At 36.5% G+C, this 65,603-nt stretch overlaps 6 protein-coding genes and 1 pseudogene across 13 annotated transcripts; 5 read left to right on the top strand and 2 right to left on the bottom strand.

The window, feature by feature from the left end:
• Nucleotides 1–1,988: 1,988 nt before the first annotated feature.
• On the top strand, nucleotides 1,989–4,089 carry LOC137748392 (uncharacterized). 2 transcript variants are annotated; one of them, XM_068488539.2, is made up of 3 exons: nucleotides 1,989–2,066; nucleotides 2,796–3,036; nucleotides 3,662–4,089. In XM_068488539.2, the coding sequence occupies exons 2-3, from the start codon at nucleotides 2,823–2,825 to the stop codon at nucleotides 3,925–3,927; spliced, it is 480 nt and encodes a 159-aa protein (XP_068344640.2). In that variant the 5' UTR covers nucleotides 1,989–2,066; nucleotides 2,796–2,822; the 3' UTR covers nucleotides 3,928–4,089. The 2 variants fall into 2 exon arrangements, with proteins under 2 accessions (XP_068344640.2, XP_088539578.1); XM_088683452.1 differs by having other exon boundaries at nucleotides 1,997–2,066; nucleotides 2,800–3,036.
• Nucleotides 4,090–16,681: 12,592 nt separating this feature from the next.
• Nucleotides 16,682–19,349, top strand: LOC137747230 (uncharacterized). The gene is made up of 3 exons (XM_068487299.2): nucleotides 16,682–17,052; nucleotides 17,709–18,081; nucleotides 18,915–19,349. The coding sequence occupies exons 2-3, from the start codon at nucleotides 17,733–17,735 to the stop codon at nucleotides 19,130–19,132; spliced, it is 567 nt and encodes a 188-aa protein (XP_068343400.2). The 5' UTR covers nucleotides 16,682–17,052; nucleotides 17,709–17,732; the 3' UTR covers nucleotides 19,133–19,349.
• Nucleotides 19,350–20,199: 850 nt separating this feature from the next.
• LOC137749068 (glycine-rich protein A3-like) lies at nucleotides 20,200–23,432 on the top strand. 4 transcript variants are annotated; one of them, XM_088683446.1, is made up of 4 exons: nucleotides 20,201–20,541; nucleotides 21,918–22,062; nucleotides 22,117–22,296; nucleotides 22,904–23,432. In XM_088683446.1, the coding sequence occupies exons 2-4, from the start codon at nucleotides 21,942–21,944 to the stop codon at nucleotides 23,137–23,139; spliced, it is 537 nt and encodes a 178-aa protein (XP_088539572.1). In that variant the 5' UTR covers nucleotides 20,201–20,541; nucleotides 21,918–21,941; the 3' UTR covers nucleotides 23,140–23,432. The 4 variants fall into 4 exon arrangements, with proteins under 4 accessions (XP_088539570.1, XP_088539572.1, XP_088539569.1 ...); XM_088683444.1 differs by having other exon boundaries at nucleotides 20,200–20,541; nucleotides 21,925–22,296; XM_088683443.1 differs by having other exon boundaries at nucleotides 20,201–20,562; nucleotides 21,918–22,296.
• A 3,260-nt stretch (nucleotides 23,433–26,692) lies between these two features.
• Nucleotides 26,693–28,179, top strand: LOC137747965 (glycine-rich protein A3-like). Its single transcript, XM_088700772.1, has 2 exons — nucleotides 26,693–27,138; nucleotides 27,746–28,179. Exons 1-2 carry the CDS (start codon nucleotides 26,823–26,825, stop codon nucleotides 27,961–27,963), a joined length of 534 nt encoding a protein of 177 aa, XP_088556898.1. The 5' UTR covers nucleotides 26,693–26,822; the 3' UTR covers nucleotides 27,964–28,179.
• Nucleotides 28,180–37,934: 9,755 nt separating this feature from the next.
• LOC137748495 (uncharacterized) lies at nucleotides 37,935–41,713 on the top strand. Of its 3 annotated transcripts, none has more exons than XM_068488654.2 (3): nucleotides 37,935–38,415; nucleotides 40,071–40,735; nucleotides 40,870–41,713. In XM_068488654.2, exons 2-3 carry the CDS (start codon nucleotides 40,122–40,124, stop codon nucleotides 41,567–41,569), a joined length of 1,314 nt encoding a protein of 437 aa, XP_068344755.2. In that variant the 5' UTR covers nucleotides 37,935–38,415; nucleotides 40,071–40,121; the 3' UTR covers nucleotides 41,570–41,713. The 3 variants fall into 3 exon arrangements, with proteins under 3 accessions (XP_068344755.2, XP_088539559.1, XP_088539562.1); XM_088683433.1 differs by having other exon boundaries at nucleotides 38,122–38,415; nucleotides 39,875–40,735; XM_088683436.1 differs by lacking the exon at nucleotides 37,935–38,415 and adding an exon at nucleotides 38,869–39,238.
• A 338-nt stretch (nucleotides 41,714–42,051) lies between these two features.
• LOC137748496 (tubulin-folding cofactor A) lies at nucleotides 42,052–44,872 on the bottom strand. Of its 2 annotated transcripts, XM_088683441.1 has the most exons (4): nucleotides 44,624–44,872; nucleotides 43,685–43,844; nucleotides 42,521–42,607; nucleotides 42,052–42,438 (listed from the first exon to the last, which is right to left on the bottom strand). In XM_088683441.1, the coding sequence occupies exons 2-4, from the start codon at nucleotides 43,835–43,837 to the stop codon at nucleotides 42,334–42,336; spliced, it is 345 nt and encodes a 114-aa protein (XP_088539567.1). In that variant the 5' UTR covers nucleotides 43,838–43,844; nucleotides 44,624–44,872; the 3' UTR covers nucleotides 42,052–42,333. The 2 variants fall into 2 exon arrangements, with proteins under 2 accessions (XP_088539567.1, XP_068344757.2); XM_068488656.2 differs by lacking the exon at nucleotides 44,624–44,872 and having other exon boundaries at nucleotides 43,685–43,906.
• Nucleotides 44,873–56,166: 11,294 nt separating this feature from the next.
• Nucleotides 56,167–60,950, bottom strand: LOC137747966 (glutamate receptor 1.3-like; annotated as a pseudogene).
• Nucleotides 60,951–65,603: the final 4,653 nt, after the last annotated feature.

Raw genomic sequence — 65,603 nt, 5'->3', positions numbered from 1 at the left:
TTATGTTATACTTAATGAAAGGATAAATAAACTCTAAGTGTTAGTCAATCTATCATTTTACGAATTCTCCAAAACTAATTTCAACGATCCAAACAGTCAAAATTGTTTGTATATGCTTGGAGATCACATCAGCAAAAAATCACAAAAAAAAAAAAACATTCAAAGATCAAGTAACGGGACAAAGCTTTTCAACGGTTATAAACGAAAAATCACGATTTAACGGTTATTTTAACTCCGATTTTGATGATTTTTTATAACTACACTCCTTGACCCTATATGAATACAATGAATGAATTCGATCTTCAATTTAAAATATTTACACAAATGGATACCACAAAATCTTATGTTATACTTAATAAAAGTATAAATAAACTCTAAGTGTTAGTCAATCTATCATTTTACGAATTCTCCAAAACTAATTTCAACGATCCAAACCGTCAAAATTGTTTGTATATGCTTGGAAATCACATCAGCAAAAAATCACAAAAAAAAAAAAACATTCAGAGATCAAGTAACGGGACAAAGCTTTTCAACGGTTATAAACGAAAAATCACGATTTAACGATTATTTTAACTCTGATTTTGATGATTTTTTATAACTACACTCATTGACCCTATATGAATACAATGAATGAATTCGATCTTCAATTTAAAATATTTACACAAGTGGATACCACAAAATCTTATGTTATACTTAATGAAAGTATAAATAAACTCTAAGTGTTAGTCAATCTATCGTTTTACGAATTCTCCAAAACTAATTTCAACGATCCAAACCGTCAAAATTGTTTGTATATGCTTGGAGATCACATCAGCAAAAAATCACAAAAAAAAAACATTCAGAGATCAAGTAACGGGACAAAGCTTTTCAAGGGTTATAAACGAAAAATCACGATTTAACGGTTATTTTAACTCCGATTTTGATGATTTTTTATAACTACACTCATTGACCCTATATGAATACAATGAATGAGTTCGATCTTCAATTTAAAATATTTACACAAGTGGATACCACAAAATCTTATGTTATACTTAATGAAAGTATAAATAAACTCTAAGTGTTAGTCAATCTATCATTTTACGAATTCTCCAAAACTAATTTCAACGATCCAAACCGTCAAAATTGTTTGTATATGCTTGGATTTTCGAGTGTAGATATAGTACTTGAACGAGAAATGTTTTAATGTTTTGAAGTAATATTTATGTGGCAATGTGTGGTATGTGCAAATTTTTAAAAAATATATTTTTTTCTTAATGGGTCATAACGGGTCGGGTCACTTTACCCGTTGGGTAAAGTGACACGACCTGTTAAGGACCCATTAAGATAACGGGTGTGACACGACACGACCCGTTAAGATAACAGGTGTTACACGAAAACGACACGAACACGATAGACACGACCCGTTTGCCAGGCCTACAATTTAGGCAGGTGTATGTGAGATTCTTCTTTCCATATTCGACAGACATACAAGTTCCTATATTACACGTGTGGGGACTACAATCAAATGATTCTAGTCCATAGGCACATACGTGTGCTAACTGACTCTGTAATTTTTTTTATTGAAAATTTTGAATTTAGGCATTTTAATTAAAAGGATCTATAAAATTAGCATAATTTTTTATCTTGTACAATATGATCGCTACATGGAGTGGTACACTACGTGTCACTAAACAAATGGTAAGATATGTGCGCTAAAAAGTTAATAACTTAAAAAATAAAATTTCCCACCATTCTTATTAAAACATATAATGTACCACTTATATTCCCGTCACAACTAAAAATTTCTCCTACTAGAGAAACTACAAGTTATTAAATGTTAGTGGTCCTTTACTATATAGGGCATAGAATAAAGCACATGCGTTGAAGTAACGCAATGCATCAACTTTATGGAATCTTATCTATCGATCATTATCTCATTTTAATTAATTGGAATCAAAGTGATAAGAATATATACTTGTTTACTTTACGATCCCCACATATACACTTCATTTCTTTCAAGTTCCATACCCTACACGTTTGATTGAGTACTGCTTAGGGCAAACTTAATAGTCCCCACACAACCGTTTGTGAGCCACCTCTCTCTCTCTCTCTCTCTCTCTCTCTCTCTCTAATGTCTAGTTATTGTCCTCTGTTTCTGCATTAATATATATATCTAATGATTTATATATGAACATGGATTTCTTATTATTTGAAGATTAATGGCTGGTTATATATAAGCTCATGAGATATACTAACGCATGCAAATGTTTAGAGATTTACGTCCTGCTTAATTGGAAAGAATTTTCTTTATCTAGGGTTTTGAAGATTGGTCCCAGAGAAATGAGTTTAAATTTCTGCACCCATTTTGTGTGTGGCTTTTGTGACATTTATAATTGATTGACACGTGTTCATAAACTTAACCCTTATTAAATCTGTTGTAATAAACTTAACACGTGTCAATTAATAATCGATGTCACAAAGAGACCACACACAAAATGAGTAGAAAATTGGTCCCAGGATAATATCTTTTATTATTATTAGCTAAGCATAACAATATATTGTTGCAATTATCTATGATATGTTACAACAAAATTCTCTAACATGTTATGTTCCTTAAACCATGAATTAAGTAAAATCATGACTTAAGGTGCGTCCCATTTGACAAGTACTAGATGGTCATTTTATCTATGAAACACAACGTAAAATACGTAGTGATGAATTTTTCAAGGTGTCATTGTATGGTTGGCGCGTTTTATAATTACTTGTTTTATTTTATTTTTCATTTTCTTCAGTAATTTTTTAATAATGATATGCAGGTAGGCATCAATCTTACGTACTTGAAGATGGGAGGTGGAAAGCACGAGAAACATGAGACAAGTGAGAAAGGACTATTTTCATATGGTTGTGGTGGATCACACCCTACACAAGGATATGGATATCCCCCGCAAGCATATGGTGGTGGTGGATCATACCCTCCTTCAGGGGGGTACCCTCCAGCTGCGTATCCTTCTTATGGGGGATATCCACCAACCTCCTACCCTCCACCCGGTTATTCAGGTACTTCAGCGTCTTCTCATTCTGCATGTAATCGAATCACATCACGGTTGTCCCTAATCTATTTTTTAACTTTATGGTTTACCGGGTTTATAATAATTTTGAATTTATATATACTTGGGTACTCTACAAAATTATAGGCCAATAATATTCATGGGTATATTAATCAATGGCTGAATTCAAATTTTCTCGAAGGATGACAATCTGACTGTGTTTTTGTCCCCTCATTTACAATGGAAGAGATAGAGAGGAGAAATATATAAAGGAAAATATTATGGAGACCACGTTTTTAATAGTTTGCATGACAAAAAATTAGACACAGAAGAAAATACATAGATATAGAATTTTGAAAGAAAACTGTTACTAACATTTTAAAAATCTCATTTGCGCACTTCTCATAATTAAGCGTATTTTTTTTCTAAATATAGAAAGTTTGGAGTATACACTGAAAATTTTATAAATACCAATAACAATTTTCTCATTTTGCATCGATATTTATCATGTGATGTACTTAATTTTCTTCCAGCTAGTGATCATCATATATGAAGAACCAACTAAAATGAAATTAAAGTATAATATATATTATATATTTTTGTTTTCTTGGTGACTGACAGATTATTACGTACAGGGCATGGATCTGGCATGGGAATGGGAGGGATGTTAGCTGGGGGTGCTGCCGCAGCTGCTGCTGCGTATGGTGCTAACCATCTTGTGCATGGAGCTGGGGCACCCCATGGCTATGGCGTTGGGGCACCCCATGGCTATGGCGCTTACCATGGTTCCCAGGGCTACGGCTACGGGGGTGGCCACGGCTACGGCGGTCATGGCAAATTTAAGCACGGGAAATTTAAGCATGGCAAGCCCTTTGGGGGCAAGTTCAAGAAATGGAAGTAAACATGTGATATGGTGGATCTAATTAAGGCAAATACTATGCTCGGTTCATTCTAAGCTAATATATTTACACGCTTTCTAATAATTACTTTAAACATGTATTTGTATTCTAATAATTATTTATATTGAAAATACAAAATGAGGAAAGGCGTATTTGTATTGTAATTTTCTCTTTCCAAGGGGCTAGACATTAATATTTGGGGCTTTAATTCTCATTTTTCCTGACACTTGGTACTACAGTTTAGTGATATTCCTCTTCATTTGTAAGTAAGAGGTTTTAGGTTCAATTTTTATTGAAAACGAATTTGAACCGTATTATTACTAGCTTATTGTGAGGCTTAGCCCACTACTCCCCTATCTTCTTAGTGTAGATAATATCGTTTGTTAAAAAAATAAGTATGATTTTACTTGGATTCACGTGTCTCTTCTGTTCTATTAAAAATGCTCTTCATATTGATGCTCTTCATCTTGATGCTGCTTGTATTGATTTCAAAATCAATCTTTCCCTTTTTGTCATTTAAATTCGTTAATCTTGATAAGATTTTTTCTCAAATGATAAACTGATTTATCAGTAGTCAAATACGTAATACTTTAGGGGCTCGTTTGAGCAATACTTTTAAATGATTGAATTCGCTTTTAGATAACTAAAAACATTTTTAGTAAAAATGCAAGTTAATCTTGAAAAAGTACTTGAAGTGCCAAGTGGTTTTGGAACCCAAATTTTTTTTCCCTAAAAGCGTTTTTTAGTAATTTAAAAACACTTTCGAAACGAGTCATAACATTAGCAGCGAGGATATTGAAAAGCCAGATTGACTCCCAATCTTACTAATACACCTCCATTTACAAATTTCCACAGATTGTGGGATTTGGAGATAGTCTTCATCCTAATACACTAGAAGTTTTAGTTGACTTTAGTGAAGATTGGAGCTCGAAGCTTAGCACCAGATCCAGCCATTTTGCTCTTTGATTCAACCGAGTTCATCATTGAAAACCTACACGAAATCAAATCACAGTCTTACGTCCCTTGATTCAAATCGAACCAAGCTCTGAAGCCATGTTAGTTTTGTATAGGTTTGTGAATTTTTTTGGTGAGTTTTAAGGTAGAAATCACTGAGAAATTGATGAACTCAGTAAGCTAGAATTGCAGAGAACAATGGAGGATAAAAAGTGAAGTAAGTTGCTCCTTGGATTTGATTGGATTCAATTACAACATGACACTAAAAAGTGTGAGGGAATATGTTGTTATACACACATCAGCAAGGCTTCAGTCACGTGCACAACACACGGACAACTTAAACAACACAGCTGCTATAACAGCTGGTGTACGTCCAACGTTTTAATTTACAAAACATGAACAACACGAATTTGAAACCCACAAATAATGAAGAACAATCTGCAAAGGAAGAATTTGCGTCAGTGCTCATGCTTCAAAACTTATTTGTCGGTGATGTGGCATGTTTTTAATCGTTAAGAATTACAATGGTGGAGATGATGCGAAATGTGAGTAAATGCACCAATCTTAAGTGTAGAGACTTGAAATCCTCCATTTAGATCGACGCTTTAGAACAAAACAACGTATCAAATACAAGTTTCTATTTGGGCCAACCACAAACTTATAAGAGTCAGTGTCCCTTGTATTATTCAATAAAACTCGTTAACATTATTGTTTTAGGTATTTCGATATAGACCAATCAACATGCACAACTTTAGTAAAACTCCTTTTCACTTGCTTTTATCTATTTGCCCTTCATTAACTTATAAGATTTAATTAAAATTCTTAATTTATGCATTCTTCTTTTTCCTAATTTGAATTTTGAATTATTAACACTAATAATTACCTATGACTAAGATCTTCAAACTCTTATTTATATATGAAAAAAATTGGAGTCTACGTGTGAAAAAAAATTACTTAGCATCCTTATTAACTTATAACAAAGGTACAAATATTGAATAATGTATCTACTAGTAGTACTTCTATACCTATGATGAAGACATTTCATCTAAGTGTGATTGTGTAAATCCTGGATTAGATTTGATTATAGTTATTCTTCCCTATTAGGACTTGTATTCCTTGGAGGAGAAGGATTCTTCCTTTCCTTATTACTATAACTAAAGGTACTGCGTAAGGGGAATAACACATCCTCTACACAACCCAGCAAACACATATCTCTCTATATTTTCTCTGTGCCGCCGACCCCTTCTCCCTGTCAATTAAACATAGGCCACAACACGTTATCAACACGCTCCTACCACTGCGCTTAAGAATCTGACGTGGAAGTTTACTGCATCAAACCAGTTCATCAATATCATCATGCAATCAAGTTCTTTCAAAACAACAATTTTTATCTCAATATTTTTGCAACCCTGATAACATGAACATTCACTATAATGCATGACCTAACTTTAAGTTCTTCGAATTTTAGATTCTATATAAATTGTGCATGCATTATATCCATAATTGTTGAATATGTGAATTGATATTGCCATGAATTGCATCATATATCTGCTCATGGATTGAATTATTTGTATAATATGCATTGAATTAATTGAAAAGAAAGAAAAAATTCAATTTTTTTTTTAGGGTTTTTCGAACCCATGACCTGAGCCACGCACAAAGCCATTATGCTTCACTCGGAAAACCTGATGCCTATGGTGTCCAACCCAGAAACCCTAACTCACCTACAGTGACACCACGGCCTTGCCGTGCAAATTTCTGGCAAAATTCGAACCAAAATCATTGAAATTCCAGAAGAATTTTATCAAATTTGGTTGAAATTCAAGTTTGAATTTCATGGGTTTCCCTTTTTCTTTTTCCCTGACGTCGAGGTACCCTCTTCGTCACTAGGAAATGGCTCGTTATTGAACCTACGGCTCTGCACCGAGAACTGTGTCTCAAAAACCAGCTGCATGAAACAGTGACACCGTTTTCTTTCCCCGACGACATAAGCCAGTTCTGACCTGGGGTGTTTTGGACTTAACCCAAGCCACTATGTGGCAGACCCTACCTCTGGGACCGCGCACGAAATTACACTTTGGCATGATCGTTTGGGACACCTAAACGAACAGCGATGCGCCGTATCCTCAAATCATCACATGGGCATCCATTTCGATTCAAGGAATCATATTGCATGTTAAACCTGCTCCATGGGAAAGCTTATTATTAAGTATTCTTATGATAAGATTCGTTCGAATCTTCCTATTTTTCTACAAAGGATTCAGGGGGACATTTATGGACCGATTCACCCCATGTAGACCATTTAGATATTTTATGGTTCTGGTTGACACTTCCACACATTCGTCACACGTGTGCTTGTTATCCACAAGGAACGTTGCATTCTCCAAACTATTGGCTTAGGTTATCAAGCTCAAGGCTCACCACCCTGATTATTCGATCAAATCTATTCGATTGGATAATGCTAAAGAATTCACATCTAAAACTTTTGATAACTATTACATGTCGATTGGGGTTGAAGTTGAACATCCAGTACCCCATGTTCACACCCAGAAAGGACTAGCAGAGGCATTCATTAAGCACTTACAAATGATTGCTCAATCGTTGATCATACGTACCAAGCTCCTGAACGCTGCTTAGGGCCATGCAATATTACACACAACCATGTTGGTCCACCTGAGGCCTGTTGTGACCTAACCATATAGTGTTCTTCAGTTGGTTATAGGATACGAACTCGATATATCGCATCTGTGCGATTTTGGTTGTGCAATCTATGTGCCTATTTCGCCACCCTTGCGTACAAAAATGGGGCCTCAGAGAAGGATGAGAATCTATGTTTGATATGATTCACCTTCGATTATTCGTTACTTAGAACCTTTGACATGCGATTTATTTACCACTCATTTCACGGATTGTCACTTCTATGAGATAGTCTTCCTATCGTTAGAGGGAGATAAAAACATCAACGTTGATGATGAAAGACACGAATTATCGTGGACGACTCCCACTTTGTCTCATTTAGATCCCCGTATTGCTTAGTCTGAAACTGAAGTGCAACACATATTAGATCTTCATAGCGTAGCTCAAAGCATGCCAGATGCTTTCATCGATCTAGCGCGAGTGGCAAGATCACATATTCCAGCTGCGAATGTGCCTGCAAAGACTAATATACCAAATATACAATAAATTTCCCTCTTGCAGGCCCGGGATGCCACTTTGGCCGATCCACGTACATTAGCGGTTAGCCAATCATCTGCCCCTACACAAAAGCGTGGTAGACCACTTGGTTCAAAAGATTCACACATTCGGAAGAAGAAACCCACAACATAGGCCCCTGAAGAGCCTACTGTGAATCCGACTGTCGCCTACTCATTCTATCAAACTCATAAGGAAATTCTAGATTACAGAAGTGCCCTTGATGAGATGAATCCACCTCCCGAGATTTGTGAGATTTTGGTCCTTATGTTAGCTTGGATGATGTTTGGTGTAGAAATAAGATGATTATTGATGATGCATTAGCATATGCAGTAGCTACTGAGATCATGTTGAGAGATGACATTGAACCTCGTTCCTTAGATAATTTTTGACGTAGAATTGATTAGTCAAGCTGAAAACAAGTAATCTAAGTCGAACTCGATTCACTTAGGAAACATAAGGTGTTTAGACTTGTAGCTCATACTCCTCCATATGTGAAGCCCGTTGGTTACAAGTGGTTTTCGTTTGGAAGCATAATGAGAAGAACAAAATTGCGTTACAAAGCTTGTCTTGTTGCTCAAGGCTTCTTGCAACGCCCCGGGATTGACTATGACGAAACTTATTCACCCGTTATAGATGTGATTAGTTTTCGCTACCTTATCAGTTTGGTACTTTCCGAAACACTGAGTATACAGTTGATGGACTTAGTAAATGTGTATCTCTATGAGGGTCTTGATATGAAAATTTATATGAAAGTTTCCGATGGACTTACATTGACTGGATCTAATATTTCCAAACCTTGGAACATGCTCTCAATTCGACTGAGGCGTTCACTCTACGACTTGAAGCAATTCGAAAGAGTGTGATATAACCGTCTGAGTGAGTTGTTGACTAATTAGGGATATGTGAACAACGAACTATACCCTTGTGTGTTCATTAAGAAGTCACATTCCGATTTTGCAATTGTTGTAGTATATGTCAATGACATGAATCTCATCGGAACTCCTGAAGAGCTTGAGATAACTGTTGTGCACCTGAAGTCAGAATTTGAGATGAAAGATCTAGGAAAGACTCATTACTGTCTCGGTCAAGATATAGCACCGTTCAGATGGAATCTTAGTACATCAATAGACTACATCCAGAAGGTGTTGTGCTATTTTAACGAGAATAAAGTGAAGCCTTTGAGTACTCCTACGGTCATTCGATTGCTAGATGCAAAATGAGATCCCTTCCGTACGAATAAGGATGATGAAGAGATTTTGGAGCCTAAAGTTCTTTATCTAAGTGCGATATGTGTTTTATTGTACTTAGCTCAATGCACTAAACCCAACATCTTATTCGCTGTTAATCTTTTAGCAAGATTTAGTAAGGCACTAACACGCAGACATTGGACTGGCGTTAAAGACATCTTCCGTTACCTTAAGGGTACCACGGATTTGGGCTTATTCTATCTCTACGAATCGTCAAGTGATGGTGCCCCCTTATCTCAAGTTGATTCTCACCTTGTTGGTCATGCCAATGCATGATACTTATTTGATCCGCACAAGGTACGCTCTCAAACGGGTTATGTCTTTACCATTGGAGCCATCACAATATCTTGGAGGTCAACTAAGTAGACCTTAGTTACCACTTCGTCTAACCATGCTGAAATTCTTACCCTACACGAAGCAATTCGGGAATGCTTCCAGCTGAGAGCAATTATGGGCCGTATTCAAAGCTCCTACAATCTTTACCCCGTCGTTGACGTCCAGAAGACGATCTATGAAGACAACACAACATACATCAAACAACTCAAGAAGGGTTACATCAAAGGAGACAACACGAAGCACATTGCGCTGAAGTTCTTCTTCTCACATTAACAATAAGATCATTTGAAGATTGAAGTCATGCAAATCCGTTCACAAGACAATATGGTCGACCTCTTCACCAAATCACTACCGAATGCGACGTTTTAGAAGCTTGTTCAAGGAATTGGTATGCGTAAACTTCTGAGTTGTAACATTGTTAGTTCTCTTTAGAATTGTGTCATACTTAGGGAGAGTATCTTGAAGTATACACATTGTTGATCTAAGACATTCCTTTCCAAAATATACACATTGTTTGGCAAATTAGAAGATCATTTTTCTTTTAGTACAAAGAAGGTATGCAAATTAGAAGATTATTATATACACACATTGTTTTATTCTACATTATTATAGCAACAGATCGGAATATCAGATATTCAGAACAAAATATAATAAGTATTATTCTGTACAAGTAAGAGAAAATATTCTATACCGACACTTTCAAGTGGTTTCCACTCCTATTTTCATTTTCTTCTTCCAATTAATTAGTTTTGATTTTGATTTCATGTAGGTTATTGATTTTAGCGCTTCTAATTTAGCTTATTGCTCTTTACCAGGGAGTATAAAAGATTATAAATATTCTGTATGGAGCACTATTGTAAAAATCTTGGCCTAGCATCATTTAGGCGTTAGGCGATTAATCACTGCTCCGATTAATCTCTAAACATTTGAAAATTAAGAAAGTGCACATAGACCCACTTATGCAGCCACTTAGCCCGTCTAAACCCGTCTAGATTTCGATTCTCACTTAAATAAAAAATTGATAACTTTCATTTGCATTTTACTTTGTCAACAAAATGTAAGAGACAAATTTTACATTGCGACAGTACTTACACGATCCAATGAATTTGCTTTGTATGTTTAGTCAAGCAAAGCTATTTATCATACCAGCGGGGGCACAATCCTCCCGTTGGATTTGTTGGCAGAACTTTGATTTGGATAGTTCAACAAAACCAATACCGTAAAATTGTAAAACTAGCTAATCTTCACAATTACTGTTGGCGTAAAAATGCGGTTTGAGTATTGGGAAAACTTTCATTTTCATCGTGTGTCATGAAGCCAATGAAGTTGCTCATTGGCTTGCAAAATTTATTTTATCTAATGCTGTTAGGTTGGTTGAGTTAGAAATGCCCCTGACTTTTATTCATGACGCTCTTAGACTATCTCAAATCTTTGGATTAAAAGTTAAAATTTTTAATTAAAAACAAAATTTACCTTTTAATCCATAAATCCTTTTCTTTTTTTTTTCTTTTGCTCCAATAGTTTTGAGTTACAATTTTAGCCCAAAATTATTAAAGAATGAATTTAAGTTAATTTTTCTTTCGGTGATTTTTTTCATAATAAAATTTATGTAGATATAACATTTATGTAGATTATCATAATTTATTTTTATGAACATTTTAACTTAAATTATTTAGGTTTTGAGAAAAGTTGAAAATTCACTAAATTGACCTATGAAACATGTATTTATAAAGTTTTTCAGTGAATTTTGATTCCAACATTCTTTTTAATTATTTCAACCATTGAATTTAATTTTGGGCCATTAGAATTTATCATACTCAATCTTAGCTGTTGCAATTAATGTATATAAAATTTTAAAATTGCCCAAATTTTAGGATTTAACCCAAACTTATTTTAGATGCAACTATTGAAAAATGATTGAGTTAGTTTAAAACCTAAATTTTGGTGGGCCAGCCTTTTAACTCTAACCTAAATTCACGTAAGTGGCCTTTTATCACAAACTCACAGTGGTGGAAAAGAGTTGAGCATTTGTGTGACATGGATTCGAATCCTATCAATGACTAATCTAACATCTAATCTAATAAAATCTATCGTTTGACAAATTATTATTATTATTATTTTAAGATTTATCGAAGTTTTAACCCAAAACTTATTTCAGACTCACCAATTAGAGAATGACTGGATTAACAACCCAAAAAATTAGAGATGGTCTCACAGAATATCCTCTAAGAGCATTCCCACCGTTGGGTTTTGCTCGGGGGACAGGCTCCAAAACAAGGGCCCGAGGGCCGGTGGCGTCGCTCCAGCGTGGGCTAGCCAGATGGAAGGGGGAGGCCCGAGCTCCGGGCCCGTGAGGGATTGCCAGCCCGAGGTGGGCGTGACGTCAGTGCAATATTTTATTTTTTTTGTGTCAGACGCGTGCACCCCACCCGCGCGTGGGGGCGCGTCGCCGACACAAAAATTAGAAAAAAAGGAATCTGTCAGTTACTGTTGGGAAGCCACGTGGCTTCCCATGGTGCGTTAGATCTTAACGGTCACTTAATGTGGACCGTTCGATCTCAACGGTAAAAAAAAAAATTAAGTCAGATTTAATATCCACCGTTCGATCTGAGATCAACGGTGGATATTAAAATGCTTTATAAATTAAAAAATAAATGAAAAAATAGTTTTAAAAATCTGAAAAGTTACCGTTGTGACACGTGGCACAATCTGGAGTGTTGGAATTCAAATTTTTTTATATCCAACGGCAGAGATTAATTAATTGAATAAAAATTAAAAAAAAGTTGTAAAAAATTCAAAAAAATTCAAAAAAATATCTGAAAAATCTGAAATTTTTTTTTTTTACTTTTCTATAAATACCTTCTCATTATCATCTACCTTACACAACAATTTCATATTTTCTCAACTACTTTCAATCACATTCCTTTCTTTGTCTCAAAGTTTGAATCCATTTTTTTTCAACAAAATGACCACTCGTGCAGGTACGAATTGATCGCTTATTGAAGATGTTGCGTTGTGTACTAGCTGGGTTGAAGTTACTCATAGTTTGCTTACGGGTAATGAGATGCAGTAGCGAGAAATGTGGAGTCTTATTCATACCAATTTTCTTGAGAAAATTGGTGGGAAAAGAACCAAAGAATCGATGTCCAGTCGTTGGAAATTACTTAGCCAATCGTTTAGTACGTGGAGAGACGCCTTGGCACAAGCTAATAGTAATATTCGAAGTGAGGAAAATTACTCGGATCAGGTAACAATATATTATTTATTTGATACCCAAATTTACATTATAATTATTTGTTTGTATTATTTATTTGTTACGTACATAATTTATTATTTATTGTTTGTATTATTTATTTGTTACGTACAAAATTTATTATTTATTGTTTGTATTATTTATTTGTTACCGTCATAATTTATTATTTATTGTTTGTATTATTTATTTGTTACCGTCATAATTTATTATTTATTGTTTGTATTATTTATTTGTTATTTATTATTTATTATTTGTATTATTTATTTGTTACCTACATAATTGATTATTTATGGTTTGTATTATTTATTTGTTACCGACTTACATTATAATTATGTTGTTTGTATTATTTATTTGTTACTTATTTTCATTATAATTATTTATTTGTTACTTATTTTTATTGTGTAGGAACTTCAAGCACAAGCTTGGTACGCTGCCAAAACCAAAAGCAAAAATAAATCATTCAACCGGTGGGAATGTTGGAATATTGTCAAAGATTGTCCTAAATTTAGAGTTGTGCCAGTCGCTCCAGAAGTGCACATGAACAGCACCCCTCTACACTCTACACCCGATCATGTTCATGAAGATGATGCAGAAGAAGTGCCCGAAACGCCCCTCCCTGAACAAGCGTCGGGTTCAACCCGTTTTCCAATTAGGCCTCAAGGTAAGAAGACTTCAAAGAGAAAAGGGGTGCTTCCAAGAATGATTATGCAAAGTTCATGGAAGAACTTACTCGCCAAGGTGAATTGACTTTGGCGAGAGAAATGGCGAAAGATGAGGCTAATAAGGCTAGAGAGGCATAAAAAACAGCAGCTGTTGAGAGAGAATTTTATTCTAATGAGAGAGAAAGAGAGCTACTTAGGCAAGAAAGGGAACATGTTAGAGAAGAAAGACGGGCTCAACAAGATCATGAGATTATGAACATGTCTTTAGAAGGGAAGTCTCCAAATTCTAAATTTTTTTGGAAGTCAGAGAAAGCGGACGTGGTGCGAAGGAGGCGTGCAAGAGAAACGATAGCAAGCCAAGGTGGTTCTAGCACCGCAAGAGAAGATCATCCTAGCACCACAAATTGGTTAAGTGATGATGAATAGAGTACTTTTTGTAATCGGAGCCTATAATTTTCCAATCACTTTGGGTTGTAATTTATTATTTATTGTTTGTATTATTTATGTTGTTTCCAATTTCTTGAATATTTATTCAAATTAATTTGGTAAGTTATTTATACTAAGAATTACCCTCTGCCTCCTTGCTTTCCTCACGACATGAAAATTATTAACAAAGCCTCTGCCTCCTTGGTGAGTTATTAACAAACCCTCTGCCTCCTTGTATAAAATAATTAAAAGTCCATGACCATGACCATCGTTCTAATTAAAAGTCCTTGTATAAAATAATTAAAAGTCCATCGTTCTAATTAAAAGTCCTTTACATAGATAAAACCCACACGAAGTGTGACTCTGTTTTCTTCTTATAATACATATACTAAGAATTACATAAAACATAAACATAAAAAAATTACATATACTAAGAATTACATAAACATAAACATAAAAAAATTACATAAACATAAACATAAAAAAATTACATATACTAAGAATTACATAAACATAATCATAAAAAAATTACATAAACATAAACATACTAAGAATTACATATACTAAGAATTACATAAACATAAACATAAAAAAAATTACATAAACATACCAAATAATAAAACACACCAAATAAAATAACATAAACATACCAAATTCAAAAAAACACACTAAATGAACTTAATTATCTTCAGCTTGTTTCAATGCCCATTGGTGCTCTATCAAGTCAATTTGTCGGGCATTGTGCATGTCTGGCATTTAAAATGCAGTATATCGTTGAATGAGCCTTTCATTGTAACGTCCATCCCTTTGTAATGGCTCATGTTGTACGGGCTCATCGGTGGCGTCATGAGCACAATATATACGTGTTCTTGAATTGTTCATCGGGTCTGGCTTATATTCATCAACAACTTCATAATCGTACTCATCTTCCACAATCATGTTGTGAAGAATGATGCACGTCATCATGATGGATCGAAGCGACTCTACATCAAACAATCTGGCAGCACCCCTGACGATCGCCCAGCGAGCTTGGAGGATACCGAAACAACGCTCCATATCCTTCCTGCACCCCTCTTGACAGCTTGCAAAGTGTTTTTCCTTTGCACTCCGCGGACGTGGCACTGTTTTGACAAATGTCGACCAACGCGGGTAGATGCCGTCAGCTAGGTAGTATGACCCGTCGTACATACGTCCGTTGACCTCATACGTAACTTTTGGTGCCTTTCCTTGCAGGACATCGTTGAACACTGGGGATTGGGCAAGGACGCTTATGTCATTTTGAGCTCCCGGGACCCCGAAAAAGGCGTGCCAAATCCATGTATCAAAAGATGCCACCGCCCCCAGAATGATACTTTTTGCTCCTTTTCTGTCCCCGTAAGCGCCTTGCCATGCACTTGGACAGTTTTTCCACGTCCAGTGCATACAATCAATGCTTCCAATCATCCCAGGAAAGCCCCGCATCTCCGCCTTCTTCAACAGCCGCTCCAAGTCCATGTGTGTAGGTTTGCGGAGGTACTCAGCGGTGTAGATAGATTCGATTGCTCCGCAAAACCTCATCAGAGACTCAAGAATTGTTGATTTCCCCATCCTCGTTATCTCATCCACTTGGTCTGCAGATGCTCCATATGCAAGCATCCGTAAGGCAGCAATAATTTTTTGCTCAGGCAGTAGACCCATAGCACCAAAAGCATTTTTTTTTTTTTGCACAAAATAAGAATCATGGTTGCAAACAGCAATCATGATTTTGTTGAACAAATGTCGTTCCATTCTAAAACGACGTCTAAAGTACATATCAGGGAATGCACTATTAGGAACAAAATAATCATCCAAGAGTTCCATACCTTGTCGTTGCCTGCTTCTATCAAGGTTTCCGGAACGGCTGGGCCTGCAGATCTAAGCCGCAGCTTGGATGACTCGACGGGAATGTGAGGCTCTGCCCCTTCTGACTTCGTCATCTCTCATTTGACGCTCCTCATCCTCTTTCCTCTCATTTCTTACCCCCTGGTGATTGAACATTGCTTCTGATTCGTTAAACAATTCTTCCTCTTCCTGATTGAATTCCCACATCATCCTTGAGGAAGAAGAAGAAGACATTGAAAGAACGAAACAGAAACTATGAATAATGATATAGATTTTTGTGAATAAGAAAGCAGAAACTATGAATAATGATAGAGATCTTGAGAATTTTGATGTGAGATTTGTGAGGATGGATGGTGGATTATATAGAGGATTCAGAAAGGATTAGGTTGTGCATAATACCACGTGGCATGCCGTCATTCGTTAAAAATTTGATGGAAATCTATCCTCAAAGATTGTGAACAGATTATGACACGTGGCGCGACGTGATTGATTAATAATCTTATCAGAAATCCATCACCAATAATTGTATTATTTTGTATTATTTAATAATACTTGGGATAATGACGCGTGGCGCAATGAGAACGATTAAAAATCTTATCCGATATTACAATTAAAATTATTTTGTATTATTTTATAAATAAAAAAAATACTAATATTTTATTGCCTATTGCCAGGGCTATTGAAGTGTAACGGTGAAGATGCAAATTCTATTGCCAGGGCTACTTACTGTTCATTAGGTGGATTGAATAGTATATTACCAGGGGAAAAGGCTCCAACGCTGGAGTTGCTCTAATAAGAAACGAAGGCCTTTCTGTTTTATTTTTTAATTTTTTTCAAACCAATAAAATTTCTCTCTGAAACTTCCTGGTAATATAGTAGAAACAATTAAATAGGGTCAAATAGCCTCTTTCCTTTCCTCTGTCCTTCCTATACATCCTCATCCACTTCCCCCTCCTACTTTCCCAGACGAACTTTACTACGTTATCTCTAAAGCTTCTTCTCTAAGTTTGGGACACGCGTTGGACGAAAAAATAAAATAAATGTCCACGCGCTTTTCTTTTTTTTTTTGTTGTGTGTTTAAAGCCGACTCCGCATACAAATCTCGACTAAGTTCCGATCCCAAAGACTCTGCATTCTGCAACTTAGATTTGGTGAATTACCCAAAGAAGAAAATCAAAATATAACATCAAGTTGGTGAGCAAAATCTTTCTTCCTCCCCGGTTATTATCTTATTGTTATTTGATAATTGTTCTATTAGTTGATGTTGAAATACTGGTAATTTTTTACTGCTTACAAGAATTTTGTTCTGGGTTTTTGGATCTGTGAATTTGTATTACTTCTTGGTTGTTGAATGATGTCTGTGGAGGTGCAGCGTCCTGATCACTCTTCTTTTCAGTTTTGCCGGAATTGGGATTTTTATGAAGAGGGTTTGTTATTCAAATCTTATTGATGGATTGGGCTGCTTGGAAATTTTACATTATTTGGGATTCTGTAGCTTTTTGGCCCAGATGATCTTTTTGTGTTTGAAGTTGCCATAGTCGAACAGTTGTTGCAAATCAGAAACCGTTTTGAGAAAAAAAGGACTTCTGCTTAAAATATTAGTGATAAATCCATTGTTGCCCAGAATTAAGAATCTTTTATTCATATTTTTGGGCTAATTTTGTGAAATCTTTCTGTAATATAGTATGTGTGTCGCTCTTGTTATAGTCCGTTGAAGTAGTGAACTTCGCCAAGGCGGAGTATGATGTGATTTGGGACTGCATTGTGGCTGTTGGGCGTGTTTGTTTCTATTTGTTTACTTTTGGTTATTGGTTTCCCAACTGATCTTTTGGATGAATGATATTATGTAGGAATTAGTTACGAGCTGAAGTAAGATGGATGGTGGAAGAGACAACAAAGATGATAATGAAAAAGGGCTGTTTTCAAATCTTGCTGGATATGCTGCTGGACACTACCCACAGCATGGAGCCTACCCTCCACAAGGATATGGATATCCTCCACAAGCGCATGGACCACCGGGTTACCCTCCTCAAGGTGGGTACCCTCCCTACGGCGGGTACCCTCCTTCAGGTGGTTATCCTCCTCCAGGTGGTTATCCTCCTCCAGGCGGTTATCCTCCTCCAGGTGGTTATCCTCCCCCTGGGGGTTATCCACCATCTGCTTATCCTGCCCCTGGTGGATATCCACCAGCCGGATATCCAGGTTCATCATCTCACCATTCAGGTAATCAAATTGCCGTCACTTAGTTTCTTATACTATATGAAGAGTAATATGTGAGATTGTTAGTATAGTTCAGTTTCAACTGTGAGACTATGACTTATTAAAGTTATACCTGAACGGTCTTTCAATGGATTTTGTGGTAGCAAATATCTCAAGGGAGAAAGGTAGCTTAAAATGGCCAGTATGTGATGTTTTAGCCTATCCTTTGGTTTACTTTTTTTAATAACAAAATAAGACTATTAGAACCTTGGCTAACCAGGGCTATTTCAAGAACCAAAGTCAACCACTCGAGCAATCTAAACCAATCAAAATTTTGTGGTCTGGATTGAGTTTTCTTTTCTATATTATAACTATTATCTTTGTACAATTATGTTTTATTTTAAATGCCCATGATTCCTCGGGTCTGTGGCATTGGTGGCGTGCAATGTGTGTGATGTAAATTTGGACTTTGTACGGCCATAAAATGATTTGAGGTCCTAGGTTATTCTTAATGTAAGAGAAAAGAACACAATTGGTTTCGGAAAAAAAGTGTTAACCAAACAGAACCTGTGTCGATGACCAAAATGTTTGAAATAATTGGCTAGTTGCATGAGATCGTTAATATAAATTCTATTTAAGTTCCAGAAATTCATGGGAGCACTTTAATTTCAATGCATGAATTGTGAGAAGGAGCGGTTGAATATAATTAAGTTGATAATTGTATGTAATATTACATCACTGATTCACCATACTAGATGCTGATGACCATCAGATAAGAACCACCAAAAGGTTCTTGGAGTAATATGTGACGCGCCACCATTTTTGTTACAATTTTTGCTAATATGAAACTATAACAGGGCATGGACCTAATATGGGAGGGATGCTCGCTGGAGGTGCTGCTGCTGCAGCTGCTGCTTACGGGGCTCACCATCTTGTGCATAGTGGAGGTCACCATGGGTATGGTTATGGAGGTCACCACGGCTATGGACACGGGAAGTTCAAGCATGGAAAATTTAAGCACGGGAAATTTGGCAAGCGCTTTGGATTCGGGGGAAAGTTCAGGAAGTGGAAGTGATCGAGAGTACTATTGAAGATCGAAGTCCTCTGTATTTGATGTTGTTGATATTTTAACTGGCCTTTTAATAATTACTTGAGACTGGATTCTTTGAATTTTTTTTACCTCTGTATTTCATATGTCAGTTTGCTTCTTTTGGTTCCTATGATGTATCTATTATCTCTATTCTATAAATCTTTGTAATGAGCAACTTGATGGATTTTCTATGTTCTTTTTATCCTCAATGTCAATATGTTAATGTAAGTGTATAGTAAATATGGGCTCACAAAGGAGCATTAGTTTTGTGCTTAATTGTAATTGGGCCTTCGTTTGTGTATGTTTGCTTTGTAACCACGTTAGAGAAATGAAAATGAACTTAATAAATTTAAGGTATGTTAAAGAAAGAAATGAAGATTAACTTCTCGTTTTTATTCCTACCATTATGTGGGGGATTCTAGTTTTCTTCATGACGAATCCATATTTCCTTCCACTCGGACATCGTTTAGAAGTTGGGATTCATTTCTTACTGCAATATGCATTGATTCAATACCAACCTAGGTATATTTACTTGATCTAGCTACTCCAAGTTCATCTAGGTCCATCATCTATTTCTTCTAGGTTGTATGAATGCTTTGTTTTCCTCTCTTCAGTAGTCTTGGGTCCCTGGAGAAGCAAACCATGCTGCTGAATGTAGGATGTTGCCGCTAAGGCCCCCGCCTTGGTCTTTGTTCTTTCCCGGGGACGGCCTCCCCAGTCCCCCGGGAGCCATGGCCAGAACCTGCTAATATTGTTATTGTTATTTTCCCTTACTGTTTTCTCCTTACATTGGAATGGCCTCTTTTGACTTCTCCTTTCTTTTTGTTGTTGTTGATGTTTAATTTCTTGAGGACTTGGCTCCTGTGCTTTGTTCCGCTTTTGCCTTGTTGGCACATTTTGAATAAAGCATCGAATTGCCGAAAACGTGACGGTGTAATCGTTACACATAGAGATGTAGAGGAGAAAGTATACATACCATTTGTTTATTTACATATTATATCCAAATAATGTAGCTGATTACAGCAGTTATCGGGTGGTTGGATGTAAACGTGTCTTTGCATGTCCGCTTGCATCTAGCAATATTAGGGATGCCCTTAACAGGTCATCTTCCCCCTTTTTTTCCTCTTTCCTTTCCATTTCCAACAACTCTCCTCCTAATTATAAGTATTTTACAGCTCCTTATCAACAAATATGTTCTTTTAACAGTCTTACACACGCGTTTGACCCAACAAAATATAGATAATAAAGAAAATAAAAAACGCACACGCATTTGTTTGTGCGTGTGTGTATGGTCGAAGCCTCCAACGTTCCAACTGCACATGCAACGGGAGAACAAGAAACAACGTTTCCAAAAATTTGTCACACCAATCTCAAGTATTCTGCAACATCAATTGGTGAGCATTCTATATCACTTGGTAAACTTTCATTGCCTCTATGAATAGTTCTTGTGGTTATGTAGATTTTTCGTATTTTCTTCTGGGTTTGTGGTTTCCTGATTTTCGTTGTCATTGTTTCTTTTTATTGATTTAAATTGATGGAATTGCTTCTAACATGATTTTCTTTTGTGATTTCTTTTAGCATTGTGAGAATCATTTAATTATTTTGGTGGCCTTTTTACAAGCACGGGTTTCGTAGGGGATTTGTTTTTTCATCGTGATAAACCATGGTTTAAATCGTTGTTTTTTCTTGAGATACATCATGCACACTTCATATAATCTTACTTCGCTAATCGCTAAGTTATATAACCACCATTAAATTCTCTTTTGTTCAAATTCTTATACCAAAAGAAAAGAAGGTGTGGAGCAAAAGTTAATGATGATAGGGTTTATATCTTTATTGAAATTGGAATTAGATTTCCAAAATCCTGCACTCGTGAGAATGTTATGATGTAAAAGAAGGGGGGAGAGAAAGGGGAGGGGGGGGGGGGGGGTGGGGGTGGGTGGTTGGGTGGGTGGCGCTTTACTCAAATTCTAAAATCATTTTGACAATTTGATAACTTTAATATGTTTCTTGTACACACTTGTTTCAAACAATATGATGAAATTTTGACACCAAAGGGTGTCGAACTAGGCTAGTGGTTACCAGGTCAGATATGTCCTTTAGGCCTCTATTACTATTAGGAGATGGTTGTTCATGTCTAATCCCCTTCTGAATTCGGATCCCCTCAAAATTAAGAATCATTTCAATATGCATACCTTGAATTTGTAGGGTTATCCATTTCTATCCAATCCTCTGTATCAAATGAGGCCTTAGAGATATCACAGACCTAATGGATGTTTTAATTTGTAAATGCCTATGAAAGAAATAATTAGAAAGAACTTCAAAGGAATTTCCTTTGACATGATCAATTTTTTATCATAGTGGTTGTTAACATTCTCATATTTTCATGGTATGGACGCACACTCTTACATCTGCTTTATTTGGTCACTTGAACTGCTGATATCTCATCCCAAATTGTCATATAAATTTGTGCACAATGTTGTATAGTTATGTCCAACTTGGAATTTTTTCTTTGCAGTTGAATTTTAGCAGAATAATTGTTGCTATTTACTATAAGTAAACGGTTGTTGTTTCATTTAGGAATCTTCAGAACAAAATCTTGGGCGTGATTCTATGAACACCTCTCCATAGCATAATTTCTTGATTCTTGAACTTTGTCAAAGTAGTAAACTTTTCCAAGAAAGAGTATGAAGTGATATGGGTTTGCTATGTGCATGGCTGTTGGCTGTGTTTGCTTCTATCATGTTTTTTAATGTTAATTTTTTTGTAGGCATTAGTTTAAAGTTGAAGTAATATGGGAGGGGGAACAGGAAACAACGACGAGTCTACTGACAGAGGGCTATTTTCAAATCTTGCTGGATTTGCTTCTGGACACCTTGCACGACCTGGATCACACCATGGATATCCTCCTCAAGGTGGATATCCTCCCCAAGGTGTGTACCCTCCTCAAGGAGGTTACCCTCCCCAAGGTGGGTACCCTCCTCAAGGTGGTTACCCTCCCCAAGGTGGATACGCTCCATCCGGTGGGTACCCTCCATCTGGGTATCCCCCCGGACCTCCCCCCGCAGGATATCCGCCAACAACCCATCAGGCCCCTGGTGGATATCCACCAGCCGGTTATCCAGGTCCATCAGCTCCACATCATTCAGGTAACCAAATCACTGTCACTTAGTTCTCTTATATAATTTGTGATATGTGAGTATGGTTCAGTTTCAATAAATTTATCCTCAGCGGTCCTCCATATATTTTATTATTGATTTCCCGTCTAAGAGAAGCTTCAACTGAGGTAGCAAACTTTTTCTTCTCAATTATCATTTCTTGAATCTCAGAACCCTAGGGTTGTTTAAGAACGGAACTGAACCACTCAAGCAATCCAAACTGATAAAAGTTGTGTAGTTTGCATTGGGGTCTCTTCTCGATACATTTTGCCCCAGAAAATAAATTTGTTCAACTGAACCAAACCGATGCTGATGACCATTCATAATGAGAATATAGTTGGAAAGCTGTTGGTAGACTTACATACACCTTCCTCTTTGTTTTAGAGGATCGCAAGCATCAATTAGGGTTTAATTAAGGAATTAGTGTTGTGCATTACTTTATAAGCCGTGTAGTGCATGTTTCCGTTCCTCTTGTTTCTTCCTTATAATAATTAAGAAATTATTGCTAAATGTTTAAGATATTACGTACATTTCTCTACATACAATATTCTACGATTTTCAGTTGCGATTTTAGCTGACGAAAATATATATATTACAGGGCGTGGATCATCAGGTATGGGGATGGGGGCCATGTTAGCTGGGGGTGCTGCTGCCGCAGCTGCTGGCTACGGAGTTCACCATCTTGTGCATGGGAGTCACCATGGTGGCGGATATGGTCATGGCGGCGGATATGGTCATGGTGGCTATGGGGGCTTCGGTCATGGAAAGTTCAAACATGGGAAACATGGAAAGTTTAAGCATGGGAAACATGGCAAGTTCAAGAAATGGAAGTAATAGTTCATCTAAGGAAATCGAATGGAGGGTTCAAGATCCAAATCCCTTCCTCTATTGATAATACTACAGTACAATTGGTGTTATTCACATGCAGATGTTTGAAAGATATTATTGTGTTCTTTTTTTCTGAAAGGATGTTATTGTGCTCTTTTTTTCTGAAAGGATGTTATTGTGCATGCCCATGCGCAGTTTTACAAGCTTATTTGTTTAATCTTACAAGCAGTTTTACAAGCTTATTTGTTTAATCTTACAAGCTTAGTTCTTTGTGTTTTTGTGATTTAAATATCTTTTTCTATTTGTTAAATCTTTATTAATGTTTGATAATCCGTCTTACAAGATCATTATCCTTGCCTCCTTTTTTGGATCTTTCTTTCAAGGCTTTATTAGTTCTGTGGTATATAGATCATCGACGGCAGCACAAGTAGGTGCCTGTGCAACACCACAGGTGAGAGAATAGGTAGAGAAAATGGATTTTAGTGATGATTATATATCCTTCTGGATCTTCTTTCAATTCATTACTATATATATATATATATATATATATATATATATATATAAACGTAGCATATATCTACTACCAAAAGCCTATGTAGAAACAGACGCAATATGTTGAAGAGTATCACATGCTTACAAAAACATAAGCAAATGTGCATAGAGGGTTATCTGTTAAAATCATTGTGGAACAAAAGATGAGAATTGTTATTAGTATTCAAAAACTTTCAAATGACACTCCTTAAAAGTGTATTTTTCTTTCTACTTATAGAAAGTTTGAAGTGCAAAATAAGATTACTGGAGTGCCAATAACAATTTTCTAAAAAATAACCAAATTCTATCAGAGTGTATCACGTAAATATAAAATCATAATAGCAAGTTACCCTTTGACATGGTAATAGGCTAAGCAGACTAGCTTAAAAGAATGACAGAAAACCACAACTATAAGGCCCAAGGCCCATAAATAGCCAAGCACTCCAGTAGAACACTTGGCTCTTCAGCGGACCGTACAACCTCTCTCTCGAGGGGAATGGTTGGCCAAATGTAAGTAAGGCAGGGTTCCCGAAATCCCAAATACCGTCCAACACTTCCTACAAGACTCCATGATAAATAGGATTTTGTATTTTTTTTTTATTTGAGAACGTGTCTGGTAATTTAAGACTGTGTCTAGTAGCACTATCTAAATTTCAAAAAATAATAAAGTCTTGTTTGGTTGTACTCCTGCGTTTAAGGAACTTGATTATAATAGGCTTGCAATGATGAGATTGAAGAGATAACCACATATAATAAAATACGGAACATATTCTCGTATATATTTCACACAAAAACAACAAGGGTGAAATGACAAGTATGCTCGTTTTATGTTAATTAAATTTAATTAATCACTTCATAGTCATTGGTAACCAAAGTTCAAGAAAAAATGCTAAGCGCTACTCGGGCGACTGGATGGGGCATATCTCCTCAGCAGGACCTAAACGGGGGCCGAGGCAGACTAGGCGGATTTAGTAAATTTATTACATATCGTATAAATAAATGCCTCTTTATACTTGAAAAAAAAAATCATAACTGTAGTGTAATACATAAATTACAAAATGAAATGACATATGTCGATTATAAAGTGGTAACGATGATGGTGGTTAGGGTGGTTTTGCTAGTAGCGGTGGTGGTGATAATAAGAGGTTTCAATGGTGGTGGGATATAGGTGGTGGTGGTGGAAATGGTGGTTGTGTGAACAATGCTAGTGAAAATGGTGGTTAGGAGGTGGCTATGGTGGTGGGAGGTGGTGACGGTGTTGAGACGGTTGAGGTGGTGGTCGCCATGGTGGTGGGGATGATGGTGGTGGAGGAAGTGGTGTTGATGATAGTGAGACGGTGGAGTTGGTGGAGGTGGTCGTGGTGGTGGCCATGATGGTGTGGGTTATGACAATGAAGAATGTGGTGATAGTGTCAACGGCGATGGTGACAAGGCGGTCACATAGATGATTTTATTTTTTATTTTTTATTTTAATTAAAACTCAAACTTTGTTTTAGAGTGTTACTGACACGCTAAAAAAAATTCCAAATTTTTCATATTTGAAAAGAAATATACACTTAAGACGAGTGCACAAGTGACAATAACACCTTTGTTTTATAATATATCTTGTACTTTCTATTATTTTGGATTCTACTCTTGAACAACATAGGTTAATGTGATCCTTTACATAATTTAGGCTTAATATTTTTTGCATTTTTCATTTTCATAAAACGATTTGTTAGAAGCATTTTTGCATGTGTTTTTGTATCTGCAAAATTAAAAAAAAAAAAAAAAATACCATCTCTATTAGAAAGGTGGTACACAAGTGTAGCATCACTAAAATTCAGTGTTCTAAAAGTCAGCCTAGGCATTGAACGGTGAAGGGCAGATCCGATTTAGGCCAAATTGTTGATGAAAATCAGGGAAGGTTTAGGCAGCCGCCTAGGCGCTTTCTAGGCATTCTAGGCGGTTTAGACAGTGGTAGGCGGCCAGTCTAGGTGGTCCATGATTTTGAAATCTCGTCGTCGATTTGGCACTTTCGCCGTGAATTACAGGCTTTCTTTATCCCTTCACATTCACATCTCTCACAATCACTACATCTCCTAGACTTGCATCCCGCCGCATTTGCACTACATCTCTACACCGTCTCACATCGCATTTCTCACGATCTCACCGCACCTGGTTTGTAGCTTTAGAGGGAGAACAAGAGGGAGGCAGTGGGTTCACTTATGTTTCTGTTTTCATCAAATAGGCGTTCACTTTGAGGAGTCACCACTCACCAGAGTTAATGAGTCAGTTACCAATGTCAACACGTTTTCATATTAAATTGTTTCTCTACAGTTCCGTTAACCCGTACAACCTTTTTCAAACAATATGATGACTTTAATATGTTTCTTGTACACACTTGTTTCAAACAATATGATGAACTTTTGACACCAAAGGGTGTCAAACTAGGCTAGTGGTTACCAGGTCAGATATGTCCTTTAGGCCTCTATTACTATTAGGAGATGGTTGTTCATGTCTAATCCCCTTCTGAATTCGGATCCCCTCAAAATTAAGAATCATTTCAATATGCATACCTTGAATTTGTAGGGTTATCCATTTCTATCCAATCCTCTGTACCAAACGAGGCCTTAGAGATATCACAGACCTAATGGATGTTTTAATTTGTAAACGCCTATGAAAGAAATAATTAGAAAGAACTTCAAAGGAATTTCCTTTGACATGATCAATTTTTTTATCATAGTGGTTGTTAACATTCTCATATTTCCATGGTATGGACGCATACTCTTACATCTGCTTTATTTGGTCACTTGAACTGCTGATATCTCATCCCAAATTGTTATATAAATTTGTGCACAATGTTGTATAGTTATGTCCAACTTGGAATTTTTTCTTTGCAGATGAATTTTAGCAGAATAATTGTTGCTATTTACTATAAGTAAACGGTTGTTGTTTCATTTAGGAATCTTCAGAACAAAATCTTGGGCGTGATTCTATGAACACCTCTCCATAGCATAATTTCTTGATTCTTGAACTTTGTCAATGTAGTAAACTTTTCCAAGAAAGAGTATGAAGTGATATGGGTTTGCTATGTGCATGGCTGTTGGCTGTGTTTGCTTCTATCATGTTTTTTAATGTTAATTTTTTTGTAGGCATTAGTTTAAAGTTGAAGTAATATGGGAGGGGGAACAGGAAACAACGACGAGTCTACTGACAGAGGGCTATTTTCAAATCTTGCTGGATTTGCTTCTGGAAACCTTGCACGACCTGGATCACACCATGGATATCCCCAAGGTGGATATCCTCCCCAAGCTGGGTACCCTCCTCAAGGCGGTTACCCTCCCCAAGGTGGATACCCTCCTTCCGGTGGGTACCCTCCATCTGGGTATCCTCCCGGACCTCCCCCAGCAGGATATCCACCAGCAGCCCATCCAGCCCCTGGTGGATATCCACCAGCCGGTTATCCAGGTCCATCAGCTCCACATCATTCAGGTAACCGAATCACTGTCACTTAGTTCTCTTATATAATTTGTGATATGTGAGTATAGTTCAGTTTCAATAAATTTATCCTCAGCGGTCCTCCATATATTTTATTATTGATTTCCCGTCTAAGAGAATCTTCAACTGAGGTAGCAAACTTTTTCTTCTCAATAGTCATTTCTTGAATCTCAGAACCCTAGGGTTGTTTAAGAACTGAACTGAACCACTCAAGCAATCCAAACTGATAAAAGTTGTGTAGTTTGGATTGGGGTCTCTTCTCGATACATTTTGCTCCAGAAAATAAATTTGTTCAACTGAACCAAACCGATGCTGATGACCATTCAAAATGAGAATATAGTTGGAAAGCTGTTGGTAGACTTACATACACCTTCCTCTTTGTTTTAGAGGATCGCAAGCATCAATTAGGGTTTAATTAAGGAACTAGTGTTGTGCATTACTTTATAAGCCATGTAATGCATGTTTCCGTTCCTCTTGTTTCTTCCATATAATAATTAAGAAATTATTGCTAAATGTTTAAGATATTACGTACATTTCTCTACATACAATATTCTACGATTTTCAGTTTCGATTTTAGCTGACGAAAATATATATATTACAGGACGTGGATCATCCGGTATGGGGATGGGGGCCATGTTAGCTGGGGGTGCTGCTGCCGCAGCTGCTGGCTACGGAGTTCACCATCTTGTGCATGGGAGTCACCATGGTGGCGGATACGGCCATGGTGGCTATGGGGGCTTCGGTTATGGAAAGTTCAAACATGGGAAACATGGAAAGTTTAAGCATGGGAAACATGGCAAGTTCAAGAAATGGAAGTAATAGTTCATCTAAGGAAATCGAATGGAGGGTTCAAGATCCAAATCCCTTCCTCTATTGATAATACTACAGTACAATATTGGTGTTATTCATATGCAGATGTTTGAAAGATGTTATTGTGTTCTTTTTTTCTGAAAGAATGTTATTGTGCATGCCCATACGCAGTTTTACAAGCTTATTTGTTTAATCTTACAAGCTTAGTTCTTTGTGTTTTTGTGATTTAAATATCTTTTTCTATTTGTTAAATCTTTATTAATGTTTGATAATCCGTCTTACAAGATCATTATCCTTGCTTCCTTTTCTGGATCTTTCTTTCAAGGCTTTATTAGTTCTGTGGTATATAGATCATCGACCACAGCACAAGTAGGTGCCTGTGCAACACCACAGGTGAGAGAATAGGTAGAGAAAATGGATTTTAGTGATGATTATATATCCTTCTGGACCTTCTTTCAATTCATTACTATATATACATGTAAACGTATCATATATCTACTACCAAAAGCCTATGTAGAAACAGACGCAATATGTTGAAGAGTATCACATGCTTACAAAAGCATAAGGAAATTGTGTATAGAAGGTTATCCGTTAAAATCTTTGAGGAACAAAAGATGAGCACTGTTATTAGTATTCAAAAAATTTCAAATAGCACTCCTTACAAATGTATTTTTTCTTTCTACTTATAGAAAGTTTGAAATGCAAAATAAAATTACTGAAGTGCCAATAATAATTCTCTAAAAAATAACAAAATTCAACCAGAACGTATCACGTAAATATAAAATCATAATAGCAAGTTACCTTTTGATATGGTAAGCAAATTGTTATCTTAGCTATAAGGCCCAAGGCCCATAAATAGCCAGGCACTCCAGTAGAACACTTAGCTCTTCAGCGGACCATACAACTTCTCTCTCGAGGGGAATGGTTGGCCCAATGTAAGCAAGGCAGGGTTCCCGGAATCCCAGAATACCGTCCAACACTTCCTACAAGACTCCATGATAAATAGGATTTTGTTTTTTCTTTTTATTTGAGAATGTGTCTTATAATTTAATACATGTCTAGTAGCACTATCTAAATTTCAAAAAATAATAAAGTTTTGTTTGGTTGTGCTCCTGCGTATTAAGGAACTTGATCATAATAGGCTTGCAATGATGAGATTGAAAAGATAACCACATATAATAAAATACGGAACATATTCTCATATATATTTCACACAAAAACAACTAAGGGTGAAATGACAAGTATGCTCTTTTTATGTTAATTAAGTTTAATTAGTCACTTCCTAATCATTGGTAATCAAAGTTCAAAAAAAAAAAATGCTAAGCGCTACTCGGGCGACTAGATGGGGCATAGCTCCTTAGCGGGATCTAAATGGATTTATCACATATCGTATAAATAAGTGCCTCTTTATACTTAAAAAAAAAACATAACTATATTGTAATACATAAATTACAAAATGAAATGACATATATCGATTATAAAGTGGTAATGATGATGATGGAGATGGTGGTTAGGGTTGTGTTGCTAGTAGCGATGGTGGTGGCAGTGTTGAGACGGTTGAGGTGGTGGTCGCCATGGTGATGGGGATGATGGTGGTGGAGGAAGTGGTGGTGATGATAGTGAGACGGTGGAGTTGGTGGAGGTGGTGGCCATGATGGTGTGGGTCATGACGGTGAAGAATGTGGTGATAGTGTCAGCGGTGATGGTGACATGGTGGTCGCATAGATGATTTTATTTTTATTTTATTAAAACTCAAACTTTGTTTTAGAGTGTTATTGACACGCTAAAAAACTCCAAATTTTCCACATTTGAAAAGAAATATACATTTAAGATGAGTGCACAAGTGACAATAACACCTTTGTTTTATAATGTATCTTGTACTTTCTATTTTTTTGGATTCTACTCTTGAACAACATAGGTTAATGTGATCTTTATGTAATTTAGGCTTAATATTTTTTGCGTTTTTCATTTTCATAAAATGATTTGTTAAAAGCATTTTTGCACGTGTTTTTGTATCTACAAAATTGAAAAAAAAAAAAAATACTATCTTTATTAAAAAGGTGATACAAATGCGGTAAGTGTAGCATTGCTCAAATTAAAAACTGTTTTGCTAGATGGTACTGAATGGATCCTAAAATAATATACAATAGTTTTTTATTTTTGGTTTTTAGTTTTGATTTTGTGGTGTCTTTTCTTATACATTTCTTCTACATCTCTTCCACCATCTTTCCTCCATTCTTTTTCCGCCTCACCTCTTCCATGTATTTCCCCTTTATCTATAACAGAAAAATGAAAACTAAAAGCGAAACGGGCATCAAACGAGCTCTTAATATATTATAATTCATTTTGGTCGGATCCGTTTCAGAATATTATAAATTATATGAAGCGTGTAAATCATTTAAATAAGCTCTTATTAGTTAAATAGTAGGACAGCAGCCGAAGTCTTGGTTGTTGAATCATTTGTGCAAATCCTTTACCTACAAGAAAAAGATTACAAAAATAATTTAAACTAAAAATATAAAAATAAAACCAACTCGTGCAGTCAAAGTCAAGAACGAACCATACGCAGTAGAATAACTCATCTGATCACCTACTCTGCTATGGGTTTCCCATCGTTCCTGGTCCCTTGCTAGCTACGTTGTTCTTAATATATAGTTTTTAATATAATTTATATTTTTTTTCCCTTTTCTTTAAATCCAAAAAGAATAGATAGGAAAATTGCAAAACTTTTTGGTTTGCATGTTCCTGGGGATCGAGTGGTTAGATGAGGGTCCACATGCTCCTGCCCTCACATGCCCTACTATACTTGTCCTTACCTGCTTGTCCCTTTTAAACGATTAAATGTGCTTTGTTTTGTTGACTAATTGCGGTACTGATTAAGATGACAATGGAAGATTATAATGCATCGTTGCTTGTTTACAACGTGCAGTAATTAGACTAGTGTGTTTGCTTCTTTTGGGTGTTTATTTTGTATGATAATGTGTTTGCTCGCTTGTATTCGTGTATCCATAAGATGATGCAGTTGACTAGATTAATGTGTTTGGTTGTTTGTCACAGATTGCTTAATAAGATGATGATTTGCTCATTTATATTCATCTACTCTATAATAAGATGATAAAGTTGACTAAAGTAATGTGTTTGCTTTTGGTCTTAGTTTACTCTGTAAGATGATGTGTTTGCTCGCTTGCATTCATTTACTTTATATAATAAGATGATACAGTTAACCAAATTAGTGTTTGCTTTTCTGCCTTAGTTTATTATATTTGTTTAAGATGTTGTGTTTGCTTGCTTGCATTTGTCTACTCTTTATAGAGAAAAGTAATTTTAAGTATTCTTTTATCAACAAAGAAAAAGGTAAGTGATTGGTTTCTACGTGCAATAGAAGATTATAATGCACCTTTGCTTGTTTACAACATAGAGTGGTTAAAGCAGTGTATTTGCTTCTTTGTGGGTGTTTATTTCATAAGATAATGTGTTTGCTCGCTTGTGTTTGTTTACCCGTAAGATGATGTAGTTAACTAGAGTAATGTGTTTACTTGTTTGTTGCAGTCTGCTCAATAAGATGATGTGTTTACTCATTTACATTCATCTACTCCATAATAAGATGATACAATTGGCTAAAATAATGTGTTTGTTTTTTGTCTTAGTTTACTCTATAAGATGATATGTTTGCTTGCTTGCATTCATTTACTTTATAATAAGATGATATAGTTGACTAAAGTAGTGTTTGCTTTTCTGCCTTAGTTTATTTTATTTCTATAAGATGATGTGTTTACTCACTTGCATTCGTCTCCTCTTTATAGAGAAAAGTAATTCAAAATATTATTTTATCAACAAAAGAAAAAGGAAACTAAGTGATTGGTTTCTATGTACAATAGAAGATTAAAATGCATCTTTGCTTGTTAACAACACACAGTGGCTAGAGTAGTGTGTTTGCTTCTTTTTTTTTTTTGGGAGTTTATTTTCTAAGATAATTTGTTTGCTTATTTGTCGCATACTGCTCAAAAAGATGATGTGTGTTGTCCACTTGCATTCATCTACTCTATGATAAGATGATACAGTTCGCTAAATTAATGTGTTTGCTTTTTTGCCTTAGTTTACCCTATAAGTTGATATGTTTGCTCGCTTTCCACTAGACCAACCTCTTGAGATTAATTTTGAATAGTTTTAAAATAGGATTTAGTGACTAAGGCAAAGAAGCAAAGGAGGAAGAAGAGTGCTCTAATCAACTTAATTAAGCTCAACGCTGCAACAATATTTTCCAATTTTGTCAGTAATCATTAGAACGTACAATTTTCTTTTTTGTTCAAATGTTAAGAATGTATGTTCTAATTTCGACAATGTCAACAACTTAATATGTTCTAAAAAATACATATCAAGTATTTTTGTGATAAGACGGGGGCATGTGGACTGGTGGTTTGGTCCAGGAGGAGGACGTTAGATGCTGCTGCTGATAATGTGAAGCGGTCACTCTCTTCATTTCTTACATGTTGGAATTAGTCACTTCAAGTTTCAAGTAGTCAGCTGTCTTGCATTTCCATTGCTGTAAACAGTTGGATTAAATTACAAATCTGCATCATTATTATAACCTAAGTTATAAATAGAAATTTACGTCATTACAAGGTATATCTTGCATCATATCTAGCTATTATTCAAGGAAAATTTCAAGCAAAGTTTTAGGGTCAGAGTACCACCATTTTTGTTTTTAGTTTTAGTTTTTAAATATCAACCTTTCGTTTTTTCTTATTATTTTTTTTTTTTGTAAAACTTAAAACTCATCTGGAAACTATTTTCAATTTTTCAGTTTTAAAAAAAATAAATAATAATAAAAACAAAAAATTGAACGCCAAAATTTGAAAATATAAAAAATACATTTAGATTCTGGTTTTCAGTTATTATTATTATTTTTAAATTAAACAATGAAAGTAATTAATAAACGAATTTTCAATTTTCAATTTTTTTTTATAAAAAAAGAGAAAAAAAAAAAACTACAAGTGGTGAATTGTTCCAGTGGTCAAGACCTTTCTGTTTAACCCACTTCATCCTGACTTAAAACGCTCTCGCCTCCCCTTTAATCTAGTTTATAGTAAAAATGTCGCTTGTACAAAAAATAACAATTTGAAAACGAAATAGTTATCAAATAACATCTTAGCAATATACTTGCATAATATATCTTGTTCTACTTTGCTCCGTGAACTTTGAAATTGTGTGAGCTTTTCAAACTCTTGTTTTCAAAATTTTGGACAGCTAGTGCTATTCACACACCCTATCTTACCTCTCACACACTCTTATTAAATTTTTGTCCATTGATCTTCTTCAATTCATTCTATCCGACAGTCGAAAATTAAAAAAGGTGTAGATAGCACTACCCATTTTGGACGGCTCCATTCTTTTCAAAAGACGAGAAAGTGGCCTATTCCGATCCGATGCTTGCTTCGTCCGCGCTGTATCGTATCTGCGCTCCCTGCCAAATGAAAAAAGGAAAATATATTTTGTTTTGTCCTTAACCATTAGGCGTAACCAAGATTCCGTCTTCTTTTGGCAACCACCACTTCCTATTTTCCAATCGTCTCTGTTTTCTATTTATTCATTTTATTCCCATTTTTTCATTTTCCATTTCTGTTATTTGGAAATCTATTTGATGAGAGACAAAGTTAATGGAAATGTATGATGGCAGAATATTATACCACTTATTTTATATGCAAGGTTCAAAAAGACGTTAAGTGCTAGGGCTTAGCGTTTAGGCGGCTAGGCATGACTTAGGCGGACTTAAGTAAATTTATTATATAAATAAGTGTCTGCTTAAACTTAAAAAAAAAATATAATTTCAATGGGATGCATAAGTTGCAAAATAGATGACTTATAGATATAAAGTATTAGTACATAATTAAAATACGAGGAACTTGCATATGAGGAACAAGTCTCTTACAATTTATTAAAAAAAATAAAATACAAAATGAAAGTTATCTATTTTGTCTAGGTAAGAGTGGCAACCTAGGCGGGTTTGAGTGGGTGCCTAGGCAGTCTAGACGGGTGCCTAAGCAGGTCTAATTGTATTTTCTTAATTAATTTTCAAACGTCAAGGGATTAATTGGAACGGTTGTTAGTAGCCTACTGCCTAGACAAGACCTAAACAAGAATTTTTAGAACAATGTTCATCTGCATACATGATCCAACTGTTTGTCGATATACATACAAGTAAATTTAAAAATACAACGTCCTATCTTCGTTTTACTTGCATGGGGTTTTGGATTTGTAACGGTCACAAACAAAAGGGAGAAATTTTTGGTAGAAGTATTTTTGTACGACTGTTGGAATAGTATTTCTAATTCGCGTGTTGTAAGATGATTGTATGATATTTTTCGCGTGTTAAAAATATATTATTATTAAAAAGAAAAAAAAGTAAATTTGAATTCAACTTTAATCTCATTGTCCTGCCGAAACTTATTTTGCCCAACTTTACCTACTTAAACTTGATTTTTTTAACACTTTTTCACGTTCCATTAATTCCGTAAAAAAAATAAAAAATAAATGACATTACACTACTTTTGAGTCTTTTTTTTCAGGGATTATGATTTTTTCTTCTCATCTTTCCATCTCATTTCATTCTCTTTTCTCATATTTTCTATTTTATCTTTCTTTTTTTATAAAAAATTAATATAAAATGTTCATATGACTTAATCATGACCGTTCAAATAAGAAAAGAGAAAATTGGAGGAAAAAAAAAAAAAAAAAGAGAGAAACCTAACCTTTTTTTTTTCCAGTGATTTGCGGGGATCGATAGATTGACGAAGTATATTGTTGTTATGAAATCCTAGTCACTGATTAACATGACATTTCTGACATATTCTTCAAATTAAATATTTTTTTTTTTTTAAAGAAGAGATCAACTGGCAGTTCATCCTTTTGGAAGATAAGAAGATGCATAGCGATATTTCAATCTTTTCTGATTATTATCGTGTAATTTATCAATATTAGAAATCGAATTCAAAACATACCGTATATAATATAAATCTGAAATTTATCTTTAACTACTAAACCACTCTGTAATTGTTGTTCAAATTAAATTTAAGGATATATTCAAATTTGGAGTAGATGTGACTTATTTTTAATTTCTTCCTTTGTTTGTAGGCTTTCTTTCATTGTTCTCTTTTGTCTTTACTTATCGTACACTATGACTTTTATATATATATATATATATATATATATTTTTTAACGTTAAATAAAAATCCTCCATAGGTTGTTTAGAACATGTGCTCCCCATCTACTGACGTTGGGAAATAATCTCACATCGGACATAACAAAAATAATATACAATATATATGTGGACATTAATTTATAATATCATTAAGTGAGACAATATCGATAATGTTAGTGGTTAAGTAAGACAATGTCGATGATGTTGGTGTTGAACCATGCTAAGCCTAAAAAAGTTATCAACTAATACAAACTAATCAATAAAAAGGAAACATTAGTAGTACATTAGTTTTTCATCAACTAGATGGTCTGAATTCGAGGTTGGGATTAGATTGTAAATTGACTTAGAACAGTTCAAGTTGGACTTCTATTTGGTTCGTTTAAGCTCAATTCATATGTAAAATGAGCTAGGCTTGAAGTATGAGAGATGATTTTCACACATCTCTTTAAGCTTCTTACATATCTTTTTTTATTTTTGTTCATAAGATTGAACCAATTAAATGGAAACGATGGTCCTCATTAAACACGAATATTTCAACAACTAAAAAGAGAGTGTACTTATCATTTTCCTAAAATATTAGGCTCATTAGTAAACTTTGATATATCTGGCTTATAAAGATCGTGAGCAATATTTTGTATCTTTTTTTATTGGACATGCACTGAATTGAAAGTTTATAGCCTACTATTTTGAGTATATTTAGGGATTGTTTTGAGCTGCTTTTAAAATGGTTAAAAACATTTTTTTTGAAAATGTTTTGGAACGAATATTTAGTAAAAAAACAAATGAATCATGGAAAAACATTTTAAGTGCTCTTGGAACTCAGAAACACTTTTTCTAAGAACATTTTTAGTTCTTTTAAAAGCACATCAATTTTGTGTTCATTACTATGCTTTTTATAAAAAGAATTGTATCAATTTTCAAGTTTTATTCAGCCATGTCAACAAAAGAACTCGAGTTCAGCTTATAAACGAGTTGAGCTCGAGCTTGAAAATATCATTCAAGCCAAAATGGAGCATATGTTTACGGGCAGCAACGAAGGAGTTTGAGCACCTTCATACCCGACTTTGGTTTTGATTACTAACATATGTATTGGGTGAAGTTGTTATTATTTAGGGTTGTATGAGTGATGAGTTTAGTTTGTAGATAAACTTGCTCCTAAGTTTGTAATTGCAAATTAAATTTTCGAACGATTAATAAACATGCATAGTTAGGTTTTTCAATATGACTAATTAAGTTTATCATCTTAAAATTTATTATCACTTTCTTTTGTTACATTTCATAGATGAGTCTGTAGACCTATTTAAATCCGAACACTAAAATAATCAGATTATAAATTTGATGACGATAAACCATGTTAGATTGTAAATGGTGAAGTGCTCGGTTAAATAAAATCTTCCCTTTTAACTCACAACAGCTCGAGCTTAACCTCTAATTTTTCTTAATCTAACTTAGAGTGTAAGCAATCTATATTATAGTTATAAATAATAGGAAAATATTTTAATGAGAGTAATAATAAATGATATGAAAAATAGGAGAAGAGGTTGAAGTCAGAGTTGAAGAATGAGAGTGGTACTCATGGAAAATACGAATAGGGACAGATTGGATTGGAGGGAGAGAGGCAGCTAAGTCGCTAACTGCTAAGCAAACAAGTGTTGGTTACAGCTGTATTCACGACCACCGCTCTCCCCGCTCATCTGGTCATCTCTTACTTTTCTTTCTTTTATTCCAGTAAATAATATAATCCAATGTGTATTAATAATAACTCAATAATATTATCCTATAATTTCACATTATCTATTTCCTATTCCTTTTCCTTTTTCCCTCGTTTAACAATTTTGTTCTCTTGATCACTCGACAACAAAAATATATAATCGTGTATTTACTAAATTTTATATTAAGCGTTAAAATTAAAACATTAGAAGAACGTACGTACATTCTTAATCATCAGATGGCTGAAAAACATTTATTATGATATATTTATTTTTGCAATATTTCTACCCATATATGTATTCATGAATTTTGTTACGAGACTGTTAATCTTAATTTTATTTCAAGTGGTATTCAATATTAAAGAAAGAGAGGTTAGAACATGAGATGCAGTCTCTCTTGAGGTGATTAATCTTCATTGCGCGTTAAGTATTTTGTTTGAAATATCTTATTAGAGAATGGTATTTGGGGTCATGATTCATGCTCGAGGAGTGGTTTCCACCTTATATAAAATTCAATCTGTCGATTCTCTTCTAAATTATGCAATTTAGAATGCTCAAATAAATAAGGAAATGCAGAGGTGAAAAGATAAAGTGCAAACATCCCCTCCCTTTTAAGTTTATCTAGCTTCTTTATTATTGACTAAGAACTCGTTTGGAAGTATTTTTAGAATGACTGAAAGTGTTTGTGGTAAAATTGGTTTTGGGTTCCAAAAGCACTTTAAGTGCTTTTTTTTTTTTTTTTTTTTTTTTTTTTTAAAGAAGCATCAGATATATGTTTCTTAGAAGAATTACTTAAAATATTCTTTCAGGATTCACTTAAATTTTCACTAAGGATTGATTTCAAAACATTTTCATCACAAACAATTTCAGTCATTTTAAAAAAGATTTCAAACGAGCTCTAATCAATTTTTTCACATAACATCGATATTTTATGTGACAACTTATATTATGTATTGGTTCAACGGAGAGTTTAGGTTCATAATTTGTCAACAAAATCCATTCATATGACAACCTAAGCATGACAAAAACATGACCATATAATAAGTTTTTCAATTAAATAAAAGAAATACACGGCGAAAGTTAAAAAAACAAGTAAAATACGTTCTACAGTGATGCAGGTGCAGCAGAGTGAGAAGGGAAGAGAGAAAATGACGATGGTATTTTTGCTTCGTTTATTGTGAGAAGGTGTGTGTCCTCGTGATCCGCGCACAGCCTACTACGTGATATCCAAAGCAGACTCTGTACAGAAACACCATCAGCAGCAGCAGCAAGTACCCACTTCCCATCTCTCTCTCTGTTTACTACTGAGTCTGAGCCAATCCCTCTCTCTCTCTCTCTCTCTCTCTCTAGGAAGAGTTGTTGCTGAAGTTCACATCAATCATTTACTCATACTATTTATTGCACCCACATTCAAGAGAAAGAGATTTCTCTTATTGGGTAATCCAGTTTGTGGCGTCTCTCTCTCTTTCTCTCTCGTCCTTGTTCTTGTTTTGTTGGACTTCTGGTTCTCTTGCTGCTCAATTTCAGGTTTTGTTTCAGCTCCGCAACTTTTAGGTACTCTCTCTCTCTCTCTCTCTCTCTCTCAATTCACGTCTCTTTTTCTCTTCCGTTTTTGTGGTATCATGCTCCCCAATTAACTTTGTTTGTGTGACTCTTGACTCTGCTTTTCTATGTGTAATCTCAATGTTTCTAATATTTTTGGGGATTCCATTGTGCTGAAATTGTGTACTTTGGTTGGAAAAATTTTGTGGGTTGAGCTTGTTTTGATGAAATTTAAATTGGGTTGAGCTTAGTTTGCAGAAATTTGAACTGCGTTGGCTTGTTTTAGCTTCAATGCTCTATTTGATGCATAAGTTTTGTTATCGAGTATGCTGGTGACTAATTACCCACTTATTGGTGTGATTAGTCGTAGATTTCAATTCAGTTGATTCCTAGAACCCTAATCTTTGTTGGTCTGATGGAAAACTGCAAGAGACGATGCGAGTAATGGAAGTTTTTTAATTTCAGGTCAATCCACACAAAAAGTTTCCGTAAATTGACCATAACCAGGCCAATCAGCTTTAGGTGAAGTCTTTGGTTTTTTTTTTTTTTTTTTTTTTTTTTTTTTTTTTTTTTTTTGAATAAACCAAAAAGTTTCCGTAAATTGACCATAACCAAGCCAATCAGCTTTAGGTGAAGTCTTTGGTTTTTATTTTATTTTATTTTATTTTATTTTTCAATAAACAATATTATCTGCAGTAAGGGAGAAGGAGGTGAACTTAGCCTCACAATGGGCTAGCAATAGTGTGGTTCAAATCGTATTTGGCGAGAATCGAACCTAAGATCTCTCACTTACAAGTGAAGAGGAATATCACTTGACCATAGTACTAAATAACAGGTGAAGTCTTTGTTGAGTTCATTGAATTTTGTATGTGCATTTCTTTTCTCTGTTTATCTGTATTGACTGGACTCTGGTTGGCTTGAATTTAAAGGAATGCTAAGTTGGATTTAGGTTGATGGAATTTGATCAGAGTTTGTTAAATTAATGTGAAACCGAGTCCAAGACTTGTCACAGGAGATAAAGAGGGCAAGTCAACGTTTAGGATTTAAGTATTAATGATTCTACACGTGTTGTAATACGAGTGGATTTGATGCACCACATTGGCATTCTACGTGGTGCAACAGATATGCACAGTAATTTCTTGTATAAATGAATTGAAACAGTGAAAGTATCTTATCTAGAGAACATATAGATGCATAGCTTCGACTTTCTTTCTTTTAGCAGTTTTAAGTGTATTTATTTTCTTCTATATGCTTATTCTAAGAAGAAAGCAGAAACTAAAGAGTTTCTCTCTGTATAACACCTTTGAATAATTGATTAGAAAGTTGTTAACTTGATTGAGGAACATTAAGTTACGTTAGTTGATTTGCAGCAGGATTGTTTGATAGTGACAGATAAGGGATATTGCGTGATTTGTCCGATAAAATTGTGAATATGTTTTGGCCTTAGTTCGACATTAAATTGATCAAACAGGGCTCTGCAGCCGTGCAAGTTGAAGACTCGGTGCAGCTTTGAAGCCGGGTTCTTGCATCAATCAAAGCTTTGCACTTAAATTTATCGCGAATATAAACTCTTTTAAGTCCCTGACATTACTTCCTCCAAGATTGCCATCAAATTTCATTACTTAATCCCCGGTGATCTAATTGTCACTATTCTGCTGATGCTGCAGGCCGTCCAAGAATATGGCTTTGGGTATGATGGGGAAGTTTTTGTGACGAGAATGGATCCTCAGGCTTTTATTAGGTTGTCAATAGGCTCACTTGGACTAAGGATTCGTGGAACACCTTTCAAGTCTGAAAAATCTTGTATTCATGCATTCTCTTCCCAGTATTCGTGTGAAATTCGCCTTCGAGGATTCCCTATGCAGACAGCATCAATTCCCTTAGTTTCTTCCCCTGAAGCTACTACTACACCTGATTCTCTCAGCATGGCCTCGAGTTTTTATCTTGAAGAATCGGATATTAAAGCGCTGCTGGAACCTGGCTGTTTCTACAATCCTCATTCCTGTCTGGAGATTGCTATTTTCACAGGGAAGAAGGGATCCCACTGTGGTGTAGGGAACAAAAGGCAGCAAATTGGGACATATAAGCTGGAGGTTGGTCCCGAATGGGGCCAAGGAAGGCCAGTGGTTCTTTTCTGTGGATGGATAGCTATCGGCAAAAACAAGCACGAAAGCGGAAAATTGAGTGCAGAGCTTCATTTGAGAATAAGACTAGATCCTGATCCAAGATATGTTTTCCAGTTTGACGATGTGACGAAAGTTAGTCCTCAGGTTGTTCAGCTTCAAGGCTCCTTTAAACAGCCTATTTTCAGCTGCAAGTTCATCCGAGACAGGTGACGTGACGTCACTATTCTTTATAACTTATGTTAAATGTTTAAGACTTCTGCATGAAAACTATGTGAGGTTTGTATTGCTGAGAAAAGAAACAAATGTCGATGTAGTTTCTGATAGTTTAATGAATCTACAGGGTTCCCCAGGTGGATCCATTGAACACATACTGGTCAGGTGCGGCTAACAATCCTGATCTGGAAACAGAGAGAAGGGAGAGAAAGGGATGGAAGGTGACAATACATGATCTCTCTGGCTCGGCTGTTGCAGCAGCCTTTATAACAACTCCATTTGTTCCGGCAACAGGTTGTGATTGGGTTGCAAGGTCCAACCCAGGAGCTTGGTTGATTGTTAGTCCTGATCCTTGCAGGCCTGATAGCTGGCAGCCATGGGGAAAACTTGAAGCATGGCGTGAGCGTGGCATCAGAGACACTGTTTGCTGCCGATTTCGCCTTCTGTCAGAATGCCAGGAGGCCGTGGAGCTCTTCATGTCTGAAATCCGCATCAATGCTGAAAAGGGTGGGGAGTTTTTCATAGACACAGACAGACAGATGCGGGCAGTAGCAGCGGCAGCAGCATCCGCCAGTCTGATACCAAGCCCACAAAGCAGTGGAGACTTTGCAGGTTTATATCCATTTGTAGGTGGTTTCGTCATGAGCTGTAGAGTGCAAGGGGAAGGAAAAGCCAGCAAGCCATCGGTACAACTAGCCATGAGGCATGTGACATGTGTGGAGGATGCCGCCATCTTCATGGCTCTTGCAGCTGCTGTCGATCTTAGCATTGAGGCATGTAGGCCCTTCCGTCGGAAGTTCAGGAAACCCTCCTGCCCTTCTATATGAAAAAGTAAGAAAATTTGAGGAAGAAAAGAGCGGAGGGGAAACCGTGCACTGAAAAGAACCGTAGTTTCTCTTGATTGATGTACCATCTTGCATTGTGTACAGGAAACTCTTATTTAGAACTCTCAAAGATTGTTTAACTACTCATTCATGGTAGCAGTAAGCCGAAACGGTGTCATTATACATCACATTGGGCAGTACCTACTATTTTGTCATGGGTGACGGAATGAGGATAGTTTTTAGGAAAACATCCACTTTCGGGGTTGCCCCTGATAAGAACGAACTTATCTATCACCGATTGCGGGTTGTATGCAACCGGTTACACGTAAAATTTTCTCATGATAAGCTAATATTCAACGAGCAACAAAACGAAGATGTTACTTAAAAGAAAGGGAAGTAGGAACAAGTACAACTACGCTGGTTTCTTTTGATTTTATATCGTTTTCATGCGATACGGACTTAATTGGGAACAGACAGATCCAGCAGGAAGGAAAAGGACAGAATATATTTCGTATCTCTGCTCTTGTTTTTCCATTCAATATAGAGTCAGGGTCTGGAATAGCACAGTACCAAACAAACCGAAATTCAAAGATCGTCGAGGGCAAAAGAAAGAGAAGCAGCACGCAATTTCAATTCATATACAGGCAAGAGAATACGGCTCCTTAGAAAACAATGTGAAGACAACACACTCTGTCCATCGTTTGAAACGGAACAAAAGATGAAGGCGAAAACCACCCCGATGTTAGTAACGTTACCAAGCTATGACATCAGGCTTCTGTTGTCTGGAACAGTGTGTCAACTTCTCCAATAACAGTTCGAGCTTCTTCAATTTCAGGGCCTTCCTTCTGGTTCAACTCTTCTTCTACTTCAGCCTAAAAGTAATTATCTTGCTTAGTGAATTGGGGCCAAATGAGTTGGTACTTCAAACTAAGGTTAACCAAGACTTTTACGTACCAAAATTCCTTTCAGGTCAGCTAATGAGGCCTCCAAGCGTTTCCGACAGTCAGGAATCATCATCCTTGATTCAGCAAGCACATTTTCCTGTAAGGGAACCAAGAAGGCAAGACAGGAATTTTATTTGGAAGGGATAGGCATATATCCATTGATCTTTTCGTTTCTTCAGTTGACCTCTCAATGAAGTAGCTTAACAAAGAATATACGAGAACTTCTCCAAGCAATCAGAAGCAAGCTTGTGTCCATGGCCTTTAGTTTGAACATTATCTGATGGGAAAAAATACTCCCTGACTTATACCTATTAGAATTAATGGATCTCCAAAAGAACATAGACAGTTGATAAACTAAGTTAAACTAAGTTATGGAGTGTATATTGTGGGGTTATGTAATCTTAAATCTTTTCTTCTGTTAAAGTTTTTTGTAAATTACCATAATTTCTACAAACAAGCAAGCAAGCAAACGCATCTGAACATTTATGTGTACATGCAGATTGCACAATGCACTGATCAAGTCAATCTACATCTTATTAATCGCCTCAAAAGTGTTCCAAAGATTGAATCAGAGGGTAAAATGATCCATTAAAATTTCAAATAAGTCATCAGCTAACAGGAATTTGGCCCCAAATCTTATTAATGGTATGCTAATAACTATTAGTGAAAAAATAAGAAAGCAAAAATGTGGGACTTATTTTTCTACTAGCAAGGTATTGACTGTCCAAATTTGTTAACAGGGGAAAAGTAGATAAATCCCTTTCTAAAAGCTATGAAGTTTAACAATAGAATGATAAACAAACGAGTAAAACAAGTTAATTGATGCCGAGAACATTCAAAAGAAAAAGGTCAACCTAACTTCAGAAATCTTAACAAAGTCCTATAAAAAATGTCTAGGAACATATTCCCACCACAGAGAATGATATATATCTAAAATGCATAAATTTCCAAACAACAGATCATAACTGACTCACATATCACAAACATAAAATATGACATAATGCCACAAATCAAGACAGCTAAGAACCATGTAGGGAGTTCAGAAACTCATACGTGAGCAAATTTGTTGTTGTCAACTAACCAAATGTCTGCAACAACTGCAAGACAATATAAATTTAAAGATGATGACAACTTAATGAGGCCAGCTGGTGAATGATGCATGTCTCGATCATACCTGCTGCTTCAGGTCATACGGATCAGCTCCTTTCTCTTTCATGTCTGCTGTTTTGGCGGCTTCTCTCTCAACCTCTTTCTCATAGGAAAGAAGCTCCTTCACTAGGCGTTTACAAGTACCAGTCTTGATTTTCAGATTTCTTAGGGTTGCCATTGGTGTCCTATCAAAAGAATCATTTTCTTGATAAATGCAAAGTACGAAACCCATGATCTAAAATATCGCATTTGAGCTTTATATTCAATCAATCTATAATATGCTACATATTATAATTCAATAAAGAATCGTGTAATTAAACTAAAATTTATAAGCTATATATGGTAGATTCACGACGCCCTCATCTTCTGTTCCAGATCCCATTTAAAGGAAGTGTTTTTCTAACTAATTGAACAAAAGCGGGAAAGGGGTCGGTGCAGTTTGAGATCATTCTTGTTTCCTGAGACATTTTGATATAAATGATTTCAAGAACTGGCGGAGGCAGCAATATATCTTAAGGGGCACGAACTATAATATATCAGTAACAGTACCAAATAGCAACACTAGGATATAATGATATAAAACCCAGAATTCAAATGTTGATTAACAATATTTCTTTCATAGTCTAATATTCCTTCAAAATTGAACAAACTCCTTCACTCAACGGGCAGAACGATGCCCAAAACAAATGCCCACTTCCATCATTTCATGGTAGTGCTTCACAAGGAAACCCCACCAAGGATTCATCCGTCAGTGGAGCTATTTGCCTCACTGATCAAAATTTCAACGAAAAATAGCACACAAACAGCATAAACTAACAAAAAATGTAGGCTCAAATGCACAATATTTTAGTTTAAAGATAGGAAAATATACAGATCCACCAGTGGGAAGCATTCAGTAAAGCGAACATTGCTCTTATATTTGGGGAATGTCTTTTAGAACCCTTCAGAGAGAGAGAGAGAGTACCTGCGCGTACAAGAGAGGAATAGCAAACAGGAGCAGAAGATTGTGGAAGATTAAACACACGCGATGAAGTGAACAAGGTGAGGGAGAAGGGGTGTCTTTGGTCGGTTTATGGTGCGAGAATCTGAGTTCGATTGGAGAGTCGGGGGAATCTTGGCCCCGCGGATTTGCTGTCTCAAACCTATTGTCTCCTTCATACTAGTTTTCAATCCAAATTGAGTCACCGTCGAGTTCAATACTAATTATTTTCCCATTCTTTATCTCAGTGTAAAATTACAAAAGAAATCATGGATGAAGCGTGAGTGGAAGAAATAGAAAAGAAAAAAAAAAAAAAAAAAAAAGAAAGATAAATTACATTTTACTCCTTCAGGTTTGAAGTCTATTGCAACCTTATACAATATTTTTAAAAAATTTAATTTTCATATATCAAGTAATAATTTATTTCAATATAATATATCCGTTATATTTTCCATCCTTTGGTCCATTAAGAGCTGAAGTAGCTGCCACATTTGTACCACGTGATCAAAAAAATAATTTTTTATGCATTTAAAATATTACAATATTTATCCTATTAAAAAAAAAAAACCTATCAAACCCAAAAACCATCCCCCGACCCACTCCCTCTTCTCCGCCCCACCCCCACCCCCACCCCCACCTAACCCGCAATCCCCCATCCCGCGACTTCCCACCTCCCCATTTTGCCCTCCAGTGGCTGATAATTTTCGAATTGTTCTTGAATCTGGTTTATATTTTCCATTATTTATTTTTTTTTTTTATTATTGTTGGGTTTCTACTGAATGGGTTTTCGATTTGGGATTTTTGATTTGGGGTTGTTTGAATTGCGGTTTTTGATATGGGTTTGATTTGGACTCTTACCTTTACAAGAATGAGTCTTTGCCGAGCTCCTTTTTTGGCGAGGAAGAAACAGAGAAGGGAAAAAAGGTAATGGTGTTGGAGGAAGATAGCGTGATGATGGTTCACAAAGCAACTTTGATAGACTAAGAAGATGGTGGGATATTGCGGGGGAGGTGGGGGTGGGTGGGATGGGATGGGATGGGGTGGGGGAAAGGGAGTGGATCGTGGGGGGGGGGGGGGGTGGTTTCTGGGTTTGATTGATATATATATATATATATATATTAATTTAAAGGATAAATATTAAAATATTTTAAATGCATAAAAAATTATTTTTTGCCATGTGGCACAAATGTGGTAGTCACGTCAGCACAAATGTGGTAGCCACGTTAGCTCTTAACGGACCAATGAATAAAAAATGTAACGGATGTATTATATTGAAATAAAATAATCGTTGAGGTATGAAAGTGAAATTTTTTGAAGATGTTGTATGAGGTTGCAATAAACCTCAAACCTGAGGGGTAAATGTAATTTACCCAAAAAAAAGGAAAAATTAGGGCATGATCCCTCAACTTCGTTCCAATTGCGTTTTAATTGAAAATCTATGAGTATTGATCTCTAAAATTTTCTAAATATGGAACATAGTCCGTTTGAGGCTTTGAGAGACTCCTTGAGAAATTTCGACTAAAATAAGGAGTATAAAGGGACAAAAAAGGCAGAAGTTAAAAGACCGTTGCTCCACATAACAATTTCATGACCAGTACTCAAAGACTTTTAGTTCACAAACCATAGCACCAATTGGCCTAAAATTCAAGGCATTGCTCTAATCTTCTACATCTACCAATTCGTTGTGCAGTTTTTCTCTATCTTCAACACAAATTAAAAATTAAAAACAAAATAACAATTAAACTCGTCATTAGCTTTTCACAATTATTCTTTCACCAACTTCGAAACAGATTGAAAAGTTCTAACCGAACTTATAGACTCTACAGTAGTGTTCTAAAAATCAGCCTAGGCAGCTGCCTAGGCATTAGGTGTGGGTGTGCCAACGCGATTAGGTCTGAATCGTTAAGAAAAATTGAGGAGTTGTTAGGTGCCCGCCTAGGCACTTTTAGGCGGCCTCAGCGGTCTAGGCAGCTGTCTAGGTGGAGTGAAATGGTTTCCTGGGAAGAAATTCCAAATAGATACCTAGAATCGTAAAAGCTTTCTCACCGCTTCGACTCCCTCTCTCTGTTCACCACGACTTTCTTAGCTGTTGCGACTCTCTCTCTCTAAAATCCATCGAAGAAGTGGAACTTACAGCGCAAAACAGAAGAAGAGGAAAAAAAAAAAAAGGAGAATTTACAGAGGGAAAACGGAAAAAAGAAGAAGAAGAGGAAACATAAAGAAGATGAAGACGAAGACGAAAAGGAAGGAATAAAAAAGAACAAAAGTTTCCGGATTTTAAGGCTTCAAAATGGTCTCCTTCGTTTGGGAGTCTCTTGGCTGATGTAAATGATAGGGACTAGGGGTGGAGGGGAGGGGTCACACCACACATGTGGTACTTTATGAAATGGTGAAGGATGCATGCACCTCTTCAGAATTTTGTCTTTATTATTAACTACCCAACTGATTACGTGGGATTTTTACTTTTATTTTTTAAAAATTAGATATAATCATTCAAAATGTCTTTAAGTTATATGGCATATATGCTTAATGTTTTTTAAAATTTTGGACTTGTTAGATACTCTTTTTGCATTTTATCATTCTTTTATTATCTTATTCATGGATTCATACAAGGATAATTTTTTGTAAGTATCAATATCCACTTCTTTACAAGATATACAAGAAATTTATCTAAATCCGCCTAGGCCGCCTAGGTGCCCATCTAGATCTCGCCTAGCCGCCTAGGCGCTAGGCGCCAGCCCGCCGCCCGACTAATGCCTAGCGTTTTTTAGAACCTTGCTCTGCGATTGACGTAGTACTTCTGAAGTTGAAGAACTGCTTCTAGTTTTGCATTCATCAAATTCAAAACTCACAAATTCATACAAGGTATACATTGAGCAAACTGCACCTCACTACCTCGATCTGCTAGTGAATCACTTAAAGTTGACTTAGTTATTACCCCTAAAAAAATAATGCTAGGTAGACCAACTTTTTGGACCAAATTTATAAATCATGTGATTGTCACCAATAGGAAATAAGCACATTAATCAACAATTAAGTAATAATCTAATCATCAACAACTAGGTCATATGATTTACAAAATTTGGTATAAATAGTTGGTCTCCCTCACATTATCTTAAAAAAACTTATAATTGATTTTCCCCTAAAACAGACATTTAGTCTTATTTTTGAACCTTTTGTCTCACTTTGCCCCTTGAAATTTTCATTTTTGTCTCATTTAGTCTCAGTGCACCACATTTTCGTCAAATAGACGTTAAGTCAAAGGGTTTTATGGACATTTCATTTTTTAACACAATTCTTTTTCTCCAACCTACCTACTAAAGAAATCCCAATACCATTTTTTACAACTCTAATTCAAACCCAATAAATTTTCTCCATAATTTACATACCCAGGGACTTTCTCCAGGTTTAAGATGAATTGTCATCATCGCCAAGGATATTAGCCGTCAACTGAACTCAAGGACTGGATTTCTAGGCATGGGGCTTACCTCTAGTTCTATAAACATGAAATTCCCATGCTACCCTTTAATTTACTATCTATTTGATGGAATGGATGAAGAAATGGATTGAGACTAAATAAGACGAAAATGTCTACTTAAGGGGTAAAGTGAGACAAAACAATTTCAAGAGCAAATCAATTAATAAGAAGAAGAAAAAAAAACTTAATAAGCATTAAAGAACTACCATTTATGTGCTACCAGAGGTGGATCTATTAAGGGATATGGGTGGTCCTGAGACCACCTAAAAGCCTAGATAAGTAGTTGTGAGAATCTCTGAGGACCACCCAAGTCTGGGCATTTGGTGGAGGAGAAGATAAGGGGAGGGGGTGTAGTGTTTTGGGTCTTCTGACATTTTGCAAACCAGAAGGAGGAAGAAGCAGAAGGCTAGGTTTTTTTTTTTTAAATGACTTGGCCAAAACGACATTGTTCCGAGCCAAGTCATTTAAGTAAAATGGTGAGTTTGATATGTGGTTCCAAGACACCCTCTTATCCTAAGCTAGGTGTTTTTTTTTTTTATTTAATTTTTTTTAATACATCGATATATTTTACACTAAAAGGAGGGGGAGTTCGACTAAGCCACACAATGAGCAACCTAATTTGGCATCGAATTTGCCATCCACAAGAAGACCTCTCACTTTCAAGTGACGAGGAATACCACCAGATCGTAATACCGAATGACTCCTAAGCCACATTCTTTGATATATATTTTTCACCATTTTCTATTATAAAAACAAAAGGGATTCAACTTTCAAGGAGAGAACTTTTCCAATTCCAATTCCAACTCCCTAATTGGCTATCATATTCCCTAATCCCCACCCCACCCAACCAAAGACCACCACCATCGGTTACTCTCCAGTCTTCACAGACCACCATCAGGTCCATCACAAGGTCCATACTAGCATCTGTCTGCCTCTTGTCTCCTCTACCAAGTCCCCGGACCACCAGTCTGCTGTTATTCTCCACCACCACTCAACCCTTCATTATTAAATTTAAGTAAATTTTATATTTTAGCCTAAATTAATCGAATGTTAAATTCAATAGATTATAGTTATTGTTGTTGCAGTCATATTTAGAATAGGAAGGTGATTGTGTAAATCCTAGTAGATATGGGAATGTATCTTACATTCCTATTAGGAGTAGATTACCTATTAAGAGTTGTAATCTTAAGGGAAAGGTTTTTACCTATCCTACTACTATAAATAAAGGCACAATGGGTGGAATAGACCTCACAATTACACATCTCTCTATTCTTCTCTCTATGCCGCACCCCTCTCTCTTTGGCCTCCATAATTGTTCAGTAAATTATGCCTACAACACGTTATCAGCACACTCTTGATGTTGCGCTAAAGAGAGTTTATTCTTCAATCAGGGGAGATACAATTCCAGCTTTCTGAGAAGGATCTTCTACAAATTCAAAAGCTTTTGTTGTTTTCTGCTAATCAGGTACGCTTAAAATAAAGAAAGATATTTGAAACGTCCACGAAGCATGAAAACATTCCCCATGATGCATGAACCCACCTATGTTTACATTTTCCTTCCGATACACATATATATATATATATTGTATATGTTCATATATTTTTCAATATATATATATATATATATATATTTGTTTCATGCATCACACAACTAAATTGTTATGTGGAATTTGTGAGTCAAATTATATAAAATAAATTAGAAGCATTTTTAGGGTTTCCTCAACCCTAAGGGATTTTGAAGACTATATGGGAATTGGACATGCTGCGGCACACCACCACACTATCACTGTGCACACAGACACCAGCCTTTGGCCTGGGGAAAATACGGTGGGCCTACAACCCTTCTCCCATTTACACTATGGCCTGCAGCCATCCAACCTAGCCCAGATTGACTGGGCTCTATTCCCTGCACGCTGCAACCTTTAAGGTTGCTGGGTTCGGTGTTGCCAGGCCCGTAGCCTGCTTCTCAGCCCACAACAAACTGACGCCAGCCATGCGACTGGGCTTCTTGCGCCTAGGACCACAGACCTAGTTTTTTAGGGTCTCCCCGTGTGCTAACCCACAAACCAACGTATGCTGGGCTTGTCCTCGTGCCACCCAACCCAGGTCTGTGGCTTGCAGCCACCATGGGACTGCTTTATTGCAGCTAACCCGAGCTTTTTGCTCATGGCACTAAGCCCATATTATTTTGGGGTTATATTTTTCGACCAATAATATTATTTTGCTTCTACAATCGACCAGGTATGGCCCGATTTATTGAATTAATTAAAAGTGACCTGCAGTCCATTAATCTGATAATGAATCCAAAATTATTGACCTGAATATCACTTTTGGACATTAATGATTCAATAATTTATTTTTATACTTTGAACTGTCACATACTTTCGTAGTAATGAAGCTCTCACATTTGAGTTCTCGAAGAAACTCAAATCCACTATACTTAAATCAGCATATTGCATTATGTGTTTTTTACATGAACCTCTCATTATGAACTAATTGTTCATAAAACTAAATTAAACCTGTGGTTTCAAATTTAGTGCCTTTGAAACCCGAAATTTTCATAAAACAATACACCTATGAAAACCCGACGTTTTTCATGAAAACCATGTCTTAGAACCCGAATGTTCTAACTTTGATGCTTATGGTTGATTCATTCCCATAGCACTAATCACAATCTTGTTCCCTCTAATTTAGTGGATTGTCGAACTGTAACAAGTTCGATTTTCCTGATTTGAACATTTCTAATAGAAACCACTTTATGTGGGGTACAAGACGTGAATCTCCACTTGACTAGCAAGAAGTTGAGAAACCATTGAAGCCAACAATGACAAGGAAGAGCTGAATAAGCCTCCGCCATGATCTTCATTCGAAGACTTATGCCCGAAGCATTATCAATGGAAATACCTCCCGAACGAGGATTCCATGGCTCTTTGGCTGGACCATGTGATCATTCAACATATTACCCGAAACACACCATGATTACGTCAATGAATGAGTACAATTATGAAGTTTATAAATCCGATCGAATTTTGACTGAAGAATATTTTTCTCGTCCTTCTATGTTTCTAACTCACTCCTGAAGCAGCAGTGTAAAACGCGGAAGTTTACCACATTCTCAAATCTGATTACTACCACAAACATATGGAAGAATTAGGGCCTGCCAAGGTGTGGCATCATGCCTGAAGCGTGATCCTTGGCACCTAAGACCTAAAACTTCAAGAATAAGGGATAATATTCCCGAACCTTAACCCTGCATAATCTTCTTTCGTCTTGATGGAATAGGTCATTGGTTAGGCACCTGTTCGTGCCCCTACCAATGTTGTTAAGGAGTACCATTCTAGTAGTCAATATGTGGAGACTAATTTTTGCTCCACCAAACATCGTTGGAAGAGCTGAATTTTGACATGGATGGCCTTGTTGGCCAAATCCCCTTAGTAAACCATTTACTTTGTGAACATTTTTCCATGTTCTTGGATTCAAGTTTGGTGTATGTTTTACTTATGGATAATTTTATTGATATTGTCCTCAGATATGAGTTAATTGAATCATGTTTCTTAATACATGTGACCGATTCAATTAAACACGTGATTAGGTTTGAATGTGGGAAAATTAGTTGTCTGGATGAATGTGTGCTACGCATACTAACTTTACACCTAAATCACATCTCTAACAACAACTTTCGGTCTATCACCTAATTAAGAGCATTGGCACGCTCCTCGTTGTATGAATGGTACTGCATCACCATTTATGGGACCTTAAATTCTCCCTGACGTTGAGTTTTTAAGGATATTCGAGATGACAATGATCATAAATGAAACCATTGAAAAAAATAGAGTGAAATATCTTTACACCACCTCCAAAAATGAGCCTGAAGCTTTGATTTGGGGCCAATGGGTTGTCTCCTAACTGGGAATACACCACATGTTGCCGACCTGGAGCCTGGTGATTGAGCTGTTTACTTGCTTTGGCACAACCTTTTGGGACACTTAGGTCGAACAATGATGCTACAATGCATCTCCTTATCTGAAGTAAGGATATTGTGCCTATAAGCACACTTTGCCAAACATGCTCATTAGGGAAATTGATTTTCTATATCATTCCTCGTAAAGATACGACACGACTCTCTTTTCACAGTGGATTCAAGCGAATATATGTGGACTAATCCAACCAAAATGCGGACCATATAAATACTTATGGTTTTGGTTGATGAATCGACAAACTGGTCATATGTTTGTCCACACACATTGCTGCTAAATCTCATGGCCGATTATGGGTTCACCACCCTACTTATCCTTTAAGGTCCGGGAGACTGGATAATGTCGGAGAGTTTATATCGATGGTTTTCGCTAAAGTATTGCATGTCGTTGTGGGTTTCTAATTGAACATCGAATTCCCATGTTCACCCTAAATAGCATTGCCTAGTGATCATAAAGCGCATTTTAAATGATCGCCCGAATTTTGGTGAACATACCAAGTTTTCGGTTTCTGCCTAGGGCTATGCAATCTTTGTACGCAGTTATGTTGGTTTGCCTTGAGGCCCATTGCCACCCAACTTGTATGGCGTTACAGTTGGTTACTGGGTACGAACCTGATGATTTTCGTATTTACGCATTTGGGTGTGCATTCCATGTGCCAAGTTGCGCCACCGCAATGTATGACCATGGGTCCTCAAAGAAGGATGTGTATCTTTTGTCGCTCATGATTCTTCTTCACACTAGCTCTCTTAGAGCCCTTGTATGCGATCTCTTTACCGTTAATTTGCAAGTTGTCACTTTAATGAGACAGTCTTCTTGCCGTTAGGAGGAGATAAAAATGTCAACATTCCTGTAGAACGGCGCAAATTTGCGTGGATGTTACCCATTATGTCTCATCTGGATCCCCATACCGCACATGTATGATAAGCAAATGCGATGAATTCTAGATTTCAGAATGTTGCTCTAGACGCATTTCTCTAATCTAGCTAAAATGACGAGATCATATACCAGCTGCAAACATGCCTGCAAGGATAGACGTACTTAACGGACGTCGAGTCAGCATCCCTGGAGGGTATGCCACCCCCGTTGGACGGTTTAGACGCCACTGTTGGACGGTCCGGTACATCAGCAGATAGCCAATCGATCTGTCTTGGCCTGAAGCACGACAGATCATTCGGTTTGATTGGCTAAAAGAGGAAGACACGACATAACAATGAATCTAAAATCAATTCTTGTCTCAAATCATTTCCATTTCATGAGATTAATCTGGATTTCTCCTGAGAATTAAAGTTCTTGGTCCAATATACTAGTTTGGATGAGCTAAATGGAATTGAAATGAGATTATCTTTGATGATGTTTTCACTTATATGGTAGTTACCGACATAAATGAAAAGCGACGATATTGAACCGTGTTCCATTGATTAAGTGACAACATAGAACTGATTGGACAACTAAAGTTACAATCCAGGTTAAATTCCTTACCAAAGTTTGTATTGGACCTGTTGTTCCTACACAGCCTAAGGTAACCCTGTTGTGTTACAAGTGGGAAAAGAAGCGTTATGAGATGAATGAAATAATGCGATATGATGCACGCCGTATAGCACAAGGTTTCTCTTAAATGTCCTGTGATTAATAGCAGCATTATGAAATGTGGTTAGTGTTTTCTCCATGGGGATATAGATACAGAGATTTACATGTAAGTTCCCGAAGAATTACATGGACTGGTTCAAATAGTTCCAAAACCACGGAACACCCTCGTAACTCGTTTTGAGGCGTTCACTTATGGATTGAAAAGTACGTGATTATTTGATCAGTCAGGGATGAATTATGCCTTTGCGTGTTAAACTATGAAGTCTTATTCCAAATTGCTAGAGTTACAGCTTATGTCGTTGACACGAATCTCACTAAGACTCCGGAAGAACTTGAGAAAACTACCTTGCACCTGAAGATGGAACAGCTTATGTCGTAGACACGAATCTCACTAAGACTCCGGAAGAGCTTGAGAAAACTGCCTCGCACCTGAAGATGGAATTTGAGATGAAGGATCTTGGGAAAACTTGTCTATGCTTTGACCTGAAGTTCAAGCATTGTTCTAACGGTATTTTGGTGTACCAGTCGAATTACACCCCGAATGTGTTACTTTTGAGTATACCTTTGATCGTTCATGCGTTATTTGCACATGAGACCCTGAAGAGGTTATAGAATCCGAAATTCCATATCTAAATTTCAACTTTGTGCTTCGTTGTATTTAGCTCATTGTATTTAGACAGGACATCTCCTTCGCTGTTGATCTATTGGTAAAGATGCTTTGATCTATTGGTAAAGATGCAGCAACATGCCTACACGCATCCACTGAATTAATATTAAAGACGTACCCTGAAGGTACTACATGGGCCAATCCCAACACATCTCAGCGGATCCAACCCCCTGATCCTCGGAATGATGCTTGTCTTGTTTGTTATGCTGACGCTGGTTACTTATCAAACCCGCACAAGGCAAAATCCCCAAATGGTTATGTCTTTACTGTTAGGGAAATCGCAATATCTTGGAGGTCCACGATATGACCTTAGTTGCGAAATCTTTGAATCATTCCAAGACTCACCTCACTTCATTACACCACAAGTGAGACATGGTTAGGAGTTCTTATTGAGAATTTCCAAGTACTTGCTGGGTTTTTGCTACCTAACTAGGTTTTAATGAGGCACCCATCCCGGGATGATCATACTCTGTTAAGTTCACTACCTTCCTCCAGTTTGACGAGGGTTTTAGACATTATGCATATTTTTCTTACTTTTCTCCTTAGTCTATAGGTTTTCCCATTCCTTGGGTTTTACCATAGGTAGGTTTTTGTGAGTTTTTACAAATGCATACTTCAAAGTAAATTTGAGACTCGCGATCACCCGTTGTGCCGATAACTTCATCAATTATTCTACCTTATCTGCTGAAGAATCTGATGCGATGGTTTGTTGAGTATTTACACACTCAAGGGGGAGTGTTGTAGTCATATTTAGAATAGGAATGTGATTGTGTAAATCCTAGTAGATATGGGAATGTATCTTACATTTCTATTAGGAGTAGATTACCTATTAAGAGTTGTAATCCTAAAGGGAAAGGTTTTTACCTATCCTACTACTATAAATAAAGGCACAATGGGTGGAATAGACCACACCTCACAATTACACATCTCTCTCTTCTTCTCTCTATGCCACACCCCTCTCTCTCTGGCCTCCATAATTGTTCAATAAATTATGCCTACAACAATTGTTAATTTGTTATGATTTTTTTTCCTATTGTTTGGATCATGAAGTTGTTTGTTCATTTATATTTTTTAAGTTTCATGAATTGATATGGTTTTTTCTTTTGATTAATTGATATGTGTATAATTTAGAAGCATAAAACGATAAAATGAAACCTCATTGTGGACAAATTAGTCTTTGTAGCTTGTAATATCATTTGTACAAAGATTATGAAAGAAAAGTTGTAGCTTATCGTTTAATTTTTTCAATGTTATTTTTGTCTAATATTTTTTGAAGCTTTTATGAGGGCGAGCCTTACGCAACGGAAATGTTGCTCTTTTTTTAGAGGTCTTGGGCTCAAATTTCATAGATGACGAGTTCGAAATAAATTTATTCCCACACCGCTCAGTGTAGATATATTGTTATGAAACTATTCCATATTAGTTTCTAAATTCCTCTTCACTTGTAATGAGATGTTTTAGGTTCGAATTTTGTGAATAGCGAGTTCATACTCCCTCACACAGCTTAGTGTATGTTGTAACCATTCAGATGGCTTCCAAGTAGCATCTAGGTGAAAGAATTTTGTTTTCAATCATAACTAAAGTAAAACAAAATAGTTACCTCTTTTCTTGGTGAGTAGAAAAAACAAGTACCTTGTAAGTACACAATACATTATGAGAACCTGCATGTCGCAGATCCTCTACAAATTTAGCAGTAGGAAATCGTTTATACATGATACACGTACATCACAATATAATCAACCAAACTGAAGAGCAACTCAAATCTGTGAAGTTAGTGGTTATGGACATCAAGTACGATAGGTTATTGGTTTATTCAGTTTCATGTACTAACTACATTCGAGAGGAACATCCTTAAACGCTGCAGTCGTCCTCCAATTAGCTGCAGTTGTCCTTTAATCAGATTTCTAAATGTTTGGGAAATGATTAAGAATACGAAGAGTGCAACAGCGGACGAAACCCCGCTGACAAGGAATAAACCAAGAAAGTCGTAGAGGCCAAGAGTATTGGAGGGACTACTCATAGTATTATCCTCCATACTATCGTCCGGCATAAGACTTGTTTTTCTATGAAACCAGGTCTTTTCCAGGTCTAAAAGCTGTCCTTCTTCTCATATGTCGTATTTGTGTTGATAAGTCCTCGACCAATTTTGAACCTTTAGGGAAAGCCTGAAGATGAACGATGTATGAACAACTTATTGTAAGCTTATATAAGTATAATTTTTTTTCTTGTTGGTTACAAATTCTTGTTTGTAACTTAAAGTTGTAAATTATATAGAGTTTTATATTCCGGAACGCATCTAACAAATGGGATAGATCACTTACAATGGCTAAACCACTGGTGATGGACTTGGTTTTAATGATGGAGTAGTCAGAAGAATACTTTGCACGGAAGATATTGATATATGGAAGCTCATGAATAATCGCCGAAACACCGCCATGCTTGCTTCCTTTTGATAAAGCATCAGCACATTCTTCAGCTGAACGATATGGCTTCATCCCTTTGAAATTCAAGTTCACTATCACTCCCAATGAACCTGATTGGTAACCTATATAGTTTCCAATTGAGTCCATTTGTATCTGTTTAACTATCATCATTGATGCTAAAGTAGCGGTGTAATTGGATGTCAATATAAGCACCACAAACATCCATATTATCACTACAAACTTTGCCAAGTTGCTAAGTATCTTCTCCCCTACAGGAGTTAACAAATAAAGATCTTAAACATTTTTATGAGTTGAGCATTTCGGCAGTAGCTGAAATAAAAGTAGGAATAACATGAACTAGATAAGTGATGAGATATATAGGGCACTTACTACGACCAAGCACAAGGGTTGAGAAGGAGAACCATAATATTGTTCCGATTTGCTGCAAAGGTGTGCCTTGAAATTCTTGGTTGACAGGACGCTCAATTACCCACACAATGAAACCCGTAAGGATAAAGAAACACGCACTCGTTATCCAAAGATAAGCTGAAAGAGGTTTCAAGAAAATCCACATGTCCTTTTGATTTGGGACTAGCATTCCCACACCTAAGTCAGTACATGGCATTGTAAAATCAACATGTTGAGATCTGTTCGATTTGATCGTTATATCTCCCACAACAGCGTAATTCTAGTGTATCATGTCCCCAACATGTGACAAGGAAACCCAAGAATTAAATAAGAAATTCAGATAAGATAGTGAAAGATAGATTAGGTAAAACAGAAAAATCATTACTTAATTGAATTTATATTAATTAAACATACCTTGAGATAAACCTGATAAACAAGATCACTGTAGGTCCCCGCCATAACTCCATTTTCATTATCAAATGGAAAAAACTCATGATGTACTTTATACGGCAACGCACTAATTGCAGTTTTGAACACATCGATGCTGAACCCATTGACATTTGTTCTATTGGTTTGAAGATCATGCTCCACACGCACAAGTGCCTTGAACCCAACACTCACTGGAACACCAATTCTCAATTTTATTTCACCACTCAATTGCCTTTTAGATCCTCCTGGCCATCTGATTGTTTTCAAATGGTTGCTTAAAAGAAGATTTCTCCCATTGTTAAGCATGTGTGACTGAGCTTTAACGGTCTTTTCTTCGAAAAACCAAAATCCGACCCTTCTTGCCTCTTTTCCTATCACATTTACTATCTCTAATGTACCCGAAATCAGTTTCCCCTTTGGAAATTGAATTTCACCACTTAAACCCTTAAACCTCCTTTGCAATATTTCTCTCAGTAGCACAACTCCATGTTTGGATCTACTAGAATTTTTAGTACTTGCTTTTTCAATTGCTTCAGCTAGAGCCCAAGTTGCATCGTACACCCAGACTTTGTCTGCATTTAACTCACTTACTTTCATATTGGGATCCTCCATGTAAAGTTTGTTCCTCACTTTTGAAGTAAGATTTTGCAGCCTAGTTGATGGTGGAATATAAGACTTCAAACCTATCACTCCTTGCATTGATTCAATCACATTAGAATCCATGAAATGCAAGAAATTCATGCCAGCTGATGTCAGAATCCAAGTATACCCTTCACTCATCATTCCTAACTTATTTACATTTGAGAATAGGCGAGGCACAAGCAAGCGTGAAATGTGCTCAACAAATACCTTTGTCTTCAGTTTCATTAGCGTTTGGAGTTCTTCAAAGATTTGTTCATTTGTTGAGGATATAGCAATACAACTTTTGTGTGCTATATAAACTTTTTTCTGTTGAAAGGAACTTGCCAAAGTTGGAATGTCATTCCCATACTCTGTGTTGTCATACAGAAGTATGACATCCTTCCATTTAAAAACTTCAATGATGGCATTGATCCCCATAACTTGGGAAGTTTCATCTTGGGCGATCCCGACAGAGAAGGCATATCTATCGTCATTTAGAGGAAGAGGAGAGCTAGGTTCCGAAAAGGACAATATGGGCACTTTAGCTGCTTCCCCCAAATTTGCCAAAAGATTTGCTTCCACTCTTGTTTGTGCACCAATTATTGCTTCAACTTGCATGTATATTTTCCAAAAGATGCAGAGCTGTGTTTGTGACAACTGAAACTTAAATTAAAAGATGCAGAGTTCTACTGCTTCCACTTTTACTTACAATGACTTATTTCCTACGTATAAATGTGTACTTTTTCTTTTATATACAATGCTATTTTAGTCAAATAGGTTGGAGGGAGGGGGAGGGGGAGGGGTGTGAAATTAATAAAATAGGTCAGACAAATAGATATCGAACTCAAAACAACTATTAAATCATCCTCGCCATATATATGACCAAAACTAAATAGATGAACTGGTGCTATATCTATAGTTGAGTATAGATGAACTACTATCGCTTTAATACGGATTCTAATCGGAAAAACCTATTGGATTGAATTGAATGATTAGTTACTATCGCTTTAGCCAGAAGCTGCTAAAGAAAAAAGATTTGTACCTGAAAGTCCCCATATATATTGAAGCAAATTATACAAAACTACTTAAAAATGAATGACTCACCAGATGAGACTACTACAATATTAACTTTAGGTGGCATATGATGATGGCGGATATTAGCAAAATGCTGTCGGATAAATTATATTCGACACATCATTTAATTGGTGGTGGATATTAGAAACATATGTCGGTTATATCCGACATAAAGTCCTGGCGGATATCAAAAAAATTCTGTCAGTTATAATCAACAGTATTTTTGAATTTTTTTTTTTTTAATATTTTTGACAGAACGGTTTTTAAGTTAATGGTGGCGGTTATAACCGACAGAAATTGACCATTTTATTATTTTACTTTCTGGTGGTTATTATTTTAAAATGTTCCATTGATTAAAAATAAATAAATAAACACATATTTTTAATTTTATTATTTTAAAATGTTCCATTGATTAAAAATAAATGAAACATATTGGATCCCAATTAAGCTTTTGATACTTGCCTCCCTTGATGTAATCCTCGTGAAACACTTGGTGGCCATGCTTTAACGTTCGTTCATTGTTTTTCATGGCCCTGTTGGAAGATTCAGATATGGGTGTGCCACCACTTATGGAATATATCAAATTCACTTGGCGTTGGTTGCGGCTATCCCTTGGAGGGTGGAGGAGGAACTGATCAATTTTTCCTTCATGTGCCAAAGCTTCAATATGATCACGGAGGGTGATACACTTCTCGCCGTCATGGCCATTATACTCGTGGTAGCCACAAAAAATGCATGTGTTCTTCGTGGACTTGTAATCTAGCTTCCTCGGCCTTGGCTTCGGTATCAAGTGAGCTATACTGGGGTAAAGGGCCGTGCACGTGGCGTTCAAAGGTGTGTATGTCTTATACCTCGGGGTAGGACCCGTCTTGACACATGTTTGGCCCACTGCGTTGACTGCCTGGGGGCGGGCATTATCATGGCGATACCCTTGGTTATTGCGATAGTACCCCTTACTTTTTTTTTACTAAAATGAGACTGGTGAGGATGGAAGTCTTTCCTCTTGCCCTGAGAATGATGCGCCTATTAACCTGGCCAGGTATTAGGTAGGACAGATGGAAGCGTCACTGCCATTTGGAAGGTTGAGGTCTTCTCATTCGGTTGGATCTGGCTTCCACTCCCTATTTGCTGATGAGGGATGGCTGTAGGGAGTTTCCCTTGATATGTCATTGCCTCGACAGATGCATGGTTGTAAGCCTGTGTCATCACCTCAGAGTAAGTCTTCCAAGTGTTAGCATTGATCATCTACTTGAAGAAACAGTCACGTAGGCTTGCCGTGAAGGCTTTAAGGGCAGTTTTGTCATCTGCCTCAGCACAGCGAGAATACTCATGGCTGAAGCGCCCGACATACTTTTGTAGTGACTCGTCCGGCTTCTGGCGAATAGTGTACAAGTCATCTGTAGAATGCAAGCGATCTGTCTGGAAGATATGTTGAGAGACAAACTCGTTTCCTCAGTTCCTAAAATGAGTCTACTGTCTCAGGTGGAAGACGACAATACCAATTTAGAGCCCCGCCAAAGATGGTAGAAGGGAAGAGAAGACATCGCTCTTCGTCAGTGTGCATCCGGTATGCCATGGTGGACTCAAAAAGGTGTTCAATCGGGTCCTCCCTTCCAATGTAGAGTATTAAGCCAAGCTTTTGCTTCATCTTTGCTTGGAGAGGGGTGTCGAGGATCCTCCTTGTAAGAGGACCAGGCCTGGGTTGGTTTTAGTCATGTATTTCGGCCTGACGTTCAGCTTTTAACTTGTTTACTTCCTCAAGGAGTTGTAGAACAAGAGGATCCTGAGTAGAGTCAGGTATTGCTGGACCCTTCTTCTGTAAATCTGCATCACCTCTTGGAAGTAGGAAAGCTTGATCAAGAGCATGAGATTTTTCTTTGGACTCACCGTACTGACTTCCAGGGCGAGCCTGTCGAAACACCCCCGAGTCACCCGTACCTTCATATTCCTCTAGGACTTGTCGTTCTTTCCCTAGATTGGCAGTTGGCTTGGGACATAGGAGGGGATCGAATCTTTCAGAAACCCTTGGGTCATTGACCTTCGAGTTTATGTGGATGGGGTTCTCTCAACATTGCCTTAGGAAGTCCCAACAGTCGTGATAAACGACTTTCGATCCTTCCGCTCATTCTGCAAGAAGGTGCCTTCCTTCACTTCTCTTGCTTCGAGTCGAAGCAGCTGGGTCTCATGTTGATCAACACCTGGATGAGTAGCTCGCTCCTTATTAGGGATATCTATGTTGAAGGCAGGTGATCCCTCGTATTGGGGAGGCACCCAAGTGGTGGTTGAATTCCACGGGGGCGATGAGTTCATGTGTTTGAGTATGCCTAGCTTCATAGAGCATCCCGAAGAGCTTCTCATACTGCTCCTGGAGGATCTCATTCTTTATCGCTATCTTGTTGTTTTGAGCCTCTAGTTCATCGACTTTAACTTGAAGAGCAAACTTCTTTCGTTCATTCTTTCGTTGTTTCGCACTAAGTGCGAGGGGGATGTCGTTTTGCGTGCTATGACACCTTTCGGTCCCTATGTTGGAGAGGGGTACCTGGTTGAAAGAAAGTGTACGAATGGTGGAAACCAGCTTGACAAAGCTGGAGAAAGTAGGAATAAGTGCGATTCCCACAGACGGCGCCAAATGTTGATGAACAAAATCGACGAGGACTTTGGTACAACAGAAAATGTCAAGTTTGCGACCTTCGCTAGATTGCTCCGGTCACTAGTGTGGATAAGTGTGCAATGATATAGAGATAGGGAAGCAAACACAAGATGTACGTGGTTCACCCAAAATGGCTACGTCCATAGAGTAGAGAAGTTCTCATTAACTGTGAAGGGTTTACACAAATACATAGGTTCAAGCTCTCCTTTTAGCGAGTTCTAGTGAATAGTTTAGTACAAATGACATTAGGGATTATTGTGGGAGAATGATCCCCTTTTATAGAAGAGAGTTTCTAGATTTGTTCTGACATTGACACGTGTCGTGCTGTGATTGACCTCTGATATCGACACGTTTCGCATTGTGACTGGCCTCCTGGTTGGAGGGAAACTCTTGTGGGTCCTTGACGGTATACTATTGACTGGTGCTTAGTAGTTTCGGGATTGATCAAGTATGGTACAAACAAATAATAAACTACAGTTTTAAATGCGTTTTTGTAATCAACAACGCTCGTTGTTGCAACCTCAGTGTCCCCTATAGAGGTATTGCCATGTACGCTATCTTGTTTAAATACACCAAAAATTCCCATCAAATCCTCATTTATTTAGTTAGAATCATACATCTCAATTATTTGTTAAGAACCATACAACTCAATATCAATCTTAGTCCTACTTTAATTGGTAAAGGGAGGCATAATAATGCTCTATTTGTCTCATGCTTTAATCAAATAAAGCTTTTAATTTGGACCAAAAATGCCAACTGGAATTTGACAAAATTGTCTCCTGGGATTTAAATCATATATAGGTTTGTTTTCAATTCCACCATTAAAACCCATGTTGTATGTTTTTAATATTTCGTGATAATTTGGGTATTTAATGCTATGTAATCATTGTGATCCCTAAAGAATGAATATGAGCATAGAATTTTAAATAACACAGCAAACACAAGATTAAATAGTTATCGATGTTGTCAAAATCACTAAAACAATGAAAAATATGAAGTCTTACCTCATGTGAAGCTTCCGAAACATTGATTTCGTGATCTATTCGTCAAAAATAATTTTTCTCAATCAACATGCTTGTAGTTTCATTAGTTAGGGTTTTGTTAAACAATGAAGGGTGGGAAGGGTTTTGATAGTTGAAAAAGATAAATAACACACTAAAAGTGATTTGGGGTGTATTTAGAAATTTTTAATTTTATTTTAAACCTAATAAGATCAAAATTGTCATTGCATAGTGACGTAAATAAGTCATTTAATAGTAAATTTTAATATGGGGTGCATTTAACAATTTGTGGGGTGCTAATATAAAAAGCCAAATCCAAATTCCAGAAATGAAGAAAAATGGAACCCCAATGTGGAAATTGAAGCTTTACTTGTAGATTGGCAACAACAAATGGAATCCAACAACAGGTACCTCAAGAGTGAAAGAGACAGAGCTGAAGATGAGTTAGACAACGACCTGCACCTCACCATTGATTCGAGTTCTGATAAGAAGTGAGATGGAGAGAAGGCGAGGTGTGCGACATGGAGAAGGCAATGAGGGTTTGAGAAGGAAACTGAAAAGGCTTGCATTACCATTGTTATTCCCTTCCTGTGATCATCAATGTGTGTGCATCAAGATCAATAGTAGAGAGAGACTGTGGCAAATTTGTAAATAAGTTGAAATTCACCCCAAACCACTGTTCATTTTAATAGTGCCAATTTCCAACCTTACTTAAACTAAAGTAATTTGATGGAATGGATCAAGGAGTGAATTAAGACTAAACGAGATGAAAATGGCAATTTCAAAGGGTAAAGTGAGACAAAACTAGTTCCAAGGAGGTTAAATGAGACTAAATGATAATTTTAGAGGGCAAATAAATTAATATGCCAAAAAAAAAAAAGAAAAAAAAAGAAAAAGAAAAAAACTTAACCAGCATAACAGAACTACCATTTATGTACTACTGATGATTTTTTCATTTCCATTGGATGCTATGTTGTAGAAGAACTACAGTAGTTTTCGTCGAATCAGTTATCCAACTACATAGTTCTCAACTACAAGCCACTGACCTTTCAGAGAGGAAACATAATGCTGGGTATATTTAACGAAACAGCATGGCTTTTATCTTTAAAGGAGAAAATTAAGAACAAGGAAAAAGCGAAAGCTAAATTAAGAAACCCTACTAAGTTACTAATTAATTAACAAGGAATAAACCACCAAATTGTAGAGGATAAGATTATTGCCATGAAACCATGCATTTTCCATCTCCTAAAGCTTTCTATCTTCTCTCAAGTTTTCAATTTGCCTCGACACGTCGTGAACCAATTTGGAACCTTTGGGGAACACCTGAACACAAACGACGAAGAACTTACAAAAAGCTTATGAGAATACTTGAAAGTACTTAAAACATAATTTTTTTTAAAAATTTTTTCAAAGTTTTATTTGGGTTCAATTTGAACCATGAATCCTTCTTGCCCTAATGTGGCCGAGCGACGCCAGAATTCCAATTTGTATGACATGATGAATATATACATGATAACATTTAGGGAGGTTATTTACAGAGACAAAACCATTGGTTGTGTAGACTTAGCTAGGTTTAATCATGGAGTACCAAGCAGAATACTTTGCTAGGAAGGCCTTTATGTATGGGATCTCAATTATAGCAGAAATATCCCCATGCTTACTTCCCATTTGATTAAGCATAGCAAAACCCTTCCAACTGAATTATATTTCTACCCTGTGGATTTCACATAGTTCTCTATAGTTCCTCGGGGCAAAACCCCGTGGAATTCTATGTATTTTGCTTCTGGGTTTATTTGTATTTGCTTGAAAGTCATCATTGATGCTAAAGTGGTCAATATAAGTACAACAAAACCCCCCACACGATCACTACAAACTTCGCCGAATTGTTTAGAGACTATTTGGTACTCTACTTGAATTCAACTTTTTTTAACTCAAAAACATTTTTCACGTTTTAGGGCTTAAAATTTTTTTTTGGTATGACTATTTTTAAAAACTGAACTCAAGACTAACTTAAAAAAAAAAGTATATTCTCTAAAAACACCAAAAGTGAGTATTTTAAGTTTTTAAACTTTTTTTTTAGTACAACGATATATTTTACACTAAGGGTAGGGGGAGTTCGGCTAAACCACTCAATAGGCAACCTAATTTGGTATCGAATTCGCCATCTACAATATTCGAACCTAAGACCTCTCACTCACAAGTGAAGAGGAGTGCCACAAGACCGTAGTTTTTAAACTTAAAGCCCACTCATTTTTTTTCTGACACACCCCGATCCCAATGTCCTCGGGACATCAGGATGGTCACGTGCTAGCTGACACCTAAGGGGCGATGAAAGCCATTTAATTAATGCAAATGCTGAGAACATGTGAAACATGCATATAAATTGGGATTATTCATGCAATAGGAATGTAAAACACAATACTAAAGTTCAACTGCTAACAATTAATTATTAAGATAATGCATGACATATTCAGAGCATACGTCTAATACAGAGTACAAGCGGAAATTAAGATAAAGAAGTGCTATTACAATAGGTGCCAAAGCAGAGAGAATATAGCACGATGTCACTGGTAGGGGAATGCCTCGTAGCTCAGATCGTAATCCTCGTTCCTATGTCATGAAGGGGACTCAAAACAAACATGAGTGGACC

Source organism: Pyrus communis, chromosome 2 (genome assembly GCF_041283825.1).
Source record: "Pyrus communis isolate YQ-2024b chromosome 2, ASM4128382v1, whole genome shotgun sequence".
Classification (NCBI taxonomy): domain Eukaryota; kingdom Viridiplantae; phylum Streptophyta; class Magnoliopsida; order Rosales; family Rosaceae; genus Pyrus; species Pyrus communis.
The sequence above is the reverse complement of the archived record's forward strand: the minus strand, read 5'-3'. Positions and strand labels throughout refer to the sequence as shown.

What these genes read in the sequence shown, in the direction of transcription:
- LOC137748495 (XM_088683433.1), top strand. Translation starts at nt 40,062, where the DNA reads ATGCTGCAGGCCGTCCAAGAATATGGCTTTGGGTATGATGGGGAAGTT. An exon ending in TGCAAGTTCATCCGAGACAG is followed by an intron (nt 40,736 to 40,869) that starts GTGACGTGACGT and finishes ATGAATCTACAG; the next exon opens with GGTTCCCCAGGTGGATCCAT.
- LOC137747965 (XM_088700772.1), top strand. Translation starts at nt 26,823, where the DNA reads ATGGGAGGGGGAACAGGAAACAACGACGAGTCTACTGACAGAGGGCTA. An exon ending in ATCAGCTCCACATCATTCAG is followed by an intron (nt 27,139 to 27,745) that starts GTAACCGAATCA and finishes TATATATTACAG; the next exon opens with GACGTGGATCATCCGGTATG.
- LOC137748496 (XM_068488656.2), bottom strand. Translation starts at nt 43,891, where the DNA reads ATGGGTTTCGTACTTTGCATTTATCAAGAAAATGATTCTTTTGATAGG. An exon ending in CGTATGACCTGAAGCAGCAG is followed by an intron (nt 42,608 to 43,684) that starts GTATGATCGAGA and finishes GTTCCCTTACAG; the next exon opens with GAAAATGTGCTTGCTGAATC. An exon ending in CTGACCTGAAAGGAATTTTG is followed by an intron (nt 42,439 to 42,520) that starts GTACGTAAAAGT and finishes AATTACTTTTAG; the next exon opens with GCTGAAGTAGAAGAAGAGTT.
- LOC137747230 (XM_068487299.2), top strand. Translation starts at nt 17,733, where the DNA reads ATGGATGGTGGAAGAGACAACAAAGATGATAATGAAAAAGGGCTGTTT. An exon ending in TTCATCATCTCACCATTCAG is followed by an intron (nt 18,082 to 18,914) that starts GTAATCAAATTG and finishes AAACTATAACAG; the next exon opens with GGCATGGACCTAATATGGGA.
- LOC137749068 (XM_088683444.1), top strand. Translation starts at nt 21,942, where the DNA reads ATGGGAGGGGGAACAGGAAACAACGACGAGTCTACTGACAGAGGGCTA. An exon ending in ATCAGCTCCACATCATTCAG is followed by an intron (nt 22,297 to 22,903) that starts GTAACCAAATCA and finishes TATATATTACAG; the next exon opens with GGCGTGGATCATCAGGTATG.
- LOC137748392 (XM_068488539.2), top strand. Translation starts at nt 2,823, where the DNA reads ATGGGAGGTGGAAAGCACGAGAAACATGAGACAAGTGAGAAAGGACTA. An exon ending in CCCTCCACCCGGTTATTCAG is followed by an intron (nt 3,037 to 3,661) that starts GTACTTCAGCGT and finishes TATTACGTACAG; the next exon opens with GGCATGGATCTGGCATGGGA.